The 66242-nt window shown below is 38.7% G+C and overlaps 1 pseudogene; it reads right to left on the bottom strand.

Annotated features, from left to right (window-relative positions):
• Nucleotides 1–5813: 5813 nt before the first annotated feature.
• LOC103101868 (pecanex-like protein 3) lies at nucleotides 5814–65338 on the bottom strand (annotated as a pseudogene).
• Nucleotides 65339–66242: the final 904 nt, after the last annotated feature.

Genomic DNA, 66242 nt, shown 5'->3' with positions numbered 1-66242 from the left:
CACTTTACTTCCCACTAAAAAGGTAATGGCATACCAATAACACTATCTTCTTTGCAGTTATGATCTGATGTTTGATAGGTAGTTCTAAAAAGACAATACTCTGTACTTAATGTTGCTCATTGGCTTTCCAGCATTTTATAGCAGGACTGGAAACTGGGTAGCAACTAGATGGTACAGATAGAGCATTGGACCTGGATCAGAAAGACCTGAAATAAAATCTGACTTCAGATCTTACCAACTGTGTGACCCTGGGCAAGTTATTTAACCTTTATCTGCCTCAATTTCTCCATCTGTAAAATGGGAATAATAGTAGTATCTACCTCTTAGGGTTGTTGTGAAGATAAAATCAGATATTTGTAAAGAGCTTTGAAAACTTTAAAGCACTTTATAAATGCTAATAATAATTATTATTATTAATTACTGTAGCTCCTTGGGTTCAGGTTTCTGTGGTATATTTCCTAGAAAATTTGGTTTAAACTCTCCAGTCATGAAACCATAGAACTCTCAAGTCAACTTGGATTTATATTTATTACCACACTAACAGAAAATGTATTATCAGTACCTAAGGGAGGAAGGGGCATTTAACTGGAACAGAAAAGGAGACAACCAAAAAATTAGACACATTCTTAGCAGCCATTTCCTAAATAGGTACAATCCCATTCTCCTCTTTTCACCACAGTCCCATCACAGAAGGATTTCCCCTCTATTTCAGGATCCTACTTATAAACAGGAAAACTGTACATCATCTTGGCATCTGTGAGCATCTGCTAGTTATAACTCTTGGTCTTTACCACTCTGTGGGAGGGAGGAAGGAAGGAAGACAGTAGAATCAACAGGACATGGTCATTGATTGGATAGAGGGGTGACCTAGGATTTCTCATAGAGTGATGGGAGGGAGGGAGGAAGAGAGAATGGGAGGGAGGAGAGAATGGAGGGAAGGAAAGAATGAGGGAGGGAAGGAGAGAAGGAAGGAGGGAGGGAGGAAAGAAGGAAGGAAGGAAAGAAGGAAGGAAGGAAGGAAGGAAGGAAGGAAGGAAGGAAGGAAGGAAGGAAGGAAGGAAGGAAGGAAGGAAGGAAGGAAGGAAGGAAGGAAGGAAGGAAGGAAGGAAGGAAGGAAGGAAGGAAGGAAGGAAGGAAGGAAAAGATCTTTTCTATTACAAATCTAGTATCTTACTCAGCTAAAGAGGAACTGTCAGCCTATGTTAGTTTAAAAGAAATGTTTCCATCTCCATCTTTAAAAATAAAAGTTCGACATCAGTGGGAAACTAGCTCCACACTATTTTCCTACCAGATTGTTCAGTTACCCTGAATGTGGAGGAGCTTAACAAATGATCCCAGCATAGACTTCAGTTAACAAAGCAGGCAAAAGAGTATTTCAGTGAGAGCAAATAGGAAAAAGGCCAGTATTATTTATGACGGTTAGACCTTTAGGGGAAAGTAGCAAAGACATTGTCATTTAAAGCCAGAATCTTCCACTCACTCATTATCTGCACAGAACAGTTTACTTTGGCAATGGTAGTTCAATGTATTTTCCCCTCCACATGTCTCTCTATTGCCACAGGATTTGACTGTATCTGTTAACATACTGTACAGTGAAAAAAATGTTTAATAAGGCTACCTTCAGTTGCACAAACAAAAGAAAGCTTTCTGACAGATCGTTCTAATACTACTGGTCATTTGGAGTTTATATCCCACTAGTTGTAAAGTCTTTACCAATTTATTTAATTTTATTTTGCATTCATATAAACATTCTATAGTTTGAAGCTATGCATTAATCCATTAATTCAATAAGCATTTATTAAATACCTATTATATGGAAAGCACTTTAGGAAAGATATAAAGATAAGTGAGATGACACACCCACCACTTTCAAACTGCTCACTATTTAGTGAGAGAATGACAAATACAAGTTAAATTTATACAAAATTAGCACATTAGAACTTTGTAAGAGGAATAAATAGGATTATAGTAGGTAGTAGTATAGTAGAATGCTAGACCTGAAGTCAGGAAAACTTGAGTTCCAATCTGACCTTGGATGTTTTTACCAGTATGATTTGGGGCCAAATCTACCTCAGTCTACCTCAGTTTCCTCATTTGTAAGTAGAGATATTAATTAGTGCCCACAATTGCTGTTAGAATAAAATTAGATGTGACTTTGAACAAGTCACTTAACCCTCATTGCCTAGCCCTCACTGCTCTTCAGCACTGGAACTAATCCACAGTATTGATTCTAAGACAGAAGGTGAGGATTTAAAAAAAAATAAAATTAGAAAATATTTATAAAGCACTTTGTAAATAGAAAAGTCTATTATTGATATTGTATCACACAATCCCTTTAAAAATCTTTTTAATGAACAAAAATGTATTTTATCTCACTCCTACCTTTACCTCAAAGGAAAAAAAAAGAAAAAAAGAAACTCCTCATAGCAAACATAGATAGTCAAATAAAATAAATGACCATATTGCTCATGTCTAAAAATATGACTCATTCTGTATTCTGAGTCGATTACTTTGCTGTCAGGAGAGTGAGTGACATGTGTCATCATTCTTCTGTTGTGGGGTCTTGTCAGTCATGTCTAGGATTTTCTTGGCAAAGATACTGGGGTGGTTTGCCATTCCCTTCCCCAGTTATTTTACAGATAAAGAAACTAAGGCTAACAGGGTAAAGTGACTTATTTGTCCAGGTCAAACAGCTAGTCAGTATCTAAGGCCATATTTGAGTCCTCCTGACTCCAAGTGCAGCACTCCATTCACTGCTCCATTCTGGAAAGAGTTCAGTCTTTCATAGTAGTTTATTTGGTACAGTCATTATTTAAATGGTTCTGATTCTGCTCACTTTGCTCTAGAACATTTCATGCAAGTCTCCCCAGGTTTCTCTGAAACTCTCCCTTTGGTCATTTCTTACAGTACACTAGCATTCTATTACATCATCTATCCCATATATCAGCTGTTCTCCAACTGATGGACAATTCTTTAATTTCCAAGTCCTTGCCAATACAAAAAGAACTGCTCTAAATAGTTTTTACACTTAGAAATCTTTTTCCTCTTTTTCTTGATTCCATATTAAACAACTTAGTACTCACATCAGTGAGACTTCCCTTTGCAAGGAGGGTGGATGAGAGAAAGCTTAATGGAAGAGGTTATATCGAAGGTCAGCACTGAAGAATGCATATGGTGGCAGGGAGCAGAGAAGTGTGGCAAAGATAGAAAACAACAGATTCGAAGAAATGCTAAAGCTTGGAGAACAAAAAGGAAAAATGGTTTTTCTTACCCTTCCAATAGAGAAGAGAAGAGAAGAGAAGAGAAGAGAAGAGAAGAGAAGAGAAGAGAAGAGAAGAGAAGAGAAGAGAAGAGAAGAGAGGAGAAGAGAAGAGAAGAGAGGAGAAGAGAAGAGAAGAGAAGAGAGGAGAAGAGAAGAGAAGAGAGGAGAAGAGAAGAGAAGAGAGGAGAAGAGAAGAGAAGAGAAGAGAGGAGAAGAGAAGAGAAGAGAGGAGAAGAGAAGAGAAGAGAGGAGAAGAGAAGAGAAGAGAGGAGAAGAGAAGAGAAGAGAGGAGAAGAGAAGAGAAGAGAGGAGAAGAGAAGAGAAGAGAAGAGAGGAGAAGAGAAGAGAAGAGAGGAGAAGAGAGAAGAGAGGAGAAGAGAGAAGAGAGGAGAAGAGAGAAGAGAGGAGAAGAGAGAAGAGAGGAGAAGAGAGAAGAGAGGAGAAGAGAGAAGAGAGGAGAAGAGAGGAGAAGAGAGAAGAGAGGAGAAGAGAGGAGAAGAGAGAAGAGAGGAGAAGAGAGGAGAAGAGAGAAGAGAGGAGAAGAGAGAAGAGAGGAGAAGAGAGAAGAGAGGAGAAGAGAGAAGAGAGGAGAAGAGAGAAGAGAGGAGAAGAGAGAAGAGAGGAGAAGAGAGAAGAGAGGAGAAGAGAGAAGAGAGGAGAGAAGAGAGAAGAGAGAAGAGAGAAGAGAGAAGAGAGAAGAGAGGAGAGAAGAGAGAAGAGAGAAGAGAGAAGAGAGAAGAGAGAAGAGAAGAGAAGAGATATTCAATTCCCATGGATGGGTCTGAATGACGCCTAGGCTCCTAATTTGGCTAGGTGCCATTGGAGATAGATAGGGATAACATGCAGTGTCTAGTCTTACATGACAAAACACCTCAAATGGAACAGTTATGAAACATTCTGTATGATCACAAATTACTTTGTGAAATAACAGGTCAAGACAAGGAAAACAAAAATATTTATATATTTTAAATATTATTTTATATTTTATTTATATTACAAATATTTACATATAATATATATGGTATCTTATATGTATCTTTTGTGAAGTTTCTTATATGCATTTTCTCATCTTATCCTCATAAGAGCTCTGTGAAATAGGTGCCATTTTTATCCTCATTTTACAGTTGAAGAAACTAAGGTTTATCAATACCATACCTACCTACTAGCCTAGAAATTACATAAAGATAAGAATGGCACATCTAGCAGAGCTGTGTGACTTCCACAGTGTTCTGAATACAGTAGGTGCTTCATAAATGTTTGCTAGATTTGTTGAATTTCAATGTCTGTGTTGAGGGGGAGCTAATCCTCTCTTGACTGCAGCCTGGCTTGGAGGAAGGTTCAATTTCACTACTTGGACTGGCACAGCTGGAATAAAGGTTCCCCTATTATCAAGTTACAGTTGGAGTTCCTGTAATCTGTTCAGCTGTCCAACGTTAATAGACAAAATGTGGGAAAGAAAGAAGATGGGAATTGAAGAGTGGGGATAGCAGGGAGGAGGAAATAGTCTTTTTTAGTTCAAGAGATTGTAATTTCACCCCTTTTCCCTTGTGTTTTTCAGATTCATTTTCTATCGTTTTCTGGAATTTTATCTGTTTAAATCCCTAGACCTGGTCACTATTTATAGGCAGAGCCACTTTTAAGTGGCCAGGCTTCAAAGGACTGGGGGAGAAAGAGGTATTCTCTTGACTGTACTCCTGTTCTTTGAAGCTACAACAGCAGATGGAGGACAGCACTGGTTAGCTGGCACATAACTCTTAAATCTTAATTTTACGTTAGTCTGCCTGGGAATTTATGTAGTAAAATTAATAAGGTCAGGAGGAAAAATTGAAATAAACTTTGTTGAAAATGTGAGGACCATAGAAGATGCAGCTTCATGCCATTTAACATGGGGGGGCAGCACTCAATCAGACTCTGAGGTACAACTCTTAGAATAGGCAGTTTCAAGAAGGAAGTATAAAAATCTACCAGAATGGGAAATTGTCTGCTTTGGATGTTTTAAGAATGCTTAATAGAGACTTACTTCTCTCATCTGTAAAATGGGGATAATAATGGCACCAAACTCACAGGGTTCTTTTAGGATAAAATGAGACAACATATGTTAGTACTTTTTTTTTCTTGCCCTAATTAATCTGTGATTTCCTTGGTTATTCCTTGTCTTCCAAGTAAGAAAGTGGTCTACCCATGTTGATCTGTGACTGTTCTATGATTTCTAATCAATCAATAAACATTTATATATTTATTATAACATTTGTCATATATTTATTTTAGAACTTTATATAATATATTAATGTATATATAAATATACATAATCACATATGATTTTTTACATTTATTATATATTATATTATATAGTACTATATAGTAAGGACCCTCTTTTATAGACATTCTCTTTCAAGACCCTTTGTTGTGGAAAGGAAACAAGACTGACAGTTGGTGGGGGAAGGGGCAACTGGGAGTGGCAGTTGGGTCTTGTGACTAGCACTTCCTTCCTGCCAGGCTTCCTTCCTTCCTGGTGTTGGTGGTGGGAAGAGTGTTGGCTTCCCGGTCTGGATTAGGAGTGCCTCTCCTTGGGTTCAGCGGGAAGACACAGGGCGACGAGAGGAGAGTTCCAGTCATGCTCCATTGGCTGGCCCCTCCTTGAGGCACAGTATTGGATCCAAGCAGAGATGGACTGCACAAAAGGCAGGCAGTGAGAGGCCGGTCCTGGTCCACGCTCAGGGAGAAGGTGGGGTCCAAGTAGGCGTAGCCGGGCGCATACACGGGCTGGAGGGCTTCCCCAATGCCCTCATGGCTCAGCCAGGCCTCCAGCTTGGTAGAGCCGCTCATGTAGTAGATGATGCTCTTGAGGCAGTAGGTGATAAGGATCTTTCTCAGGTCAAACACCTGCAACATGGAGGCCGCGGTGTTGTCGCTGATGCTATAGCCTTCCTGCACACACTTGCTGGCGGTCACTTCCCAGGCCAGCCAGCACTGCAGCATTGAAGGACAGCACCGGGGCAGCCCGGCCCGGCTCGCAGCAGCAGCAGCCCTCATCTTCTTCCACACCCTCAGTGATGGCCTCCACTTCCCGCTGTTGGCAGTAGGTCCCCCGAAACTCCAGGCCCCACAGCTGGAAAGTGACAAGGCCGTTGCCGACCTCAATGAGGTGCACCAGGACATGGAGGGAGTCAAGAGGCCAGGATGAAGCAGCCCCCAGGGCTGTAGTTGCCCCAGCGGCCAAGGGCCAGGTCTCCACACAACGTGTGCTGTGGGGAGAGTGTCAGATGCTCGTAGAATATGGAGTTGAGGTTATTGTCATGGGCACCAGGGTTCCAATCCAGCTGGGTGGACAAGCTGGTGTTGGAGTGATCCACGCTCTTAGTATTGTAGTCTCGCTCCCAAAACTTGAGGGGTGGAGCATAGGATATGAGAAAGACAGCACTGCCCAGGGGGTTGAGAGGAGTGGAAAAGAGGGCAGAGAGCAGGGCCTGCAGGAACATCATGGCAGAATGGGGCACAGCAAAGGGCTGCCGCAAAGGCATGGAAGGCCAAGCCCCAGATAATCTGCCAAGGAGAAATATAGGTGAGCACAAAGCCGAGTTTGTGCAGCAAATCCCATAGCTTGCTGTAAAGCAGGGACATAAGGAAGTAGTCCAGCAGGAAGCCCTGGGAAAGGCGAGGATAGTTGAAATGGAAGAGCAGGACTGTGAAGGCCAAAGTCAGGTACTGCTGAGGGGGCAGCAAAAGGCTGAAGGCAGGAGCTTCAGGCCAGCCACTGTCATCAGGAGGGCCCCAACAGTAGAGGCAGAGTGTCAGGGCAGCCACTGAGGGTGTGGGCTTCACCAGTGAGAGCATTGAGCACCACAGCCAGGTAGATGAGGTACTTCTCCACGTACTGCAGCCATGCCTACAGCTTCTCTAACCACATCAGCTGGGCTGCACTATGTACTTCAAACTGGCTGTATGTGATCACCCAGTAGTGACCATGCATGGGAGAGGCAGCATCAGGCTGGATCCTCTTGAGCAGTGAGTACTGGCAGGAGGCAATAACCAAGCAGAACTGGAAGACCCAAATGTTCTTGAAGAATCCTTTCAGGAGGAGCAGGTAGCCCAGGAAGGCCACCAGACTGCCCAACCAGACCACGAAGATGTTCTCCAGCTCCCCCTGAGTGCCAACCTCTCATAACGCACAGGAGTCCAGTGACCAGGGAGGAGCCAGTACTTGTAGCTATGCTGGGGCCACGGAGGTACCTCTTCTATGAGGGTCTGCTCCTGGGACTCATGCAGAGAATCTTGGTCCAGCAGGTCAAACTCAGCTATTTCCAAAGGCACCCTCTGGACCTGCATCCCCTGAAACACCGCAGGACCGGGCTGAAGGAGGCCCAGACCTCCTCTTTCCTCAGGGATCTCAGCAGAATGAAAGTTGGAGGAATGAGAGTGGTGGTCCCAGGTCCCTAGCTGGCTCACCAAAAACTATAATATTGATACTGAAAGATGGGGAATTAAAAAAACAGGGGATAAGGAAGGTTTGTAGCAGGGAATGGAGGAGTTTTAGGGAGAGAGGAAATATTGTTACTGGTGAGACAAAGGTGAAAGATGCCCCCTGCCCGGAGCAGGAGTCCGATAAGAACCATTTGCCGTTGAATGACTAAGTTGATGTTCAGCTCCCTCTATGCCCAGAAAAGATAGTCCACTAATCTGACTGTGATATTCTAATAAGAGAAATTTTAATAACAAATTTGGTTTGGAGAGATATCAGGGGAAAGGGGAAGAGGAAGGTCCCTAAATAAGGTTGGAGGCTTTCTCAGCCTTGGAGCTGAGGCCAGGCCTCACAGGCTGGTGGAGGGTTTCTCCCACTCTCATCTAGGCTATATCTGTGCCAGTGTTGTCAATTTCAGAATCTTAGCAGTAGACAGAAAGCAACAAGAACAGTTCTAACTTTTAGAGATGGTTGGGCCCGTGTCTTCGGGCTGAACCGAGTAGAGACACTCCTAATCCAGACTGGGAAGCCAACATTCCTCCCACCTCCAACACCAGGAAGGAAGGAAGCCTGGCAGGAAGGAAATGCTAGTCACAAGACCCAATTGCCACCCCCAGTTGCCCCTTCCCCCACCAACTGTTAGTCTTGTTTCCTTTCCACATTGTGTAAGCTGAAAATTATACATAACAGAAAACCCCTCTATTTAATAAATATTTCATATACAGATATACTTTTATGACTTCATAACTTTTCTTAGTTTTATCAGAGCTACCAGCATTGCTACTTTTATACTTAGGGATCATACCTTTTATTATTATTATTATTATTATTAAAATCTTACCATCTGTCTTAGTATCAATTCTAAGACAGAAGAATAGCAAGGGATAGGCAACTGGGATTTAGTGACTTGGCTAGGGTCACACAATTAGGAAGCGTCTGAGACCAGATTCAAGCCCAGGTCCTCCCAACCTCAGGGGAAACCATTATTAATAACTAAATAGTGTTAATGAAACAAAGAGAAGCCCTACTCTGATGGGAACATACCTTATTACAACTGAGAACTCCAGGCAAAGAGTAATGTAGGAGCTAATGTTTGGGACAAAACAATGGAATGACTCACACTATCACTTCTCAGATGGAGAATGAGTGTGATCAGACAAACTCCTGCAAGACTTTAAGCTGCTTGGGAAAATGACATGGATTTAGCATGTAACTAAAATTTTTTATTTTATGTATTTTTTTATTTTTGTAGATTATGAATTGCATGGACTGAATTAGCATGTTTTGAGTTCCTGTAAAATGAGATCCTACTGTATATGCCAGGCACTGTACTAAGCAGCAAATAAAAGGCAGTCCTTGACATCAAGGAGCTCAAAACTAATAATGGAGATAAGATACAAATATATATATATATGTATACACACACACACACACACACACACACACACACAAACAAGCTAGCAAAGGCAGCTAGGTATTGCAATGGTTAGAAGGAGTATTGGACTTTGAATCAGGAAGACAGGAGTTCAAATTCATTCTCAAGTAGTAGTAGTTGTGGTTATGATCCTGGGCAAATCACTTAATCCTTGTTTGCCTCCGTTTCCTCATCTGTAAAATGGGAATAATCATACCACCTCTCTCTTATGATTGGGTTGTTGTAAGGATAAAATGAGATTATCATTACTCTTAACACTGTGCCTGGGATCAAGTAAGTATGACATAAATGTTAGCTATTATTATGCAGGATAATTAGAAAATAATGAACATAGATAAGGCACTATAAGAGAGTTTGGAAAAGCTTTTCAGTATTCTGGAATTTTGTTAGTATTTTAAAGAAGCCAAGGAAGTCATTAGACAGAACCTAGGAGGGAGAAAATTACAGTATGAGGGCAGTCAGGGAAAAAGCAAAGTGGCACACCTAGTAGATTGGCTAACATGGCAGCAAAGGAATGTAATGAATGCTGGAGGGATGTAGCAAAGTTGGGACATTAATTCATTGTTGGTGGAGTTGTGAATTGATCTAGCCATTCTGGAGGGCAATTTGGAACTATGCCCAAAAGGCAATAAAAGACTGTCTGCCCTTTGATCTGGCCATAGCACTGCTGGGTTTGTACCCCAAAGAGATAATAAGGGAAAAGACAGGTATAAAAATATTTATAGCTGCACTCTTTGTGGTAGCAAAAAATTGGAAAATGAGGGGATGCCCATCAATTGGGGAATGGCTGAACAAATTGTGGTATATGTTGGTGATGGAATACTATTGTGCTAAAAGGAATAATAAAGTGGAGGAATTCCATGGAGACTGGAACAACCTCCAGGAATTGAAGCAGAAGCAGGAGAACATTGTACACAGAGATTGATACACTATGGTACAATAGAATGTAATGGACTTCTCTACTAGCAGCAATGCAATGATCCAAGACAATTCTGAGGGACTTATGAGAAAGAATGCCATACACATCCAGAGAAAGAACTGTGGGAGTAGAAACACAAAAGAAAAACAAATGCTTGATCACATGGTTCGATAGGGATAGGACTGGGGATATTGACTTTAAACAATCACCCTTATGCAAATATCAATAATATGAAAATAGGTTTTGATCAATGACTCATGTAAAACTCATAGAATTGTGTGTCAGCTATGGGAGGGGGTGGAGGGAAGGGAGGAAAAGAACATGAATCTTGTAACAATGGGAAAATATTATAAATTAATTAATTAAATAAAAATTTTCAAATAAAAAAAATGCAGTGTGGAAGGATGGAGCATCTTGTTTATGGAACAGTCGAGATACCTAGATCAAGTTCCATGGTAGGAAATAAGGTATCAATTCAAGAAAGGAAGGAGGAGGCAAGGATGTAAAGGACTTTGAATGCCAATCTGAGGACTTTTTACTTGATCTTATTTGCCAGATCCAACTGGCCTCTTCTCCTTGACCTCTCAGCAGCCTTTGATACAGTTGATCATTCTCTCTTGCTTGATACTCTCTTCTTTTGTAGGTTTCTGGGGATACTACTCTCTCCTGGTTTTCCTCCTACCTAACTGGCCACTTCCTGTTCCTTTGCTAGATCCTCATAGATATCTCTTAGGTTTCTGTCCAGGACCCTCTTCTTCCTCTATTCTACTTCACACTTTTGAAATATCCAACAACAACAAAAATACCTTTCTGATCACAAATATTGGTAAGGCATACAATAGAGGAATGCCAAAAGTATTTGCCAGTACAGTGAAGGAGAGCCAGGGCAGAGTCTAAATTTAAAAAGGATCCCCTGTGGTTTGCGAAATCCCTCAGAAGTTCCTATTTGGGAATGGCATTGCACTAATTGAATCAGAAAAAGCCCCAGAACAGTACAAAACCTCTCAGAAGAAATCAATAAACACTTAAAAGAATTTGACCTGACCATCCAAAACCCAAATAAGTGAAGAATACCTATTGTCCAGATGACAACATACATTTGGATTGACAACCTGTAGAAACTTTGTCTATCAGTGTACAATTCTAGGGTGGTCAGGAGAGATAAACATTGAGGTGGGCTCCAAATCAAACGAGGGAAAGATAACGAGTTGGATTGCTTTCAAGAAGTTACAAAGCTATTTTAAAGACCTAAAGCATCCTATGAAAGCAAAGGCCCATATTTTCAAAAGCAACATTCTACCAAAATCACTGGATTCCTGACATGTGGAATGTAATCATCTCCAAATGATTTTAAAAGAGTATCACACTGGGCAATGAAGAAGTTCATGGTGGATGTGACAAGACCATATAATTAGTAACTAATATAACTAATGAGAAGCTTTATAAAATAGGAGTAAAAGAAGTCATCAAGAAATTATATCATAGCAAGAAAAGATGGGCTGATTGTCTGTGACCACATTACCATGTAACATGGCCAGGAATAGTCATTATGTTCCACTTGTACCTTTTCAATATCAGGAAAATTGAGGAATATCTCCAGTATACTTGGGTACCCCCATGGCAAAATTTTGGGGAGGGCATGAACTTGACAAGGTTGGATTGAGGATTTTCATGTTTCAGTAGTCTTCCAAATCAATACAATCATAGTATTTAAAGATACATTTCATGCAGAAGAAAACATATGATATATCACTTCTTTTTATGGGTATGTGACTTGGGGTTTTGATTTTAAAAGATTATTATAAAAATGAATAACAGAGAAATGGGTTTTGAGTGATAATTAATGTATAACCCAGTGGAATTGCTTGTCAACTCTGGGAGAGGGAGGGAAGAAGGAAAGGGGAGATTATGAATCATGTAATCATGGTGGGAAATTTTAATATTTAAATAGAAAAAATAAAATAAAAATACATTTCAAGTGTAAATCATTGTTTGAGAGTTGTCCTTCATACAGAAGAAAAGGAAAATGACATTACGGCTAATATCTTTCAAGTGGAACATAAATTGGATTTAAGTGAGGCAGAGTTGCACAAAGCTATCAGATCATTCTCTCATCCAGAGTCCTCCAAATCCAATGGCCAGACAAAAATCAGGAGCACTGGTGATGGCTCAGGATGCAGTGGATGATCTTGGCTTCTTTAATGTCTAACTGAATTCTAAGTTCTCCTTAGTACCTTCTTAGCCACCTTCGTGAGCTTTGAAACAAATTACTCCTATCCATCCCCTTCTTCCAAGCAGAATTTGAGAGTAAAGTTATTGTTAAAGGCAAAAGCACTAGATTAAGAATCGGCAAAATAGAATTCTAGTGCCATTTAGAATTATATCACTACCTAGCAGATAAAATCACTTAATGTCAGTTTTCTCATTTGTAAAATGGATATAATGATTTTTATCTCAGGAAGATGTCAAAGTACTAGAGATAATGTTGGAGGAAGGGTTTTGGTACATGTGAGGTATTTTCATTATGAGTTTTGAAGTGCTTCTTTTGTGAAACAAGTTTTTAAACCAAAACTCTATTTTCAGAGTAGTAGGCGAAGATCTCAATATTTCGCAGGAAATAAAGTCCAAGAAAAGGCAGCATCAAAGAATGAAGAGGGGGGATAGGGGGGGCAGGTTTTAAGAGTCAGGCAGACCTGAATTTCAAACCAGAATCTGTCACATATTAGAGCTGTAAACATGGTATATCACTTACCCTCTCAGTGAGGGTTCCAAGCAATGCCTCAGACTATAAATTTATACAAATAGAGTTGCTGGTGAGAGTTACTCAATGTGGATTTCCTATGAAATCCCAGATCAGACTAATCTCCTGCTTCTAAAAAAATCCAAGAAGGGTGCCAATGATAAAAGCCATATCTTCATGTCTATAAAGATGTTTGTTCACAATACACAGCATGATTAATAAACAGAGTGAATTTAGAGTTGAGGAAAATTTGACCTCATTATTATCCCTAAGATTTAGTGGAATAGAACTCATTGCTAACAGATTCAGAAGGAATATTATTCAAAAGGAATGGAACAGATTTTAAAAAATGGTAGCAGGGTAACATTATGTATTCAAAAGATATCAGCAAAGGGAAGCCTTTGGGTGGAGATAAAAACTGAAGCAATAGTGTTCTGGGAATGTACCATAGATCATTTATCTGGATGGGGAAATGGACAAGGAGTTTAGAAAACACAGGGCTGGCACAAAGGGATGAGATAGATGGTAGTGATGGGGGACTTCCACAATCTGGACATCTGCCAGAATTCTATCTTTGCCAAAGACAAAGCAGCTGATAAATCTTTGACTTGCTTTCATTATAATTTCATTCTTCAAAAAAGTTAAGGAAATTATGAAGAACTCCTACTCTAATCAACAAGAAGGAACTGATTGTAATAATATAACTGATGAGGACCTTGAGTGAACATGACCAATCTTAGAAGCTATAGTAACAAAAAAATTCTAAAGTGTATCCTGAATTTGCGGAGAATAAATTTCAACCAATTCCAATTTAACGAAAATTTATTAAGTACCTATAGGGTGCAAAACCATATGTTTGTTTGATTGTGGGATTCAAAAAAAAATTTTGTCCTTGGGGAATATACATTCTACTGAAAATATGTACATAGGCATATACATATTTCAGAGGAAGCACAGTTAGTAACTAGAAATTCGATAAAAGTCAGCTCAGGATGGACAAGAAATGGCTGAGAAGGAAATTCTAAAGATATAAACAGACACAATCCTAACGCAAAAGAAAGTGGTAATCTCCAAGTTGCACAGATGATAAAAGATAGAAGTATTCATAAGGGCTATGGAGAGACAGACATACTAATAAACTCTTGGTAGAATTGTAAAATTGCCTGCTATCCCAGGAAAAAAAATGAGAATTATGCAATAAAAGCCACATTTAGGTGAATTTGTAATGAGTGGCAGTAGAGTAGTAAAAATGAGGAAGAGGGAAAAGAAGATACTCAAAATTATATAGTTTTTAGACCATTTGCAAAGTGTATTATCTATTGATCCTGTAAATTGGAGGAATTTAAGAGGAGAACGTTGGCTTCAGTTTTAGAAGTATTGACTCTGGGGTGCTAGTAGGACATAAGGATGAAGATATTCATCTGACAATTGTAGATATTGAGTTTAGTAGAAAGAGTATAAGTAGATGACAAAGAATGCCATCCACAGCTAAAGAAAGAACTGTTGGAGTAGAAATGCAGAAGAAAATATATGTTTTATCACTTGTTTATATGGGTATATGATTTGGGGAAAAGATTACTCTATCACAAAAATGAATAATATGGAAATAGGTTTTCCTATTTCCTATTTCCTATTTCCTGCTTGTCAACTCCAGGAATGGGGAAGGAAGAGGGAAAGGAAACAATCATATAACCATGGGGGTGGGGGGGATATTAAAAAAAAAGAAGAAATCACTTTGCTTTAACTCCAAAAAAAATCATAAGTAGAGATAAAGATTTGGGAGCTACCCACAAGAAAGGTCATAATAGAAATCATATGGAAGCACTTGTTAGATTTAAAATGGTTGAAGGCCTTAAACTGTAACAGTTAAAAAAGTGATGTTGTAAACTGTAGTGAGTTAAAATGGTGGAAGATATAAATTGTGATAGATATAAGAGAGGGTGAGTAAATTTGACCACAGAAAATATGTTTCACTACAGTGTCTTGGTTTTTAAATCAAATATAAGGTGGTCGCCAGGGAAATATTCCCAATTATTCAAATACCCAAGTCAACTGGGTTTTATAGAGATTTTAATTACTACAAATGTGGAATTAAAGAAAAGAGAGAAAGAGAGAAAAAGGGAATAAGTATGAAGGGCCTTAAGCCAACATGGCCTAGACCTGAGTCTTAAGAGAGAGAGATCAGTCAGTCAGTCTTCTAAGCAAGGATTCTAGTGACACCAGGCCAGCTCCATCTCAGCTGACTTCACCAGAGAGAGTTCCAGCCAGAGTCCTCCTTAAAGAGCCTTCCAGCCAGAGACTGTTTAAAAGGGCCTCTCTCCAGAGCCTCCAGAGGGAGAGTCCCCTCAGAGGAGCTCCAGCGAGACCTCCTTAGAGATTGTCCTCCAAGAGCTTCCCTTCTCCAGAGCCTCTCTCAAGAGATTCTTCCCAAGAGATCCTCATCAGAGATCCTCCAAAAGGATTTTTTTTCAAGAGATTCTGCTTTTTCTTATATAGGGGTTTTTCTCCTATGTCACCTCCCTTAAGTCCTTACATCTACCAATCACTGTAGACGTTTTCCAAAGGACTGCCCATTCTGAATTCCTGCTAAATCGACTAATCTCCTCAGTAAGTCTGAACCAGAAAAAATGCTGCTGTGTCGACTAATCTCCTCAGTAAATCTGAACCAGTGAAAACACAGCTGAGTCAACTAATCTCATTAAGAGAAAACTTGCCTGACCCTTTTAGGTACCTAGCATCTCACTGTATCAATTCTAAAAAACAGGCATGGCTCAAAGAACTCCTTGCCTTATTATAAGCATGGGTCCAAGTACTTTCTTTGTTTAGCAAGGATTTTTCTCCCCTACAGCAGTCTTAAGTATGGGTGGAGTAGAGGTCCTCCCATTTCTGATCCTGGCGAGTTCTCACATCAAAATGGGGAATGTTTCCCAGTAGGGAATTTGTTCCAATGGAAGATTCCTCAATGTGGAAATTTTTAACATTCACAAGTCTGCTAATTTCAAGATTTACACACTTCCTTATTTCCTGAATGTAGTTTTGATAAAATAGAAACATGAGTTGCCTCAATGCTACCCTTTCACCAGAATAATCAAAACCAAAATCAGAGGTTCTCAATCACTTAGCACTGCACCAGCCACACAAGGAACCATCAGTTATAGATAGCAAAGAGAGAACTGTTGAATGCTGTAGATAAGTTCACTTACTTTGGCAGAATACTTTACAAGATGTCCACATACATGATGAGATTGGTGCATTCATTGCCAGAGCTAGTTCAGAGGGAGGCTCTGAAAGAAAATATGGTAGGCTGCCTACCAGACTGAGGTCTACAAAGCTTTTGCTGCGACCTCATTGGTGTATGCCTGTGAAACCTGGTCAGTATTCCATCACCACACCAGAAAATTGAACCGCTTCCATTTTAATTATCCTAGGAAGATTCTGAAGATCACTTGGCTAGTTAAGGTACCAGACATTGAAGTCCTTTCTCAAGCTAGGCTGCTAAGCATTTTTAAAACTCTTCTGCAGAAAGCACAACTCTGACAGGCTGGTTATGTTATTCAAATTCCAAATGTGTTTGTCTAAAAGAATATTTTACAGAGAACTCACACAAGGCAAGCAGTCCACATGGAGATCAGAAGAAGCAATATAAGAACACTCTTAATGTCTCTCTGAAGAACTTTGCTATCGATTGTGAAACAGAGGAAACACTGGCACAGTACCATCCAGCATGTTATGTCCACATCAAAGAAGGATCTGGGCTCTATGAGCAAAGTGGAATTGCAAGTAACTCAAAAGAAATGTGCGATGAACAAATACTTGCTTCCTGTGTTATGTGGGACTAGTCACAACTTTGCTGGACCTCAGTTTCCTCAGCTGTTTAATGAGGGACTAGATAATCTCTAAATTTTCTTCCTGCTTGAAATCTTTGACTCTATAACCCTAAAGGCAAAAATAAGGGCAATTCTTGGACTTCCTTCTGATATATAGAATTAGGTATCTCACCAGAGATACTAGCTTTCCCAAGTAACACAAGGATGAATAGATCCAAGGAAGACACATTGAATCACACAAGCCAAGTTAGAAAACTCTTAACCCTGTAGGAATTGAGGTCCCTGGTTCACCTGGTCTGGAAAGTATCCCAACAATGCCCAGAAAAGGACCAATAGATGTCTGTGAATGAGAAAAGCACCAGTATTAGGGAGAGGCCATCTCCACAAGGTAAAAATATGAAATATAATTCAGAATTCTACAAAGTATAACCCAAAAGATGAAGCTAAAAAAGTATCGGGGTTTTTATCCAATTGACAAAAGCTAAGTTGAGATGACATCACACAATACAATAGAGAACCACATATTTGGGCTAAGAATTTTTAGTATCATATCAAAAGGCATACCATGAATTCCATTGAATATGGAATTTCAAACAGCTGAGTGTATGATGCACCATATCTTCTCAAAATGTCCACCTTTTATGGTGGTTGTTTCATGGGTTAACCCAAGGAATTATCTTTGTGTCAATTACTTACATATAATCAGATCACTAACTCATCAGAATTTATAAAAAGAAAAAGTAATGATTAGAAAACATAAAGCACTCATAATTTCCTTTAGATTACCCCATTACTATTCATTCAATCTTTGCAGGAGTTGTAGCTGTGAGTAGGAGCTGAGCAGAATTCTTTCCTCTTACTATGCCATCTTGGCAAGTCTCCTTTGAGCTGAATCTTAAGTGAAGTACTTTATGAAGTGGGGAAGGAGTGTATTCTAGTCATACTAGGCAGACAGTGCAAAGGAATAGAGATAGGATATAGAGTGTCAAGAATGAGGAACAGAAAGAAGGCTGGATCACAGAATGGAGTAGAAGTAATTTATGCTACTAGAAATATAGATTGCTGTCAGGTTGGGAAGGGCTTTAAAAGCTAAATAGAGGAATTTATATTGTTTTTCCTAGAGGCTATATTCAATCACCGGAGTTGACTAAACAGAGGAGTGATCTCTGCTTAAGGAAAAGCACTCTGGCAGCTATATGGAGGATGAATTGAAATGGGGAGAGATTTGAAGCAGGGTAACTAATTAGGAGACTATTAAAATCATCTTAGTAAGAGGTATGAGTTCCTTAACTAAAGTGGTGATAATAGAAAGAAGTCAGCTGCTAGAGATCTGGAGGTAGAACTGACAAGATTTGTCAACTGATTCGAGGTAATTTGGTAATTGATTGGAGGTAAAGAACATTGAGGAGTCCTGGATAATTTCAATATGATTTCAAAACTGAATGAATGAAAAGAATACTGAATCTTTCAACTGAAATGGGAAAGTCCAGAAGAGGGGTAGGTTGTAGGGAAAGAATGAATCATATTTTAGAGTTATGTTCATTTTGTAGCAACAGAACAATCAATAAATAATAAGAGGCCATTTCCCTAGAATAGCATTGTTTATTAACAGGGGCCTGTGATCTATTAACAGATGGCTCCTTTGTGTCTGCCTCTTCCCAGAAAGATGCTCCTGGAGTCCAGATCTTCTCTTTTAGAGCGAGGTGTGTCCTCTTTCTGATTGGCCTGACAATTCATCCTTTGGATCTACCCTGGCAGTCCTAATGAATGGTTATTTTGAAAGAGGAGGTGGATATAGAGATCTAACTCCTCCCCCATTACTTCCTCACCGGGGAGGAAACCAGGCTACCCTTCAGTAAGTGAAAGTTCACCTTGGCCAACCCTTCTTTTAAATGCCTAAGGGAGAGTGCTGTTGTTTACAGATAAAGAAGGGCCTTAAACCTTTCAAAGACTTTAACAAAAGACGACAGGCTCCAGCCCAGTTAGATTCCTGGAAGCTGGGAGTAAATTACTTTATTTGGATGTAGGCTGACCTTCAAAACTCAAGGTTTATGAAAGGTTTCATATAGAAAAAAATATTACTAATAAATAATAAAGTTTAATATTAATTTCCCTCAAGTTTAAAACATCAAATAAGCAATTGGCAGTGCAGGACTAAAGCTTAGATCAAATACTCTCAATTAGTTAATAAACATTTATTAAGCATCTACTATGAGTTGTGTCTTCAGAGGTTAGAGCACCAGACCTGGAGTTAGCAAGATCTGAATTTAAATCCAAACTCAAAAACTTCCTCATTATATGACCTTGGGCAAGTCACTTAGCCTCTGATTGTCTGGCAAAAGAATCCACTGGAGAAGGAAAGGACAAACCACTCCAGTATCCTTGCCAAGAAAACCCCATGGATAGCTGTGGCCGGTAAAGTCACGAAGAGTCAGACACAAGTGAACAACTCAACAATGATAACATGAGCCAAGAACTTTGCTTGGTGCTGAGGATACAAATAAGAAAAGGGAAGACTGTACCTGGCCTCAAGGAGCAATGAGGAAAGGCAATACTCAAAAGAAAGTCAAAAGGGAAGATGGGGCATGGCAGTATCCAGTATAAGAAGAGGAACTGATGGGGAATGAAGAGCTGGCTGGCCTCTTCCAATGAAGGTTTTGAGAGGAATACTCTTCTCTGCCCTCCAGCCTCTGGTAAGAGGCGTGAATGCCAAAGCTGATGAAATCTCTTAGGGAGATGAGCTTACTGGTGAAGAAGTTTCTAGGGAGCATAATGACGACGAAGTCCAATTCTTGGGAAATATGGGAAACTGGATTCATACAATTATGTATGTGTGTACACACACACACACACACACATATATTATATGCATGGGCATCATCTGCATAGATAATAATTGAACACATGGAAACTGATGAAGTCACCAAGGGAGAAGAAAGTCCAGGACAAAGCTTTGATGAACCACTAATGATGACCGAAAAGAGAAAAATAAAAGAACTAGGCAGTAGGATCACAAAAACACATAAAGGAGATAGTATACTAGAGAAGAGGGTGAAGAAGGACTCACACATCAATGAATTCAGAAATCCATCATTGTGTCTTTTTAAGTCTTACTTTCTTTCATAGTAATAACCCTAAGACAGAAGAGCAAGGGCTAGGCAAATGGGGTAAAGTGCCCAAGCTCACACAGCTAGGAAATGTTTGAGGTCACATTCGAACCCAGGTCCTCCTGACTCTGCCTGGGCTCTATCTGCTGAGTTACCTAGCTGCCACAATCCATTGAAATACTGAAGGATAAATAAGTGGATATTTTAATGCCAAAAAAAATGTTATTCTCTGTGGAAAGAAGATATTTGCTTTTTTTGTTAAGTCAAGATTTATGCTACTCAAATCCTCTGGTGGGTAGCTACATAGAGTGGATGCAAATTTCAAGTGCAGAGAGTCTTAATTTTCAAACCTTACTTACAGTACATGAATGCCTTCTTCAAGTTCTGGAGCTGCTATTCCCTCTGGAGAACCCTTCCCACTGCTAAGCACATGGTTCCCGTGGGACTAAGCCCCTTGGTAAATCAGTCTAGGTAGTAGCAATTACTTCCCTCTCCAAGGAGAGAAATTTCCCCAGAGGCTCAGAGCTGCTAATAGGCACAAGGTTCCCACAGAAATACTTCAGTTAAGTTACAGCCATGGTAGTTTCCAGTATTTCTTCTTCCTAATCCCAGATAATTTTAAAAATGTTTTACTGATGAATTTTGTTATACCTCCCACAATGATCTTACTTTGTAATAAAAATAGAGATTAAATAGAACCAATGGAAAAAGTGACTCCATCTGTTCTGACAGGGCATACAACATCCCATACCTGTAGCCCCCTTTTTTTCTATCAAGAGCTGCTAGCACTTGAGGACAAGTAGTAGGAATGTAAAGAAAAGTCAATGAGTGCATAAAGCATTATTTTCTGATTCCAAGACTGATCATTGCAGGCAATCTAAGATAAGATGCCTCATGGTGTTGCTTTTGCTTAACACGATTGTAGTTGTCATATATATTGTTCCCATATTTCTACAAATTTCTCATATTCATAATTTGCTATGGTGCAATTATTATTCTGCTGTTCAGTCATTTCAGTCCTGAAATGGGGTTTTCTTGGCAAAGATACTGGAATGGTTTGCCATTTCTTTCTCCATCTCATTTTTATAGTTGAGGAAACTGAGGCACACAAGAACAAGTGTCTTACCCTGGGTCACATAGCTAGTGAATATTCTATAATATTCATTTAAAAAATTATTTTAATTCAGCCATTTTAAAATTGGCACAAATATCATACAACCAACAAAATTCTCAGCAGCATACTGTATTTTAATTTAAAATCTAAGAATTTTTGAATTTTTTTGTTTGAGATTGTATTTTTATAAAAATCCAAGAATTTTGTTTAAGATTTTACTGTTATAAAAAATTTTCAAAGATTTTGATTTTGTTCGAGAAAAGATCTTCAAGAAAGAAGCTTGAAACTTTTATATCCAGAGAATGAACTGTTGCAGAAAGATGCCAAAAACCTACACTTCATCAAGAAGATCAAGAATGAACTTTGGATGTGATTGATTGGACTGAACTTTTGATTGAACATTTATTGTAACATTTATGCCAAAAGGGACTGCCCCTAATTTGGCTTTCTGTCAATGCGCCTAGCAAACATTGGTTTTGCTTTCTTTTCTTTTCTATTTCCTCTCTCACTATTCTAATTTCTCCTAGAAAATTGAATATTGTGTATATCTTTAGTTAGAAGTGAATTTAGAACTACAAAATGATTATGTTAAATGATCAATGGGGAGACTAGTCTCCCAATGATCATCAGGGGGGATTGTAAACCTCAAAATTCCTTAGACTTATAAATGTTGGAAATTTCACCATTGGGATATTTCATACTTGGAAAATTTCTTACTGATAGTCTATTGGAATGGGAACCCCATTGGCATGGGAGGTTCCTTCTCTTCCCTTCTTAAGATTACTTTAGGACAGAAACCCTTTGCTGAACAATGGAAAGGACTTTGACCTATGCTTAAGCATAGAACAGGAATTTCTTTGAGTCTTGATTGATTTTAGAATTGATACAATGGAGATACTCCACCCTATTCAGTCCTAATAGGATTGAGTAAGGGCTGCAGCCTAGATCAAAATTTAATTATTCCAATCTCTACCATACTCAAGTTAACAGGATTTAGAAAGGGCTGTAGCAAAGGAGTATAGATTTAATCATTTGAAAATATGACCTTCAACAGACATGTGCAAAAGCCAGAAACCTCTGGGTGGTCCTGGGTTAAGCGAGAGCCTCCATTGACAGGGAAATTGATGAAGAGTGATTGGTAGATGTGAGGACTGAGGGGAGGCAACTTGGATGGTGTCCTTCAAGATAGGAGGGTCTGGAGACTGGAGGAGGTGGAGTTTTTGGGTCGGTGTGGTTGCTGGGCTCTGAGGAAGCTTGCTCTGAAGGAAGCTGAAGGTGGGGGCCTCTGAGACTGTTTCTCCATTTTGGACACGTGAGTAATAGGGACTGATCTTTTTTCTTTGCCCCAGCTATCTAAGGGCTTGGGCCTTTTGGCCCAGCCTAAACAGAAGGGGTATTTAAGCCCTATTCCCTTCTCTCTCTATATATATCTCTAATTCCTTTCTTACTCCTATTGTAATTAAACTCCAAAAAAGGCTGACGGCTGACTTGAGTTTTTCATTTAGGAATTACATAGCTGATTCCTTGGCGACCTTAAATTAATATATATATCAGTCTTTTAAAGTGATTCCCTTGTAACAATACCCACAAATACATATATACACTCACCATTCCCACCAGTTTCTATCTGACTAAAACAGAAAAATCCTAGTCCATTACTCAGGCCACAAATCATTGTTTGAATTTCTTTTTCTCCCTCCTCCCCAAACCTGTACCTTTCCTAAACTTCCATCTCATCCCAGATAAGCAACATATAATAAAAATATAATATAATATAAATATTAAATATAATATAAAATACAAATAGATATGAAATATATAAATAAAAATATAATAAAAAGGAAAACCCCATTCCAGAAGTCCTTAGTTTAAGTCTTAATGCTGCCAAAGAACCCCCTATATCTAACCTTGGGCAATATAAAGGGTGAAATTATGGCTGAGACTGAATGTACAATTATTTTTGTTTGTTTATTTATAAAATTCTAATGAAAAACCCAAGTCAGCTGGAAATTTTATGTACATTTTAATTGATAGTGGAGGAGATTAAGGAGGAGGAAGAAGGAAAGGAGTAGGTTCTCTACCCCCCCCCCCACTAGTATTTGGAGTATGAAGGAGGAAGGAGTCAGGCTTGAACTCCAAAAAGGGAAAAGGCTAAGCCAAGATGCCAGAACCTGAAATCAGCTCCAGGGAAAAACTCACCATTAACCCAGACAATAGCTGCCACCACACCAAGATGTCAGAATGCTTAGTATGCTGCCAGCCAGAGTTGTCTCTCTGGGGAAAGAGGAAGAGACAGGAAGTGACGTGACTTACATGGATGTTTTTACATCACTTTTCTGCATCTCATCTGTACCAATGATAGCTTAGCTTGACTTAGGACAGCCCATGAGTCTGTCAGCTGTTTTCTGCATGTCTGTTGCCTTTTTTCCCAGATACTTAATCTTGAGTATGGTGCAGGCATCCTGACCTTGTTAAACTGAGTAGGGTGGAGAAATGTGGACTTCCCACGACCTGATTCTGATATTCCAAGTATCTCTATTGTTACTGATCAGGAAATAGCTAAATCAAATGTTCTAAAGTATGGTCTGATTAGGATGGAATAGTTTTAAAATTCACAGCAAGTTATTTAACCTCTTAATCTCAATGTCAGCAATGACACAGTGAGTAGAGCATCAGACCTTAAGTCAGGAAGACTCATCTGCCTGAGTTCAAATCTAGCCTTTAAAATGTTCTAGATGTGTGACCCTGGGCAAATGACAACCCTATTTACCTCCATTTCCTCATCTGTAAAATGAGCTAGAGAAGGAAATAACAAACCACTCTAGTAATCTTTACCAAGAAAACCCAAAATGAAGTCAAAAAGAGTCAAATTCAAATGAAAAAAAAACAACTGAATGACAACAAAGTCTCAATAGTTTCAAAAGGGAAAGGAGGCTCCATTAGAGGTGGTGTTGGGAAACTTTGAACAGAATAAAATGTTTTCAAATTGTAAGCTCTTTGAGGGCAAAGACTATTTTTTTTTCTTTTTGTAGCCTCAGTGCATAGCACATAGTAGGCACATATTAATGTTTATTGATTGAAGTAATTTCCTACTGGCTTGTCAGAGACAATTGTTAAATTTTCATTGTGACCATTTGTTCTCAGAAACTGGCAAAAGCTAGGAATCAGAATTTGGTTTATTGTTTTGTTGATTGTCAAGGCTTGGAAGTGATGGAAAAAATATTAATTATGAAATTAAACTTAAAAGTGTATACTGGGTACATTTTTTTCTGAGTCAGTTGTTAAACATTTACTAATAGATTACTTCAAAAATAGTTTAACATTCATTTTCAAAATTATGAATTTCAAATTCTCTCCCTCCTCCCCTTGAGAAGATAATTAATATGATATCAATTATACATGTGAAGATCTGCAAAATGTTTCCATATTAGCCATACTTCAAAAGAAAACCCAGAAAAATAAAGAAAATTTAAAAACATACTTCAGTCTGTACTCAGAGTTCATCTGTTCCCTTCTCTCTCTGGAAGTAAATAGCTTTTTGCACCATGGGTCCCTTGGAATTGTCTTGGATCATAGTCTTGATTAGGGCAGCTTTCCTACTTCAACATTATTAAAATATTACTGTCACTATGTATAATGTTGTCCTGGTTCTGCTCACTTCACTTAACATCAATTTATATAAGCCTTCCCAAGTTTTTCTGAAGCCATCTTTCTCGTCATCTCTTATAGCACAATAGCATTCCATCACAATTACATTCTATAACTTGTTTAGTCACTTCCCAATTAATGGGTAGCCCCTCAATTTCTGATTCTCTGCTATCACAAAAGAGCTGCTTATAAACATTTTTGTATAAATAAATCTTTTCTCCTTTTATTTGATCCTTTTGAATTACAGACCTAGAAGTATTGCTATGCCAAAGGGTATGGTAGCTCACTGGGCATAGTAAGGAGCTGACAATCTTATGGGACACCCCTGGGTGTAAGTGAAAGAATATTACAACTGTAGTTAAAGAACATGGATTATAATTACAGATCTGCTACTTTAGGATTTTGGCAAATCACTTCTCTTCTCTCTTCCTCTTTTTTAAGCCCTTACCTTCTGGCTTATAATCCATACTAACAATCAGTTCCAAGGCTAAAGAGAGGTGAGACTAAGCAATTGAGGATAAGTGACTTACTCAGAGTCATACAGCTAGGAAATGCCTGAGGTTCGACTTGAACCAAGGACCTGGCTTTCTATCCATTGAGGTATCCCAACTTAGCTTCTCTTGTTCTCAGTTTCCCCAGATGTGAATGAAATGAAGGATTTGTACAGAGTTGATCTCCGAGGTCCCTTCCATTTCAGACCTTCTATGATTCATACAGCTATAAATGTACTGATTTGTGGTTATTTGACATTCTAACTTCTCTAAACTGATAACTTGATCAAGTTGGCATTATCTCATCTTACTTTTCCCCTCCTGTTCTATCTACCCATGTTTCAGTAGAACCACATTAGGGACCTCTATTCTTATAACACATTTCAAATCAATTGCATTTTCTGTCACTGAACATATCAGCTAGAAACAAGCCATGTCCTTTACTCCTCAAGCACAGCCCCTAATATCAAGAGCCCTAAGAAAGACCAAAATCCTATCTTGGCACTATCCTTTTTATTTTTTTCATTAGTATTTTTTTCTCTACTTACTTGTAAAAACAATTTTTGGTATCCATTTTCTGATGTTTTGAGTTTCCCATTCTCTCCCTCCCTCCCCCTCTTCCCCACTCCCTAAGTGCTTCCCTCATCACTTCTCTCCTGGACCATTCCAGTAGTTTCCCAAGTTGGGCTTTTTTCTGATCTTTCCCCTTTTTATCCATCCTCCACAGAAATGCTAACATTTTTTTCCCCAAAGACCAAGTGTAGCCATGTTACCCCCTTGCACAAGATTCTTTAATGGCAGAGGCAGCTAGGTAAGGTAGCATGGTGGATAGAGCTCCAGACCTGGAGTTGGGAAGACATAGATTCAAATCTGGCCTCAGATACTTCCCAACTCTGTGACCCTGGCTAAGTCACTTAACTCCATTTGCCTAGCTTTCCCCTTTTTGTTTTGAAGTTGTTACTAAAACAGAAAGTAGAGTTTTAAAAAAAAAGAATTTTCAATGACCTCCTATTTCCTCTACAAATATAAATTCTTTTGTTTGGTATGTAAAGACCTTTGGATTTTGGATCTAGCTTGCCCACTCATACTTGATTCACATTACTTTCCTTCATTCACTCTATATTTCATCCAAAATATTCCACTTGCTTTTCTCGATGAATACAACCTTCTATCTCCTGCCTCCATGATTTGTACTCCCTACTTACCTACAGTTCTTAGAATGCCTTGCTTTCTTCAAGGCTTAACTCAGTTTCCATCTACATGAGACCTTTACTGATCCTCCATTTGTTAGAATTCTCTCCTATCCTTCCAAATTACTTTATAATTGCTTTGTGTATACCTTATTTTTGCATGCTATTCTCCCCACTAACCAGAAGTAGATAGATAGATAGATAGATAGATAGATAGATAGATAGATAGATAGATAGATAGATATCTTATTGAAAACAGAATTTGTTTCATTTTTAAGACATCTGACTTGGACATATGAATTGCATAATAGTTGATTACTAGGTTGCATTGAATTCTACCCCTTGAACTGCTGCTGATTGAGCTGTGAACTAATCCAACCATTCTAAAGAGTGATTTGGAACTACATCTAAAGTGCTTTAAAATTGTGTATGTCTTTTGATCCATCAATACCCCTACTAGGTCTGTAGCCCAAAGAGATTTTTTAAAAGGGAAAAAAACCTGTTTGTACAAAAATATTTATAGCAGCTCTTTTTGTGATGGTAAAGAATTGGAAACTAAGAGCATGTCCATCAATTGGGAAATGGCTGAACAAATTGTGGAATATGATTGTAGTGGAATAGTACTGTACTATAAGAAATATTGAGAAGGATGATTTCAGAAAAATCTAGAAGGACTCACACGAACTGATGCAAAGTGAAGTGATCAGAACCAGAACACTATACATAGTAACAGCAATATTATTTGATAAACATTTATGAATGACATGCAGTGATCCAAGATAATCCTCAAAGACCCATGATGAAAAATACCTTCTGCCTCTAAAGACTGAGGCCAAATGCAGACTGAGACATACTATATTTCACCTTATTTATTCACTTTTCTTTAATTTGTTCAAGTGCTCTTTCACAAAAGAACAAAAATATGGAAATATTTTTTACACTATCATACATGTAAAACCTATATTAGATTGCTTGGTGTCTTTCAGAGGGGAGAAAGGAGGAAGGAAGAAGGGTAAGAATTTGACTGAAACTTTTTTTTTTAGTTAAAAATTTTTCCAAGAAAAAATAAAATATTAGAATTTGCTCTTAAATTACTTACCATTTGCCAAAGACTTCCTCCCACGATCTTTTTATATTGTAATATATGCATTTCTAACTGGAACACCTATGATGATGCCATGGCTGCATAAAACATTTCTGATTTCCTGGAAAGATTCTATTAGTGATATGGGGGAAATCCTCAAATGCTTAGATTTCAAGCTGTGATATTGGAGTTCATTTAGTCCAACCCCATCATTTGATAGATGAGGGGAAAAAACTGGTACCCAGAAGGATTAAGTGACCTTCCCCCAAATTCGCAAAGTAAGTGGTAGAGCATTTTCTACCATAACATGCCATCTGAAAACTCAAAATACCTAAGGACTACACAAGCTCTGCTCCCTTATGCTCAGCAAAAACTTTTAGCTAGATACAAATGGTGGGTCTCCATCAGGTAAATATAATCCATAAGCAAGTTCAAAAATAAATCTAATAGAATCAAAATGGTGAGGTAATTTAAATTTGACTTTGAAGTCTTCACCATTCTTATTCCGCAAAGAATCTTCAATTAAAAAAAAAGTATACCTCCTTATTTTATATAGGAGGAAATTGAGGCTCAAGGAAATAAATGAGTTATTAAATGCCATAAAAATATTTGTCATCAGAGGCAGAATTTGAACACAGGTTTTCAGAATTCAAAATCAATAACTTTGTTCTCCTGTACTTCCTAGACCTCAACATCCAATTGTCCAGTGTATTTATGCCATTTTCTAGTTGTTCTAAGGCCCCCACAACTATAATGTTCCGTGATCCAAAATTATCCCTTTCTTCACATCCACCATATTTTTCTCTTCTTTTCCCCACAACTATAATATTCCGTGATCCAAAATTATCCCTTTCTTCACATCCACCATATTTTTCTCTTCTTCCTGTTGCAATAAAGGGGGTTTGTGTGGGGAGAGAGGAGAGGGAGAGAATGGAATCTTCCCTCCCTTGAGGCCAGAACAAAGGAAGGAGGAATTGAGGTTGGTTTTGGACCAAGAGGGAGAAGGAGAGTGAGTCTGTTCTTTCCCCCTTTCTGTCCTCTCTAGTTATGGCTCCTCACTAAGCCTGCCTGTTTACTCCCCACTGCCAAGCTCTTTAAAATAGGAAGCTTCTTATTCTAGGGAGAGAGAGATCACTTCTCTCCCCCCTCAACTATAACTGCCTTTCACTCAGTCTCGAGTCAATTAAAGTTTTTAACAAGTTTATTCTAACAACAGGGATGAGGGATATGGTTGAAATGGCTGGTAGATTGGGGGCAGGAGGGAAGAGGGAACAAGGGGTCCCTAGTTAGCTAAGTCCTTCCTCCCACAGTTAGGTAACCCAGGTTTGATAGCATGTGACCCTGAGGGGTTCAGAGTGATGAACCCTGGCTTTTGGCACAGCTTCACAGCAGGTGTTTCAAGTCAAGGTGGAAGGGAGATCATGATAAGTCTTCTTGTGGACTCCTTTTCTTGCCAAGTCTCTAACCACTCATTGGTTGGGGAGGGTTGTGATCAGGTTCAGGGAAGGAAAGATTTCTTGGATCAGGATCCAGGCAAAAGTGGACCTTTTCCTTCCCTGTCAGTCTCAAAACAGAGAGACTCCTGGGTTGTTCCCTTTCCCAAGGTTCCAAACTCAGCCCAACCCCTTACTGCTGATGGAATCTTTGCAGGCTCTCCAGGCTTTTTCACTTCAAAAGTCTCCAGATTTTTCTCTCTCACACCGTACCAAACTTCTTTTCTTGTAGAATAGCTGATTTCAACTTGTTAAAAACAAATTACCTTAAGCTCTGAATGGCCAATATTCATGTCAACTGTAACAGAAGCCTTTGCATATTCTTAACAGTAGAATATAACTCCAAAAAATGTGCCTCCAATAGTAGAATATCTGTGGAGAGATTTCTGTACAAAGGGCCTTGCCCAGAACTCCTCTAATTACACTGACCAATAGATTATCATAGACTATTAGATAGGTTGAAGATATATTGGCTTTTAAGTGTTATATGCTAAATATGCTATCGCTCAATATATAGACGTATGTGTGCTGCAAATAATTAAGTTAGTACTAAGTCTTAGAGATTAATTGGAGTATAATTACCATAATAAGCATTATTACGTTATTTTATAACATTACTTTATCATAATTATATCACACCTATAGAGTGATCAACTTGTGCCCTTAGGACTGCATTGCCATGCTCCGAGCTTTATATGTGATCCTGAAAGCAGGCAGGAATGAAATTATTGTTATAAATTACATTGGCACTGAGATTAAGCATAATATCACATCCACTGAAAGATCTAAAATAATGTTGAAAAACAACTAAGTCTGGGGGAAAGAGCATTGGATTTGGAATCCAAGGAACTGAGATCTCATTTTAGCTCTACCATTTACTGCCCTGCTTAGACTAGATGCATTAAAACACTACTTTCATCTTTAAATCTATGATCTTGTGATACTATAAACCTATGAGAGTCTGCTAATTAGATAGGTGTGTTTAATATATTATGCTAAGCAACAAAATTAAAAAAAAAACTGGCTTTTTGTCCATGACACTAGTGAATTTTTACTTCTATCTCAGTTAAATTGGCTTCTTTTAATCGGTGGTTTCTAAACTTTATATAAAGGTTCCTATGCCTATTTTTAACCAAAATATTGCCATATTTCCTATACTTTTCATTACAAATCCATTTATCAATTCTTATCTAAATGATATTTATATTTTATTCAATTTTAATTAAAATTTTATTTTATATAAAATATAGAATTTAATTAAAATTTTAAGTTTAGTATAATTTTCACATGTAAATACACCTTAAACATATAAACAACATATGCAGATAGATAAAATCTTTTTATTTTTATTTAAGCTTAACATGAAAACCTTAAAATTATAACCATAATTATCAATATGATGAGTTTATTTTGAAGTGATAGTTTCCCAAAATATGGTATCATTGATATTGCTAATCATAATTATTTTTAATTTTAGAAATTAAATTTATATCTTATTCCATTTCTATCACCACATTTTTCACTATATGTAGATAGATAAATTGAAATAGATCTAGAAAGAGAGATGAGAGAGAGACAGAGACATAGAGAGATTTGTAAGGCTTATAATTTGTGCTGTAATTTGAGCTACTTTGAATATATATTCCATAGTATTCTGCAGTTTCTCATGACTATGGAATAATCTTGTCTTCCTGGGTTCTTGCAAAAGGAATTTGTCATTAAAATGATGAATTTTAATAATTATTTTAAAATTTAACTTAATTTATATTATTATTCAATTAAATTATTTAAGAATTTCAGCACTCCAAATTTTAAAATTTTTAAATCAATTATAAAATTAACCACACTTAATCTTTGTGTTTGAAGGGGGAAGATTCTTAAGTCATCTTTGGTTTCTTTCTATTAGCATAGTTTATTGTTCATATTCAAACATTCTGGGCAGTTTTCTTCTATAAGTTCTTATATTATGATCAAGTCTTTTTGATTTTATATGTTCTATTAACAAATAAGTCTGGGACATATATAATGCATTTGATGGCATTGTGTATCTTCTCTTTAAGGTCAATTGCCTTGGCTTGAATTCATGTGTTCTTTTTAACTTGTTTCTTTTTGCATTTCCTCTGCTAAATTTTTCTATACTTCAGCATTTTTTCATGTTCCAAACCTTATTATATTATCAAATAAGATTATATTTGTAAAGCACTTAAAATAGTACCTGGGATATAGGAGTTTAATAAATGCTCTTTTCCTTCTTTAGAGAAATTCTCTATTGTCAATTCAATTTTTCTAATTTTCTGAGTTCTAAAATTCCCATTGAGAACTCCAGATCTGATATATTCCTAATTCCTTACCTTATGGGTTTCATTTCTTCATGAAACCATTCTGGAATCTCTTATGGTCATTACTTGTTCTCTTAGAAGTAGATGGGATTCTGTATTTCATCAAGCTTTGGTTTACTTTCCTTTTTATTGTATTTTTTCTTTTGTTTTAACTCTTACCTTCTGTCTTAGAATCAATAATAAGTACCAGTTCTGAGACAGAAGAGTGATAAGGGCTAGGCAAAAGGGGTTAAATAACTTGCTTAGGATCTTTCTGAAGTCGTATTTGAACCCAGGACTTCCCATCCCCAAGCCTATGTCTCTATCCATGCTAGACCTATATTGTATTATTTCTTAAGAAAGCTTTGAATTTCTCTTTAGGGTTCTCTGTTGTGCTTTTTTTAAAGGTTTTTTTCTAGAAGTCTTTTGTGTTTCAGGCTTTGTGTGTGTGTGTGTGTGTGTGCGCGCGCGCGCGTGTTATTTCTTCACACTTTCTGGTTTCTTCCATCTGCTGCAGGTTATACCCCCTGGATTGAGTTTCTAGGCTGCCTCAGCCTACTTCCAGAGGGAGAAATAGGGCTCCTCAGCCTGGGTCTTTGCCTTGAATAACTTCTCGGAAGACAAGACTTGCACCAACTGGGCTTCAGTCCCATTTCCTTCCTGACTAACACAATGACCACTTCCCTCCCCTCTTTCCAACTCCTTTTTTGCTCTCTGTCATTCCCTCTCATGTATAAACCGAATCGGCATACTACAAAGTAGGAAGGTTGATATGAAATTTTGAGAAGAGACTCCTGAACCTTGGCAGAGTGGCTGGAGCGCCCAAAAGGCCTTCATCAGAAGGCAGCACCCTCACAGCCTCTCCTACTTCTTCCTTCTGTGACTGGCCTGAGTTGTCTGTTACTTGTTTCAGAGTGGAAGGAAGGTGTGTGTATGTGTGTGTATGTGAGGCATCTCTAATGACCTCTTGCTCAAGCTCTCTGTCAGCCCTTTGTGTTCCTACTAAGGAAGCATGGAAGCTGGTAGGAGAGGGGTGTTAAGTGAGGTCTTGAAGGCTTTGAATTCTTCCATGTTAATTACAAGCATTTTTACCTTGCTGTGGTCCTTCCTTCCTTCCTTTCCTTTTCTTTTTTTAAAATTTTTCCTTCCTTTCTTTTCTTCTTGCCTTCTTTTTTCTTTCCTTCTCTTTCTTCCATCCTTTCTTTTCTTTATTTAATTCTTTCTTTCCTTTATTTCTTTCACTTTTTCCTTCTTTTCCTTTCCTTCCTTCCTTAAACCCTTCCTTCCTTCCTTTTTCTTGTGAATTCATCTGTTCTATATTCCCTTTTTTGAAGGTTTAAGGAATTAAAGAGGTTTGGGGCAAAAAATAATAACTTGAACTTCTTACTGATCACATGACTTGAAAGTCTCATGAATCTTTTTCAGTCACTAATCAAAATTGTTATTTTGTCATCCTGATATGAGAATGATAAGGGAACATCCCCCAATATGTTAAAAAGAAAATGGTAAAAAATGAGATCATTTCCCCATTAGCTCAGATCATATAGCAATGATGCATAATAGGATTTATTCAATTTATGACTTTGTGGCATCCCTTCCTCCTACTTGTCATTGATGAGCAGGTGGAGAGGGGGTCAAAAATTGCTCATTTCTAATAACTGACTACCAGGAAGTTTTAACAGTGCCCCCAGGTATGTAAGTAGTGACTTCACTTATTGGTGAAACCACACAAGCACAGGGAATAACCCTGGTTGATCCTGGTTTTTCTGGAATTGCATTTGGCTACAAGTTCTACATCATTTCACCAATTGTACCTAGTAACTAAAGGACTGGATAATTTAGTAACAGACAATAAGCTGTTTAACAACTACCCTCAGATATATCTCACCTATTCAAACCCTACAGTTTCTCTAAGGTCCAGCTCAGGTCCTACTTTCTTCTGCAATCATTCCAGGGGTTCCTCTTCCTTTCCCTGAACCATGAACCTGTTTGTCTATATCATTTTGTCCCTAATCACTTGGTGCCTTGAGTTGTTAGATAAATTTAATAAGATCTCCTGAACTATGCTGTCCACTCCTTGAGGACCTAGACCACATATATGTTTCTTGAGTATCCCCCAGAGTGTCTAACATGCTGAACAGATGAATAAATATTTGAATAAATGTACATAAGTGATATTACAATGACACAAAAGCCAAATTTCCTCCAATTTATTCAAACATTCAGATAATACAGGTCCCTGCAGAAACAGGACACCTGTTGGGGTGGGTTCCCTTGCTTTTTAGCTCCCCTAAGTGTTTTCTCCCCTTGTGGAGGGGCCTCAAACCTCTTTAGGTCCTTAAGAAAGCTAGAGTCCTACTTGAGAGGAAAAGAAAGTTGTTATAACTATTTATAAGCTTCTATGTGAGTTGTTGTATATCCTATTATGTAAAAAAAAAGCTGTCCAGTTTTCAGAAGCATTAATATAAACTATTAATAGTTATATGGAAAATGTTCTAAATCAATAATAATTAGAGAAATGCAAATTAAAACAACTCTGAGTTGCCACCTCACAACCTAATATGACAGAAAAGGAAAATGACAAATGCTAGAGCGAAGATGGGAAAATGGGCATATTAATACACTGTTGGTAGAGCTGTGAACTGATTTGACCATTCTGAAAGACAGTGTAAAATTATGCCCCAAAAGCTATTGAACTGTACATACTCTTTGACTTGACAATAGCACTACTGGGTGTATAGCCCCAAATAGAGCAAATAAAAGAAGAGTCATACGTATGTATATATGTATATATATCAGCTGTTTTGTGGTAGCAAAAAATTGGAAATTAAGAGCATGTCCACTAGTTGAGGAATCATTAAATGAGTTGTGGCATGTGATTATGATGAAATACTATGGTACTGAAAGAAATGACAGTGGATAGCTTCATAAAAATATGAGAAAACTTATATGAATTGATACAAAGTAAAGTGAGAAGAACATTGTATACAGCAAGAGCAATATTTTTTAGCAATCAGCTGTGAAAAACTTAGGTACTCTGATCAATACAATTCTAATCACAATGATTCTAACAGATTCCTGGTGAGAAAAAGGCTGTCCACCAGACAGAGATCTGATGAACTCTTAGTGAAGACTGAAGCCTATTTTCTTTCACATTATTTATTTTTCTTTATTTTTAAAATCTTACAACTTGGCTATGTGGAAATATGTTTTCGATCAGTTCATCTGTATAGTGGACATAGTATTTCTTGCATTTTCAATGGGATGGGAATGGGTGGAGGAAAGGAGAGAATTTGGAGCAGAAAAAAATACTTAAAAATAAATAAATATGAAAAAGGGGGAAAAATGATGAATGGGATCAGGTTTCAGAAAAATCTGGGAAGCTTTATATGAATTGATACAAAGTTAAAGTGACCAGAACCAGAAGAACAATGGATACAGTAACTGTAATGTTGTGAATATAATCAACTGTGAAAGACTTTACTCTGATCATTAAAGGATTCACCACAATTCCAAAGGACTCATGAAAAATGCTATCCATTTCTAGAGATCATTATTAGACTCTGAGTACAGATTGAAGCCTATTTTTTTCTCTTTCTTCCTTTTTTTGGATGATAACTAATGTTTAAATTTGTTTTACATTAATTCATATTTGTAATGGGTTTTGTATTTCTTGGTTTTTACATGTGTGGGGGTTAGAAGGGGAGGGGGAAAGAATCTGAAACTAAAACAAAAGGTCAGTTCTTGTATTCAGAGTGTTGCTAACTCAATTGTTTAAATGTCTGCTGAGGATTCTGACCCTTTTCATAGAGTTCCAGACATGTACAAATTCTAATATTCTGAAGGGAAACCCCAGGTGGGGCATGATTTGTGGGAAGCCTCTAATCAGTGTAAACCAAAGACCTTCATTTCTAAGCCATGGATTACACAGAGATGATTATAATACATAATATTTCACAGTAAGTTCAGAAGAAAGATACAAAACAAAGTGCTTTATAAAGTCTAAGGAGGAAGATTAAGTGTTACTAAGGAGGATCAGTGGTTTGTATTTTTTAAAGTGAGAAATCTTGACCTAAATTCCTGGATCTTGAGTCTGTATTGTTTGGCACTCTATGGCTAAGTTAAGTACTGATGGCCACCAAAGACACATTTGGCGCTAACCCATTCCCCATTTTCACACTCCCCCCCCCCCCTCCAGAAAATGGAAAATACTGAAAAAGAGGTTAAAAACAATAAAATACAGGAACAATCATCAGCCCTGCCCTCCTGAAAGTAACTGGAGTCCTTCAGGTTAGTAAACAAGTGACCAGGATCCTCTAGCCTGGTTGCTTCTGGAAGAAAAGCTGGACTTTATTCCTCTTCTACCTCTGTTTCTGCTAGGATCCACTAGATGGCCTTCAATGAATACAGTGACTTTGGTGGCACGTGTTTGGGGAGACAAAACTTACATGGGCTTGTTGGTCTCTTTGCCCAATTCCACCCTTTTACTCTTTCAAGAAAATATCCATCCCCTGGCTGTCCAGAGGCAAATCTCTAAGAGAATACTTCTCCAAGATCCCTGAGGATCAGCAGTGAATTAGAAACTCCTGTTCTAGATGGAGCTCTTTAATGGCGTACAAAGAGTTGTATCTAAGCAGAGGGCTTTGTTTCCTTTCTTTTTCTTAAGGCCCCAAGAAAAGATTCTTGAAAGGGTCTATTGTGTCCATTGTTAACTGTAAAAATGAATAGCTCTCCAGCCGAGAAGGGGCTCCCCTTCTGCTGGGGGGGCTCATTGTGGTGGTAATAGAGCACATGTCTGCAGTATTCTTCAGTTTACAAGGCAACTTTCCTTTAGTTATTTTTTTAAATTTAACTTAAGTTTTATTATTTATTTTTTAATTCATCACAACCCAACAAAGTGAGCAGTTTTAGTATTACTCAAGTATGCCTGCCTATCTTAATAGCATAGCACTTGTCCATGTTCTCCAATAAGCCAACCAAAGTAGGAGTCCATCCCATATGTTGAAGACCTTCCTTAATTTCTCTTCTTATGGGAGGACAGATGCCAGGGGAGCAATTGGCCTGTCCACCAAGCACCCATTCCCCTCACCCAGGTAATTTTTTTTTTTAGAGGACAGGTGATTTTGATGATAGGGAGCTCTCAGGAAGATCCTCCCACCTTACCTCACCCCCACATATCCAATTCCATATCTGCTCTGCAACTTAAATTCTTAGGAAAAGGGCTCTATGTGGGATGTGATTTTGTTTTTAAAACTATTTTTACATTTCAATAGAATTAATTGTCCTTGGTCTAATTGGTTATACCCCCACCTATATCTTATCAGTGTTCTTTTGTGTTGCCTTCCCCCCCCCCCATTGGATTGTAAGCTCCTTGAGGGCAAAGACTGTCTTTTTCATATTTGTAAGCCTTTACCTTTGGTCTTAGTATCAGTTCTAAAACAGAAGAGTGGCAAGGGCTAGGCAATCAGGGTTAAGTGATTTGCCCAGGGTCACACAACTAGGAAATATCTGAGGCCAAATTTAAACCCAGGTCCTCCCAACTCCAGGCCTGAAGCTCTGTCCACTGTGCTACCTCGATGTCCCCTTTAGGACATTTGATAAGAATCATTTCCCACAAAATTTAGCCCTGACCTTCAAAATGTTGTGAGTAAACTTGAGGTGAATCCCAGGTTTGGGACAGGTACCCTTTGTAAGAATGCAAGACTCCAAAACTTAGCTTAAAACTAAAAAGAGAAAATTATAAATTTGGTATTTGTGTTGAATTTGGCTGGGAGAACAGTGCAAGTGGGACACTGCCTCCTAGAGGAGATGTGTTCTGGGATTTACATGCCCTTTTGACAACAGGGTCTATGTGACTAGAGAAAGAATGATGATGGCATGTTACTGGGTCTTTGGAACCCGAGATGGGTCATGTGGTTATGTCCTACGCTTCTAAGTCAAAAATGGGAGAACCGTCCAGTTTAGAGGAGAATCAGATATCTGGGACATGAAATTGATGTTTATCAGGAGCAAGCTGGGTTGTGCCTATCTGTGCTCATCAAGAATGAAGGGAGAGGCCAGACCTCAAAGACACCTTTATAAATGTAAGGAAAAATGAAGGCTTTTAAGTGCTCTATACAATCTGGGGGGTTAGGGTGTTGGGGGAAGCCTGTACCCCCATATCAAAAATAAACAGTTTTTTTTATCTGCCTCAAAAACTGGCCAATTTTATCTGCCTCAAAAACTAGTTCTTTAAAATGGTGTCAATTTTGGGTAGCTGTTTTGATTATTCCAAAAAGAAGCATCTGAATATTTGCTTCAATCTTGGTCTTAAAAAGCTGCTGTATTTAGTGCCATACCCATGGAACTCCCAAAAAATTTCTTTACTGATTTGGAAAAAACCATAACAAAGTTCATTTGGAATAACAAAAGATCAAGGATATCCAGGGAAATAATGAAAAAAAACACTAATGAGGGGGGCTTAGCAGTCCCAGACCTCAAACTATATTACAAAGCAGCAGTCATCAAAACAATTTGGTACTGGCTAAGAGACAGAAAGGAGGATCAGTGGAATAGACTGGGGGAAAGCGACCTCAGCAAGACAGTATACAATAAACCCAAAGATCCCAGCTTTTGGGACAAAAATCCACTATTCGATAAAAACTGCTGGGAAAACTGGAAGACAGTGTGGGAGAGATTAGGAATAGATCAACACCTCACACCCTACACCAAGATAAATTCAAAATGGGTGAGTGACTTAAACATAAAGAAGGAAACCATAAGTAAATTGGGTAAACACAGAATAGTATACATGTCAGACCTTTGGGAAGGGAAAGACTTTAAAACCAAGCAAGACATAGAGAGAATCACAAAATGTAAAATAAATAATTTTGACTACGTCAAATTAAAAAGGTTTTGTACAAACAAAAGCAATGTAACTAAAATCAGAAGGAAAACAACAAATTGGGAAAAAATCTTCATAAAAACCTCTGACAAAGGTTTAATTACTCAAATTTATAAAGAGCTAAATCAACTGTACAAAAAATCAAGCCATTCCCCAATTGATAAATGGGCAAGGGACATGGATAGACAGTTTTCAGATAAAGAAATCAAAACTATTAATAAGCACATGAAGAAGTGCTCCACATCTCTTATAATCAGAGAGATGCAAATCAAAACAACTCTGAGGTATCACCTCACACCTAGCAGATTGGCTAACATGACAGTTATGGAAAGTAATGAATGCTGGAGGGGATGTGGCAAAGCAGGGACATTAATTCATTGCTGGTGGAGTTGTGAACTGATCCAGCCATTCTGGAGGGCAATTTGGAACTATACCCAAAGGGCGATAAAAGAATGTCTACCCTTTGATCCAGCCATAGCACTGCTGGGTTTGTACCCCAAAGAGATAATGGACAAAAAGACTTGTACAAAAATATTCATAGCTGCGCTCTTTGTGGTGGCCAAAAATTGGAAAATAAGGGGATGCCCATCAATTGGGGAATGGCTGAACAAATTGTGGTATATGTTGGTGATGGAATACTATTGTGCTCAAAGGAACAATAAAGTGGAGGAATTCCATGGAGACTGGAACAACCTCCAGGAAGTGATGCAGAGCGAGAGGAGCAGAACCAGGAGAACATTGTACACAGAGACAAACACACTGTGGTATAATCGAATATAATGGACTTCTCCATTAGTGGCGGTGTAATGTCCCTGCACAATCTGCAGGGATCAAGGAGAAAAAAAACACTATCCAAAAGCAGAGGACAAACTGAGGGAGTAGAAACACCAAGGAAAAGCAACTGCCTGACTACAATGGCTGAGGGGACATGACAGAGGAAAGACTCAGAGCGAACACTCTGATGCAAATACTAACAACATGGCAATGGGTTCAAGTCAAGAACACATATGATACCAGTGGAATCATGCGTCGGCCACGGGGGGTGGGAGGGAGGAAAAGAAAATGATCTTTGTCTTTAATGAAAAATGCATGGAAATGATCAAATAAAATACTATAAAATTAAAAAATATATATTAAAAAAAAAGAAAAAAAAACAAAAAAAGCTGCTGTAATGTGGAAGGTTGGCATTGGGTCAGAACTATGAAATAATGACAATACTGTGGCATCTAAATAACCCATGAATGAGGTAGAACAAGAATCACCAACTTCCCCTATCTCTCCTTCTAGCCCCAAAATGTACTATCCATTTTAGAGATGAGGAAAATGAGGCTCAAAGAAATAAAAGCATTTACCCAGCATCACAAAGTAGGCAAATATTAGAGCTAGAATTTAACCCAAACCCACTGATTCTTAAGACATGTTGTTGTTTTGCCTATGACACCAAACTTCTGCCCTGTATTGGAAATCAAGAGATATGGGCTCCAATTCCATTTAACACTAACAGGCAGGTTTTTAGTTTGTGAGAAGTTGTCACAATTTATACAATGACCTCACAAAGCCTAGAACTGACAATCACACACAGGAGACACAATTCTCCAACCTCAGTCTGTACTTGCAAATGCCATATCCAAGATCTGCTTCACAAGTCTTTTTTTTTTTTAAATAAAAACTCTTGCCTTTCTTCTTAGAGTCAATACTGTGTACTGGTTCCAAGGCAGAAAAGTGGTAAGGGCTAGGCAATGGAGGGTAAATGATTTGCCCAGGGTCACACAGCTAGGAATTGTCTGAGGCCAAATTTGAACCCAGGACTTCCTGTCTTGAGGTCTAGATCTCAATCCCCTGAGCCACCCAACTGCCCCCCCCCAAGCCTTTTTTAAAGGCACAATTTTTAAAAATTGTATTTAACTGCAGTCCCCACCCCTGGTGCATGTTTGGGGTATTGATATCCATCAATAAGGAGAATCCCATACTAATGGGCTTTGAGACTGGAGTTTAAATATTTTCACTTTTCAGAAATGTAACTGGTCTCCATTCCTCTCTCCCTCTCTTTGCCTCTGTCTGTCTCTCTCATTTCTTTCTTCTTTCTCTCTCCTTTTTCTTTTTTTCTATGCTCCTTTCTTCCTTCCTTTCTTCTTTCTTTCTTTCTTTTCCTCTTTCTTTCTTTTTCTCCTAGTCTTTGCCCCCTTTTTTCTAGCTCTGTCTCTCCCTCCCTTTCTCTGTTTTTCCACTCTCACTCTCCAGCTCTCTTTCCTCCTACTCCCCTCTCCCTACAATATACTTTGAGGTCTTTCTTCTCCATGCACACCAAAGGGGGAAGGGGAAAAAAGTCCTGGATTTGAGATATTGTAAGATCCAGTTTTTAACTACTATTTATAGAAGCATTTGGGCCAAGAGCCTTCTGAACAGCTGGATCAGCAACCAAAGGCATAATGAGCCAAAATCCAGGAAAATGAACTGAGCATTCCCAGTATAATTATTGATGAAATGCACTTTGTGAGTCTGGAGAAAGGATTTCTTAGTCATTTTCTCAAGCACCTGGAAAAATGTCAACTATTGTTGGTTACTAAAAGTACCATATTCACCCAGCTCTTCCATATGTCCAAGTCACTCCCTGACTGTGCGCTGGCCCTTAAGAAACCATATTAACTGTTTCAGATCAAGAAAGCTCCAGTAAGGAGGAGGAGAAGGGAACAAACATTGAAGTGCCTTTGTGCCAGGCACTGTGCCAAGCACCTTATAGGTATTATCTCATTTGATCCTCACAACAACCCTGGATGGTGGCTGCTATTATAATCCCCATTTTACAGTCAAGGAAACAGAGGCAAACAGAGATTAAATGACTTTCCCATGGTCACACAGCTAGTATTTGAACTCAGTTTTTCCTGACCCCAAGCCTAGCATTCTATCTATTGCATATCCCCAGTGCATAACACTTAATAAATACTATTTTTTTGTTTGGCATCCAAAGTCCTTCATAATCTAGGCCTTCCTTCTCCCTACCACATACTCTTCAGTTCAGTGATACTGGCCTCTTTTGCTGTTCCATCAGCAAGATGCACCATCTCTCAGCTCCATATATATATTTTAAACCTTTGCATTCTATCTTAGAATCAATAGTAGGTATTGGTTCCAAAGCAGATTCTGGTAAGGGCTGAGCAATGGGGACTAAGTGATGCCCTGGGTCACACAGCTAGGATGTATCTGAGGTCAAATTTGAACCCAGGACCTCCCTCTCTCTAAGCCTGGCTCTCAATCTACTAAGCCATCTAACTTCCCCTAGCTCCAGGCATTTTCTCTCTTTGCCCTTCATGCCTGCAAGACATGCCCATTTCTTGCTCCATTCTCACACTTTATATAAATTGAGCTCTCAAAAAAAGGAGAAATACATTCCCTCTTTTCAAGTTTGCAATCGTTAAGTATAGTTCTCAGGGCTAGGAATATAAATAGAAACAAATTGGGACCGTCTTTGCTCTCAAGGAGCTCACATTTGTAAAAAAAAATTGGCAAGTTATGAAAAATAAAATATTTAGATGGAAAAACTGTTCAATATAGGTTCAAAACTGTTTGGATACTTTTGATAGATGTAATCAAAAGTATCCTGAGTGATGAAGTGAAGCTCAAATGTGAACTTCCCTTCAGGGTCAGTATTTTTTGAAATACATAAGGATAAAGAAGGATTTATAATTCTAATGGATTCTAAATCCACCCAAATAAACTCCCTGGTTCCATAAGGAACCGCCTCTCCTCTCACAGGCTACACTAATTCTCCCTGATATGACTAACCCAAATTTATACTATCTAAAACTACCACTATTATCCTTATAAATCTTAACTTCACCTTCAAATTATAAAATAGCAAAGGTTAGCTGGTTAAGTCTCAACAAGAATCAGGTTAGGACTCTGAGTCCAAACCAAAGACTAGGTTTTTCTTTGGTCTTCTCAGAGTTAAATAATCTATAAAAACCACAACAGAAAACTCTGAGCTCCTTCAGATCTTTCCCTCACACAGAGAGAGAGAGGCAAAGATGTTACCTCCTCCACTCTGAGAGTCTCTGAGAGTGTGTCTCTGCCAACTGCCAGAGAGAGTAATTGACACAGAAAAAACAGTTTTAACTGTCACATCTGAAATCAACATGCTCTCTCAGCTCTACTTCAAACTCCACTTCCTTCTCAAGCCAGGCACTCTACTTCTTATCTCTAAACTAATAAAACAATACTTATTTTTCTAATATCATCCTTACACAGTCTAACTGAAGAAGATAGTACATGTAAGAGATTTTAAACCAGCATTTTCCAAACCATTTCACAGAGCACAAAATGAGAATTTTGAGAGAAAATGCAAATTCTAGAATTATTTTTCCTCTGCAATGCTAAGTATGAAATTATTCAATTATCCAAAATATTTCTATCATGCAGTAATTGCTTGGTTTCAAAAGATGTTTAATTATAATCTATTTTCCTCCTAGATTTCCCTAGCCCTAGTTAATCCTAGGGATATATAGAATGGCTCTGGTGCTGCCAGATCAACTCAGGGGTCTTGCCAATCTATTTCAAGCCCCAAAACAATCCATAACTATCTTGCCTTGGGAAATACTTCATTCTATAACATTATATAACTCTAAGATGTTGATTGCCAACTTGAAATGGAGACTATAACTTCCCTCTCCTCAGAAACCCCCAAATCCCTCAATTTCATTTCCTATTATAAAGATTAAAAATTAATAATCAATAGCTATTATATTTTAAAAGTTTTATTAATAATAACTAAAGCAAAAGAACTGCCTGAATTCAGCCTGGTTGCCGGTCAAAAAGAGCACATGGGAGGAGCATACATCCACTTAAATACCAATAACGTGATCTCGCCAACATGGAGACACAGGAAAGATTATAGGGAATTTTGGGAAAAACTAAGGACTTCTGGAGAATGAAGCCAAAAGTTCAAAATCTCCATTTATACATTCCCCCCTGATCCTATTGGTGTATGATTGAAAATCTGTTACCCTAAAAAAAGAACTACATATCCCAAGAGCCCACTGACTTCCTGTCAGTATGAACTTCATGTAGACAGAGTGGGGGTGGGCTTTGGAGGCTCCCTCTCTGTGATGTAGAATCAGCATTGATGGTGTTGAGTGGGGATGGCTAAAAATGGCTAACCAGTCATAGGCATGTAGTCTTTATTTTGTATCTTCTTTATTCCTTGACTTCTAATGATCATTAATAAATCTCTTAAAATATAATATTATTGTTGATATTTTAATTTTACCTTTTACATTGATGGCAACACTAGTTGGAGAAGAACCTATCAAAATTTTAAGATGACCTAGATAAATTTTCACATTTCTCCTGCCAAGGCTTTTTGCCCACCCCACCCACCTTCACAAACTCCAACTCTCTTTGGAGCTGCTGCATTTTTCTTTTCCTACCTTTTGCCCGGTTGCTTGCTCTCCCTACTGGCCAGGTTATTTTTAGTGGGGGGGGGGGGGGACTCTTGGCAAAGAAGAAATAAACCGCTTCTCTCTTCCAACTGCTTGAGTCCTCTGTTCCTCCTCACTGCTGACTCTGGTGTTACTGATACTGCTTCCTCCTGATCTTCTGGACCCAGATCCCTCACCCAGCCCCCAGCCTCCAGAAATCACCCTCCTGATCTCCAGCTCCAATCCTAAATTGGCCTCTGCCCTGACCCTGATCACTGTTGCTGCCTCTGCTGGGCTGATTGTTGCTACCTAGAAGCTAGGAGTCCTTGGAGTCACTCCTCAGGGCAGATGGTTTAAAAAAAAAAAGGTGTTTTTTTTTTCCTTAGGCAACAATTAGCCTCCTAACACCCTCTGGGAAAACTAGCATTTTACTCCTGGGGGTCAGGGAGAAGAAATCGACTCTTCCAAACAGGAAATTGATTACAATCATGGCATATTCTATGAAAGAGCACTGCATTACCTATTTCAAACAGCTTCCAGTTTTAGAATGTTTTATCTTTCTACCACTGATCCTTTCAATTATCTTGCCTGAGATTCAGGGGAGAAATTCATCCCCCTACAACCCTTTGCCATTTGTAAATTAAACTGAAGAATTTTGCAGGATCTCTTTTTGGCTTCCTGCTTCATACCTTGGTAGGGCCTGCCCAGTTTGAGATTCCTAAAACCCATATTCTCCCTCACTATGGGAGATCCCACAGTGCTGACAATAGGGATCTGAATTTTAGAAAATGGAACTTTAAAGGGTCTGGAGGTGAAATTTTAAGCCTTTTCAGACTCCATTTTTTTTAATGAAAGTCTCTGTATCTTATTGTATTTTGCTGATTGTTTTGTTTAACATTTAATTTTGTTGTTTTAAGTTCATATATTAAATGTATTCGTTACTGTTCTGTTACACTGAATCATTTTAATCTACTATGTTTTAACTATTAGATATATTCTGTTACCTTTCCCTTATGACTACTGAACAAAATATTGTAATATATTGTAAAAGCCCATGAACAGCCTTTTTTTCTTTCCATTTTGCATTTGTTAATTCTCACATAGATGATGGATGAACCTAACCTGGATAACGACCTTTAGAGAATTTAATAAGCTAAGAATTAAATTGTAATGTTAAGGGGTATTCAGAAATAATTTTAATTAACTAGTGGTTTCTGAATGGATAAGTTTTGTTTAATATTTATATTTTAAAGAATGTTGTAGTAAAGGTAGAGAAACAAAGAAATGTTCCTACCAAGGCATTTCTATGAAGCAGGAAGCCAAAAAGAGCTCCTGCAAAATTCTTCAGTTTAATTTACTTCCACTAGAACAATCTAAATTCCTTGGTGATGTTGTAGACCCAAATAATTTTTAGTTTGTTTAAAAATATTCTTGCCAAGGTTGAAAGATTTGCTACATCTGTAAAAAATGTGACAAATACCTATCAGTTCGTAGGGTTTTTTTTGTTTTTTTTTTTTGTCATACAGCAACTTATATGAAATATGATAGTGGGTTTGTTTACTATTGTCATTAAATGAGTTATTATAATTTTGGGGATTTTGATACTTTTTGAATGTGCATTACTTGTTGTACTATTGTTCTTTATCAAAAACTGTTACTTTATAAAAATCATTTGCTTGTCAGGTTTGAAGAGGAAATGGATCTCATTTTTGGTGAGAAACCTATGTATTCTACCTTTCCTTATGTAGCATACCAGGCATGTTAGCATATTGGAAGTATGATTGATGTATTGATATTGTATCTTATATATTCATTTACCAGACACATGGTCAGATCACTTAATGTTCATTGTATGAAAAGGGAAAAGGGACAAAGGACTAGCACAAAGGACAAGCAAATTCCTAGGCTGGGCATTGACAGCCACAGTGCCCTGGCTCTGACTACATTCATTTACAAAGCGCAGGTTTGATTAATCTCCTCCTCTTTGATTCTGTCATTGCCAATTCTACCAATGTAAAAACCTATATCATGTCACATATTCATTAATCACTTCCCACTTGACATTCCTAATATCCCCAATAAAGTCTGGGGAGCATGTGCAAGCCTCCTCTTCTCTTACACCTCTTACTCTCACAGTGTTTGCTCTCCCTCTTGCCTCTTACAATCTTGATCTTGCTGTGGACTATTATGTTCCTCATGTCTGACTGACTTATGCAGCGCAGCTGCCCCGCACATCTCCCATTAATCTCTTGACCACCTGGTCCATGGGGGATATCCCAGAGTCCTGTGTTCCACACAGGTTCTCTTGGTCCTCATAATTATAATTTCTCAACTCTGTTTTCTTTCACTAGAGAGGTATCTACAGAGGAGCTCGCAACACCCCAGGTGTTTTAACTTGTGTTCTCTGAGTCTTTATTCCTGCATCTCTTCCTCTGACTGCCTTATCTATCTCACATCCATATTCCTCTAGCCTCCATTCTCCTACTCAGGTCACCACCCCCACCAGATAAATTATATAGGAACTGCAGGACAGTCCCTATACCTTAGCTGACACTGAGTGCCAATGATTGTAAGCTATATATTTTTGATTTTTAAAACTTTTTTATTATTGTTTTTGCTTGCATGTGCAATATGCTAATTCAGTTTATTTTTTCTTTCCCTTTTGTATTTGAAGCCCATGTCACCAGTACTGATATTTTCTTTAACTTTTTTTTATTTTACAGTAATATAAGTTTAAAATATATTTACTATAATGTCAATGCTGTCATTGATTGTTTAAAAAATTATGAGACTTTGCTTAATGATTCTGTCTGATTCCAGGACAAGAGAATACAAAAAGAGCCATTGCACAGTGCCAAAGAAGCACAAAGTTAAATTGCATAGGGCCAATTGAGCACAAGGTCAAAGAGACCAACCAATCCCAATGGGATTCATGAAAATTTTGAGCCAAGACAAGAGGACTTAAACTTGTTTGGGGTTCGAGGTTGTGGCTGTTTAACATGTGTTAAAGGCAGGTCTTCCTTGACCCACATTCTACCAAGTATTTCAAATTTGGCTCCTACCTGACTCCTATAATCCCTTTTCTGTCTTGCATGGTGTGGCAAACCTTCTATAGTCCTGGCTACTGATGGGGTAAATGCATAATTGCTTAAATCATTTTAATTGGGCCCTGATTCAAGGACCTGTTATGGATTTATTTTTCCTTTACTTAGAATTTTTACACATAAGACTTTGATAGTCTATATTTCATCTAGAACTTATATTTTTTGTTTGGATTTTTAAAATACTTTTTAATTTTTCTTGCCAATTGATTCATATACCTCATAACTTATCCATGCATCCCTAAGTGATTCCTGTGTTTTTCAACACCCTCTTGGCGGGGGTGGGGGGTGGGGGGTGGGGAAGGGGTATGTATTATTATTATTTTAAATTGCAAATTTTAAATTCTTTTTGAGAGTAATTTTAGGTTAAGAAACATGCTACCTCTCCAAATCCAGAAAATGAACTCTTCTTAGAAGGCACCATGAAGATGCCTCCACAGACCACAAGCTACATCAAGAAGATCCAGAATGAACTTTGGGTGGGGTTGATTGAACTGAAGGTTGAATGAACATTCAATTTGAATGTATACTCTTATGCCAAAAGGGGACTGCTCCCTTACTGGCTTTTTGTAAATGTGCCTAGCAATTATTGGTTTTGTTTTCTTTTCCTCTTATCCTCAAGTTATTGCAATTTCAAAGTTGGTATGTTTACAAGACCCACTGGAGAGACTAGTCGTCCATGGGTCTCAGGGGGAATGTATGATTGAAAATCTGTTACCCTAAAAAAGAACTACATATCTGAAGAGCCCACTGACTTCTTGTCATTACGTACTTCCTGTAGACAGAGACTAAAGGGTGTGGGCTTTGGAGGATCACCCTTTCTGATGTAGAATCAGCATTGATGGTGGTGAGTGGGGATAGCTAAAAATGGCTAACCAACCATGGGCACGTGGTCTTTATTTTGTATCTTCTTTATTCCTTGATTTCTAATGATCATTAGTAAATCTCTTAAAATATAATATTGTTATTGAGATTTTAATTTTACCTTTTACATTGAGAAACCAGTTTCCCCAAAAGGATCATAGAAACATAATCAACTTAAAAATTGCAATAATTTGTGGGTAAAAGGAAAAGAGAACAAACCCAATGATTACTAGGTTGACAAAAAGCCAATTTTGGGGCAGTCCCCTTTGGCATAAGAGGATACATTCAAAACAAAGGCATTTCAACCCCCCATAGTTCAATTCACATCCCAAAGTTCACTCTGGATCTTCTGGTGCAGCATGTGGTCTCTGCAGGCATCTATCTTCATGGCACATTCTAGATTCTGGGAGGTAGCAAGTTTCTTATCCTAAAATTGCTCAAATTTAAATCAAAGTTCACAACAATAACTTGGCCCCCCTGTGGTGAAAAATAACAAGCACAGGGATCACTCAGGGATGCATGGATGAGTTATGAGGTATATGAATCAAATTGCAAAAGAAAATAAAAAAACATGAAAAATCCAAATAAAAGAGAAAAATGGATGAAATACAAAATGTAAAAGTCTTATGTCTAAAAAAATCTAAGTAAAGGAAAAACAAATCTATAACAGGTCCTTGAATCAGAGACCAATTAAAATGATTTAAGAAATTATGCACTACCCAACCAGTAGCTAGGACTACAGAAAGTTTGCCACACCATGAAAGACAGAAAAGGGACTAGATTTCAGCAGCAAGTGGGAGCCAGGATAGCAGCGAAAAGGAGGTGCTTGTGGCTCAGAGGAAGTCCAGCCTCTGACATATGTCAAAACAGCCGCAACCTTGAACCCCAAACAAGTTCGAGTCCTCTTGTCTTGGCTCAAAATTACATCAATCCCATTGGGATCGGTCTCTTTGATCTTGTGCTCCATAAGCACTATGCAGGTGCTCTGTGCTTCTGTAGCACTGTACAGTGGCTCTTTTGTATATTCTCTTCTTCTGGAATCAGACAGAATCATGAAGCAAAGTCCCATAATTTTTAAACAATCAATGGTATCATTTTTAGAGTCTAAAGCTTTTGGGTATGCATTAATATTAGAACAAATGTATTTCAAACTTATATTACTGCAAAATTAAAGAAAAATCTTCTCAATACTGTTGACATGTACTTCAAATACAAAAAGGAGAGATAAATAAAACTCAGATGCTCTATTATACATGTAAGGAAAAACAATAATAAAAAAGTTTTAAAAATAAAAAATATATAGCTTAAAATCAGTGACACACTGTGTCAACCATGTGTGAATACAAATGATTTTCAGAATAAAACAGTAACACAGTAGATAATGCACATTCAAAGAAGTACCAAAGTCCCCAAAATTCACAATAGTCCAGTTAATTACAATAGCAAACAAACCCACAATCATATTTCACATAAGTTGCTGTATGACATAAAAAACCTATGAACCGATGGATATTTGTCACAATTTTTAAACATGGAGCAAATCTTTCAACCTTGGCAAATATTTGCCAAGGTTGAAAGATTTGCTCCATGTTTAAATATATATATATATATATATATATAAATATATATATATATCCCCACTTCAGGTGGGGAGATTAACCCCATCCGAAGTAGACTGACCCTTTGGCGCTACAGGCAGGGCATCAGTCTCACAAGTTGAAGGTCCTGGGTTCGATCCTTGGAAGGAGGGTGTGATATACTGGGAAAAGGCTTCTGGGGGCAAAGAGTCACTCAACTTCAGATTGGGTTTACCTCCCACCTGAAGTGGACGTCTATTGTCTGGTGAAGCGGGACCTTCCCTCAGGGGGAAACCTCTCCTGTGACAAGGTCAAAACCTGGGGTTTCTGCCTTCCAACTAAATAAAGTGGGGATCTCTAAGATTTCCACATTGACACACTTAACAAAGGCAACATGTGATCTTCAATGGATCTAGTGACGAGGGCTTTTGGCAAAATGTACATGGTGATGTTTTTGTTCTTCAGCAGAGGTAAAGGTACAAAGGGGCAAATTAAAGATCAATATTGGCAAAACATAGAAGCTTAAAATGATTCAGTATTACAGAAAGGTATTGACTAGATTCATACAGATAGACTTAAAAAAATTTAAACCTTAAAGCAATCAGTAAATACAATAATATAAACAAATGAGAAGGTACAGGCAGGTGGGCAGTCAAAAATCCATTTTTACCAGTCCCAATAGGCTTGTTCTATATTATAGTAGGAGGATAAACTCAAAATAGTTAACAATAAGCTTCCAGATCTCTTTTAAAGTTTCCTTCCCCTCCCCCAGTACTTATCATCCATTTGCATCTCTTTTGTCAGAGCTCTGAAATTCATTATAGTGACGGAGAATTCTGCACCGGACATAGTGTGGAGGGATCTCAAATTGGAGGTATTGTAGAGGTTGGGCAGGCCCAAATGCCAAAGATGTGTAGGAAGATGAACCTCCCCTCTGAATCTCAGGATTATTTAAGCTAAATGCAAGGACCAACTGTAAGAAAAGATACTCCAAAACTTTGAGTTGCTTGAGCTCTATAAGGCTGTGTGGAATTGAAAGCTGTTTGAGCATTATTCCTAAAAAAAAAACAAAAAAAAACTGGAATGAGGCTTATTTATAAACAAGTTAGGAGGCAAAATTCAAGGGAAAACAATAGCATATTTGTATTTGAAGGAAAAAGTACTGCTCCTTAGTATTTTGGGTCTAGAGAAAGAAGGAAAAGACCAGCAGGCTTATTCCCCCAAAACTGACTAACGCCCTTCTAAACTTCCAAGTTTAGGATCCAGGATCAGCTTTAGATCCAGGATCAGCTTTAAAAAAAAGATCTGCTTGGAAATAGAAGGTGTGGGGTTCTTTTCTCCATACTAAAAAATGGCTACAGCAAGCTAGAAACACACTGTGGAGTGTGGAAAGGGATTGGGTCGAAAGATTTGTATATGGCACCCTCTGTGGGAAAAAAAATGGCTGGGATTGGCAGGCTCCTGTGGTGGGTCTGGTCTTGGCAAAAGGAGGCTCCAAGCTGGATGGAGAGTGGTGAGAAATGCTGAGTCAAGGAGATGAATGGAAGAAACAACAGACAGGGAACAGCAGGCAGCAGGGCAGGGCAGGAGCTCAGGCATACCCCACCACCAGACCCTTGGTGGTGACCCAGCAAGGCTATCTGCTCAAAAATTTTTGAGAATTTGTCATTGCTTCATAGTAAACCAAAATGTAAAGATTAAAATTAATAATCAATAACTATTATATTTTAAAAGTTTTATTAATAATAACTAAATCAGGGACAGCTGGGTGGCTCAGTGGGTGTAGAGCCAGATGTAGAGGTGGGAGGTCCTGGGTTCAAATCTGGCCTCAGACACTTCCCAGCTGTGTGACCAAGTCAACAAGCAAGTCACTTAACCCCCATTGCCTAGCCCTTACCACTCTTCTGCCTTGAAGCCAATACACAGTATTGACTCCAAGATGGAAGGTAAGGGTTTAAAAAATAATAATAGTAATAACTAAATCAAAAGAATTGTCTGAATTCAGCCTTGAGCAGGTCAAAAAGAGTGCCTGAGAGGATCATACATCCACTTAAATACCAATAACATGATCTCGACAATGTGGAGGTGCAAGAGAGATTATAGGGAATTTTGGGAAATACTAAGGATTTCTGGGGAATGAAGTCAAGCGTTCAAAATCTCCATTTATACACTATAATGGCATGAACTTCCATGTTTTAACTAGTATTTCCAAACTGGAACTATATTGTACCCCTGTAAAACATAAAAATTCTCTACTCTTTCTTCTATACCTTGAGCTCTCTCTGGCTAATTGTCCTATTTTGTCAGTAGGAACTATTTTATTAATAAAAATCTCAGATGATTATAAGGACAATTAAGTGGTATAGTGGATAGAACACTAGGGTTGGAATCAGAAAGACTCATTTTCATGATTTCAAATCTGGCTTTAGACACTTACTTGCTATGTGATTCTGGGCAAATCACTAAACCCTGTTTGCCTCAGTTCCTCATCTATAAAATAAGATAGAAAAGGAAATGGCAAACTATTCCAGTATCTTTACTAAGAAAATCCCCCTAAAATGGGGTCACCCAAAGTTGGACTTTATTGAAAGGATTGAACAATCTCAGATGAATGGAGGCTCAGAGATAAATGAGATGAGAAGATGGAATATGCTAGGGAAAACAACAAAGAAACAATGCAGTGCAGTGTGTGAATTTTAGATTTTCTCCATTTTGCTTAGTCTTAAAATTCTAGCAACCAGGAATGTATACACCCCTATTTAAGGATTAAGTATTGAGGAGGATGGCCTATGACAGACATGTGCTAGCAAATGACAAATAAGAAAAAACTGACAGACCCCCTGGGCTGTCCTAAGTCTAGCTTAAGCTACCATTGGTACATGTGAGATGCAGGAAGTGATGTAAAGAACAGTCTATATATTTTGTGTCACTTCCTCTCTCTGACTCTGGCTCTCACTCTTGCTCTTACTTGGAGGTTGGGAACTCCTGGCAGTGGTTTGGTGTGTGCGGCTTGCTGGTGAGGTGACTGGGATAAGCTCTGTAGTGTGAGTTAGGTGAGGCATCTTCCCTGATCTACCTTGGTGAGGTGACTGATTCCTCCTTTCCTCCTTTCCTTGATCTCCAACTTCTATCTGGCTTTCCAGAGCAGTCCAATTCCTTTTCCTCTCTCTCTTCTTAATTTCTTCCTACTATTGTAATTAAACCACCATAAAAATCCCAAACTTATTTGAGTATTTTATTGGGATTGAATTTTAATCCCTGGCAACCACTACATTCATTCAGTCAACAATATTCAGTCAACAGCCCTAATGTTTACCCCTTACAAGTGGACATAGCATTGGATTTTGAGTCAGAGACAGCACTATCACAGAAATGGCCAGGTGAGTGATTTTCATCTGATTTAGCATTAGGCAATTTTCACCGTCTATGGCCAATCTGATCTCCCAGCCAATATGTGAAGAACTTCCAGAGCAAAGAAGAACAATCTTCTCTTCTATCTCAAGTCTTCCATTTCCTGCTTTATCTTCTCCTTGAGGGAAGAGGAAGAAAGTCAATGGGGACTGGTACTTCCTTCTGCCATGCAGATTTGACTTCCATTTTGTGCTGCTCCATTTGGGACCTCATCTCCAGTCTTTGATGGGTAGAGGAGTACTGAAATGGGGACTCCTATCTCACTATATGGTCCTATGTCTTCCATTTCAGGCTGCTCTTGTCTATGTATAGTTGGAAATTCTTGAACCCCTAAAACCACATTACTCAAAATTCCTTTCTGTATTACCCAGAATGCTTTTCCCTTTGTACATGTTTGCATCGTCACGTTATTGTTTATAAATTTGCTTGCTGTAACTCCTCCCTCTCTCTTTTTTCCATATGGAAAGCTGGTGAGCTCTTTTGGTTTCTCTAGCCTTTTACTTTCCCTTTGCTTCAAGTTAAATATTAATAAATATTATTAAATATAATACTTGGAATATTGAATATTCATTTTTAAATTTACAGCTCTATCCCAATATCCAGTCTCTATTGAGAAGAGAAATGGCACTTTCGATTCAGCGATGAACACTCAGCCTTACTCTATACATCCCAGTGATTCTGAGCCTCTGTGATTCATCATCCAAACTCTATCACCCAGTTCCCACCACCTGATTGCTTATTCCCATCAATCCTCTCATCCAACTGTGAGAATTTACTATTCTAAACCCCTGTTCTTTTGGAATTGCTATTCAACCCCACATTCTGATTGGGTTAGGAACAAGGCCTGAGGCTCATCTGTATAAGAGAGATACATTTACACTCTGGGAGGACTTCAGAAGCCTCAACATCTCTCAGGTACCTGGAAGATTCTTGCCACTTGTGCCACGTGACTCCAAAAATCTAGAAGACCAGACTCTGACTCAAACTGAGGTCAAGTCTGGATAACTGGAGAGACCCAGGAAAGTAACATCACTGAAAATAAAGTTTGGGTTGGGAAATGAAGTTGCTCTCTTTGGTGCAGAAAAGACAATGAGAGGAGACAACAAGAGGAATGTGAGCTCAGGTTAGCTAGAGGAGGAGACATGGGAAGGGAATAGCCAGCCACAGGTAGCTTTTCTTTCTCTGAGTCACTCTTTATTATTTAATAAATAATTATAAATTAAGATACAGTCTTCAGAGAATTTTAATCTTAACACAATGACACCCCACCTTCTGCTTCCACTGTGTCCTCTGGATGCCTATTCCATGGGCAACAAATTTCCCTTCATCCTAACTCTCTTCCCTTCCCACTCTTTCCCTATTCTAGATATTAATGAAACCTGGCCTCCCCTTGGTGACACAGCCTCTCTGGCCTCTCCAGAAAAATTGCATTGTCAATCATTCCCCTAGTTCACTGATTGAGGCTGTGCAGTTGGAATACTTCTTGTCCCATACTGCCATTTTTGGTTTCTCTGTACACCTACATTATTGAGTTAAGAGTTAATCTCTAAAGAGATTAATTACCTTGGATGGACTCTGGCTTTTTCCTGGGGTGCCAAATTGTATTAGCAAGGGGGACTTTGAAAAAGGAACCAATGTACAACTGTTTGGGGACTGAATACTACATGACACTTCCTCTCTCTTTCTCTAAGCTGAGCTGTTATCAATGGAGTCAGTCAGTCTAGACAAAAGGGTAAATTGGTTTCCCTTCAGCCTCCTTCTTAACTGAGGGATTTGAAGTTCCCCATCTAACACATAGACTCTGATTCGAGTTCTAGTATAAATCAAGATATCTAATTTATTTGGGTATAAGGCTGTTGAAAGAATAAGGAAAGTGGCAGAGGGAAGAGGAAGTCCCTATGATTTCTTTCCTATTTAGCTTTTGAGGGTTTGACCAAGGAAACCTTTCCAGGAATAAGCTCTGGGTTCCCCTAAGGGAAAAAGAGAGTCTTTATCACAAAAATTGGCTCCAGTTGAGAATTGAGATCTTCTTCTGTTCAAACAAAGGATTTAGAGATTTGTAGTTCTCCCACCCAGCTCCAAAGAGTTCAAGATCAGAAGAACTTTGGTTTTTCTCCTCCAACTGTTTTTGAGCCTGGATGGAATTCCATCCCATCCCCTCAGGTCTTGTGACATTCCATTTTCTCCTCTTCTGATGCATTTCTTCAAACTCCAAATTTTCTTGTTTCTGGTCATCCCCTTGTTCACACCTAGAACCTCTGTCTCCAGGCCTAGCTGTCTATCCACTGAGCCACCTAGCTGTCCACTCTGGGTACTTTCTCTGGCTATCTAGCTGTCTCTGATGCCTGGATTGCTTTTCCTCCTCATCTTTACCTATTGGCTTCTCTGACTTCCTTTAAGTCCCAATTAAAATTCCATCTTTGGGAAAATTTTCCCAACTTCTCTTAATTTTAGTGTCTTCCCTCTGTTAATTATTTTTTACTTATTTCATACATAGTTTGTTTGTACATATGTTTGGTTACTTCCTCCCCATTAGATTGTGAGCTCTTTGATAGCAAGAACTGTCTTTGGCCTCTTTTTGTACCCCTAACACTTAGCACAGTCCCTGGTATATAGTAGGTGCTTAGTAAATGTTTACTATTACCTGTATGGTGTGGAAAGTCAATTAGCCTCTCTTGGCCTCAATTCCTCAATTATAAACTGATAAATCAATTAGATTGCAGAGGAGGTGGAAGCTGGATATGGAAAGAGTATATAATTGTGTTGGCACACCTATGGCATGCATGCCAGAGCTTGCTGGAGGGGGCTGCTCTCCTCCCTTTCTCCATGTGTGCCTCAGGACATTTTTCCCATCACCCACCCCTGTGCCCAGCACCCCAATGAGAGCGCTTCCTCCCTCCCCTGTCTGGGGTAAGGCAGGGGCTCAAATGTGGTGTGAGGGTGCAGTTTGGGCATTCCATCTCTAAAAGGTTCACCATCACTGGAATATAACATAGAGGGGAATCAGGTTTTGTTTTGTTTTTTAATAAAGTTTTAAGACTGGATGAGCTAATTTCTACAGGGTAGTCCTGATCCATACTACATTAGTGGAAGAAAAATACTCTGCTGTATTCATCTGTAAACCTACTACCTTCATGTCCACTTCATAGATTACAGTGAGAAGGAGCCATGTTGATATTATTCAGTTGTTCAGTCATGTCTGGACAAATCTATGAGGTTTTCATGGCAAAAATACTAGAGTGGTTTGCCATTTACTCCTCCAGCGTATTCCCCATTTTACAGATGAGGAACTGAGACAAACAGGGATTAAATGACTTGCTCAGGGTCACCTAATAAATGTCTAAAATTGGATTTAAAACTTGGAACTTCTTGACATCAGGCCCAGCAATCTATTCAGTACACTACCTACCTGCCAGAGGCCCACTCTTCCAGCACCTTTATTTTGTGGATAGGGAACTGGGACTCAGACAAATTAAACAACTTATCCAAGGCCATCCGAGTAGTAAGGAGCAAGAGGCAGGATTCAAACCCAGTTCTTCTCACTTTCAATGTGGCTTCCCATTGCTGCTTCCCCATTTCCTTCTTTAATCATCTGAAAAACTTGTCATTCCTCACATCAACTGGCTCTGAAGTTCTCTTTCATGGGAGGCCATGGCTACATTAATAACAGAATTAAATATGGCATCTAGACAATACATGTAAAAAGTAGGTTTGGGACCAGCATTTCCTCATTTCCCTAGTGGATTCCAGTGTCAATGGACTTCTTTTTTTTTCTAATGTTCAATCCAGTCTGAGCCTCTTCACCTTTTGGGATGTTAAAGCAAATTTAAATCCAACTCCAAGGGAAAGAGTAGAACCTGAATGAGTTCAACTGAAGTCTAAACTATCCTCCTGATCATAGTAGAGAGCAAAACTAGTTGGCTTCTATCGCCACCAACCAAAGAGATGGAACTAGGCTTCCTCCAACTTCTGGTGTTTACATAAGTGGGGCCTTAAATAGGCTCTGGCCAGACTCCCTTCGAGAGAACGGGCGCCCTGTGGGACAGGTGAGATTGGGTGCTCCTTGTTTTTCTTTGGTTCCGGTTCCTGGGGTGGCTGTTTGCTCTCCCACAGACTGTGTGTCAGCATTTCCATTCAAGACGGTGTGGTCAGGCCTTTATTTGTAAGTCGGCCATAAAAATGTGCTTTGAGTTGAAAATTGGAAAACGGAGTAATTACCATATTTGAAAGAAAGCCAACTTGTCCTTTGTTAAACTGCTGAGAAGAAGAAAGCAAATGGCAACCAATTCTTCTGTGCTCTGTCCATGACAAAAAGGGCCTGTGTTTTGGGGTGTTCTTTGAGTAATAAGCAGTAGGCCTGGTCTTGGGCTGTTTATACACACTAACTTTCAAAAACTGTATCCCCAGGAGTCCCAAGTGTCACTTCTGCATGTGGGTGGCAACCAGACTCCAAGGATGAACAATGCTGAGCTGGAGAAATCTATGTTTTTTTATAAATAGTGCAATATACTCAGAACTTTGTCACTAAGGCCTAAAATTAAAAGCAGGCAGAGTTTCTGTTCTTGAGCCTGTTTTCGGTTGCCTTTCAGACTTTCTTTTGAAAAAGTTCTAATCAATCAAGTAGAATGCATTTACTGAGCACCTACTATGTGGCATTGCACAGAGGAATAATAAAAAGGATAAGCTATACTCCCTCTTCTCAAGTTCCTCACAATTTAGTTGATATATAATGATAAAAACTCATCTTGCATATTAATGTTTATTATGTGCCAAGCATAGTACTAATTGTTAGGGATAGAAAGAGGGAAAAAATGAGATAATTGTTGCCCTTGAGGAGCTCACACTCTGAGGGAAATAGTACATTTTGTAATATTTATTGGAGAAATGGGTAGGATTGATTGAACAGGGGGTCTGGAAGGTTTTGTAGCAGGGAATGGAGGAGTTAAGGGAGAGAGGGAACATGGCTGCCAGTGAGGTAAAAGGAGAGAGATGCTCCCTGCCGAGAGACTATTTTTGAAAATTGGGGTTCCTGAGAAATGGGCCACTTATGGTAGCCTGAGGGGAGGTCTTCTCTATGGATTGATGTGAAAGATACTCCAGAGCAGGTAAGCACGGACCCTCCTGAGGGACAAGCCTTCCCCAGACTTAGTCGCCCAGCAGGGGTCCAATAAGGACTGTTTATAGTTGACTGACTGTCCTGAGGTTCAGCTCCCTCTGTGTCCCCTGAAATGACAGTCCTCTTATCTGACTTATATTCAAATAAAGATAAATTTTAATAACAAGTTTAGATTGGGGAGGTATCAGGAAGAGGGAAGAGGGATTTCCCTACATGAGGTTTGAGTCTCTCTCAGCTTTGGAGCTGAGGCCAGGCCTCACAGGCTAGTGGAGGGTTTCTGTTATTCCTCTCTATGCTAATCTGTGCTAGTTTTCTTAAGTTCAGTGTCTTAGCAGTAGACAGCAAGATGGAGAAAAGTTCTGACTTTAAGAGCTGGTTGGTCCCGTCTCTTTGGGCTGATGCCCTAAAGACCGGCCTTACAGTCCAAACTGTTTCCCTTAAGTCCAATGAACATGATCACAGGGATCCAGGTAGAGCACACAATTGGGAAATTCTGAAAAAAAGGCACTTCTATCCAGAGACGGGGAGAGAGGCTCCTTCCAGTTCCAGGGCCAGGAAGGAAGTGCTAGTCACAAGACCAACTGCCACTCCCAGCTGCCCCTTCCCCCACCAACTGTCAGTCTTGTCAGTGTCTTCTCTCTAACACTCCAACTGCTATTGGTTCCAACTCAATGGTAGAAAGTCCAGATCTTGCTTTAGTTTTCCTTTCCACAATTTAATTCATCTACAGGGCAGATGGAAAGACCTGAGTCAGCAGTGACAGGGCAGATGATAAAACCTGGGATTCCATAACATATATCTAGGTGTCTGCTCCATAGGAGCAATCTTCCATCTCTGGAAAAGGGGGAGTGGGTCTATGTAGGTCATAGGAGAAAGGAGATTCTGTGTTTTCCTTGCCAGGAGCAGCATAAAGGGCCAATGTCAAGCCAGGAAAGGAAAATAGAGGAACATATTAACAGAAAGGTCGAAGGTGAACCCTAGGGTAGCCAGAGAAAAAAGTTGGGGTCCTACATGATTAGGAGCCTCCAGCCACCCCAGATGTTCTGGTTGGGGGCCTCCAGTCACTTCAGTTGGAGTGCATATTAGGTGCCAAATATTTGTTAGATGAATATTGCTTATCCTAGAGAAGACTTAGGAAAAATATAATCACTAAATCTTTGAAGGTACTCTATATGGACTAGATTTAGTCCTTCATTTCACAAATATTTATTAAGTGCCTACTTTGTGCTAAATTCAGGGTGGGGGCTATAGATTTCAGTACAGATTTCAGGACTTATCATCTGGTTTGATTGGCTTCTGAGAAGAGAATCAAGACCAGTAGTTGAGAATTGAGACACAGCTTTCATGTCAACATAATGAACAACTTTTTGTTTCTTTTTAAACCCTTACCTTCCATCTTGGAGTCTTAGCTCCAAGGCAGAAGAGTGGTAAGGGCTAGGCAATGGGGGTCAAGTGACTTGCCCAGGGTCACACAGCTGAGAAGTGTTTGAGGTCAGATTTGAACCTAGGACCTCCCATCTCTAGGCCTGACTCTCAATCCACTGAGCTACCCAGCTGCCCCTGTAATGAACAACTTTTTAACTAAAAGGGAATTTAAAGACTAGTGTGTATACCTCAAGTTTAATGAGTTCTTCACCACTGGATAAGATCAAGAAGAACCAAGTTACTGACTGTATCACAGGCAGTTTGTACTTCAGTTTTAGGTTGGACTAGATGATATTAGGTTCTAAGATTCTAAGATTGTGTAATACTGAGAATGAATAATCAACTTAGGACAACATGGCAGACTCTGTGTGCAGTTAAGTGCCTGGCCTGGAGTCAGGAAGACTCAGATCTGACCTTAGATACTAGTGTGATTCTGCTCAAATCACCTAATCCTGTTGGGTTCAGTTTCTTTTTCTATAAAATGAGCTGGAGAAAGAAATGGTGAAGGCAGCGAGATGGCTCAGTGGATGGAGGCCTTGGGTTCAATTCTAGTCTCAGACACTTCCCAACTGTGCAACCCTGGGCAAATCACTTCATCCCTGATGCCTAGTGTATAATTGAAAATCTGTTACCCTAAAAAAAAGAACTACATATCCCAAGAGCCCACTGACTTCCTGTCATTATGTACTTCCTGTAGACAGAAGATAAAGGGAGTGGGCATTGAGGCTCCTCCTCTCCTATGGAGAATCAGCAGTGATGGTGGTGGGTGGGGATTTTGAAAATGGCTAACCAGCCATGGGCATGTGGTCTTTATTTTGTATCTTCTTTATTCCTTGATTTCTAATGATCATTTAATAAATCCCTTAAAATATAATATTTTATTTTTAGAGATTAAATGTTTCATTTTTACACTAACATTTACTGTTCTTCTTTCTTGGAATCAATACAGTACAAGACAGAAGGTAAGGGTCTTAAAAACAATGGAAATGGCAAACCACTCTAGGATCTTTATCAAGAAAACCCCAAATAGGATCATAAAGGATCAGCCATGACTAAAACAACTATCTGTACACTGGTGAATGTATGCAGTCCAAGTGGATGGACTACTCCATTATAATCATTATTGTTTTGCCTTCTTGCAGTAAATATTTCATGATTACTCTTTAATAATGTCATCTGATCTGATTTATTTAAATAGGAAGCACATCAGAGGAAGCTCAGAAACTGTCATTGTAAGTAGTAAGTATCTGTCTCCCCATACATTAGGCTTACCTCTAGGGTGAGTTGGGATCCTATTTTTGAGGCATCATCATAATCCGACAGTGAGGGATTAAAAAGCCATTCTTGTCTCAGAGAGTGAGGAAGAGAGCTGGAGATCAATACCACACCATACTCACCCCACGTATATATCTTGCATGTACTTATCTGTGAAGTCATCTATGCACCATAGTAGAATGTAAGCTCCTTGAGGACAGGGATTCTCTCACTTCAGTATTTGTATATTTAGTACCCAGTATAATTTTGTACATTTAATTGGAACATAATATGCTTGTTGGTTACCTAAAAAAATCATACAGGAACATGATTTGTAAACCCTAATGATTAGGATGTCTCTGCTTGGTGCACTAACAAATATTAGCAAAAATTATATCGTAATGTTACTTTATGGTTTCTTTGTAAATAGTTGATACTTTTTAATGATTAACACAAAGGATAATTCAAAAACTACTTTTTTAAGCCAATAGAAAAATAATCAAATTAGTTTTAAGATCTTTAAAGGAGATTAACCTGATGATAAACATTCTTTTAAAAAAAATGACTGGGGGGGTAGCTGGGGAGCTCAGTGGATTGAGAGCCAGGCCAAGAGACAGGAGGTCCTGGTTCAAATCTGGCCTCAGCCACTTCCCAGCTGTATGACCCTGGGCAAGTCACTTGACCCCCATTGCCTAGCCCTTACCACTCTTCTGCCTTGAAACCAATATATAGTATTGACACCAAAACAGAAGGTAAGGGTTTAAAGAAAAAAATGACTGAACACTAAATGATTACAATTTCACCCTTGGGACTTGGCATCCTTCTTTCCCCAAGGAGAATCTGAGTTGCTGATTAAACAGTCCTGAAGCCTAAAGTATATCAGCTAGAGACTCCCTGTTTGGGAAAGTTGTTTAACCTCCTTATGATCCAACCTTCAGCTGGAAAGAAGATGATATTTACCTGTCTTGGGGAAATTATGAGAAATCATTCTTTTTATAACATTTTAAAGAAGATATTTATAGGATAAACTGTAGACAATTTCAGAGGGAAGGTATTAAAATGAAGGAAGACTAGGAAAGGCTTCTTACAGAAGGTCAGATTTGAGAGCAGCCAGGGAAGCCAGAAGGGAAGATGAAGAAGGGAGAAAATTCCAAGCATGGCAGACAGTAAAAATGTCCAGAATAAGGAGATGAGTGTCATGTTCAAGGAACAAAAGCCAGTATATCCATGGATCACCCAGTACAGCAGAGCCTGCAGAGGATTATGAGGTATAAGACTGAAAAGTTCTGTTATAAAATGTTCATGTTAAATTATGCTCATGTGATTCAGGATTTGAAAAGTCAGAGGATTTTGCATTTGATTAGAAACAGCTGAATGGCATAGAGGGGAGAGAGAGACAGAGACAGAGACAGAGAGAGCTGGACAACTCTGGGCAAATCACTTGACCTCTACCTGCCTCAGTTTCCTCAACTATAAAATGTAATTAATAATAGCTCCTTCCTATCAGGGTTGGATCAAATGAAATAATATTGCAAAGCATTTGGCAAAGTGCCTGGAACACAGTAGGTGCTTAATAAATGCTCATTCCTCTTGAGACTGGAGGTAGGGAGCTGTAACAAATCAATCAAATTTAATTTTTTTATTTTCTAAAAAATCTTTACCTTCCAACTTAGAATTAACATTACACTGGTTTTAAAAATAGAAGAGTGATAAGGACTTGATCAGGATCACTATTTGATTTGAACCCAGAACCTTCCATCTCCAGATCTGGATTTTTATTCATTGAAGCCTCACTGCCCCCAAAAGCTTATTTCTTAAAAATAAGGGAAAAAAAACCCTTAATCGCAGCAGGATAGAAATTCACAAGAGATTAAAGATGGAAGAGAACCATAGAGAACATCTGCTCCAGCCCACTCATTTTCTAGATGAAGACACTGTGCCCAAATCAAAAGAAGGAAATAAAAGATAATCATTTTCTTTTAGGTCTTAGATTGATGCTTAGGGATCTGTTGGCCAGCTGCTCTTATTTCTTTATTTATTTTTAGATGCCATACCTCCTGTTCCAAAGAATTCTATAACACAGTGATCATTGGGCCATGGATGCATGGAATCCTCTGCAGTCCTGTGGTCTTCTCTTGAAAGCCTGCCATTTAGAGGTTAGAAGGAAGTGGTTTCAATTAAAAAGGGGGAGGTAAAAAAAAGAGAGAGAGACAGTGATGGGAAGAACTCCTGGTGTGGACTGGAAGACAACCTCAACCAATTCCTAAGTACCAAAAGGATGTAATAAATTGTTGGCTGCAAATCATCGCCTGGTTTGGAGGAGGAAGGGAGGGGAGGGGAGGTTTTGGAGGATGAGGAAAGAAGCCAGAGAGCAGTAAAGACAGACAGGTGGTGCTGGAGGGTGAGGTCCATTAACGACTTCACAGTGGCTAGGAAAATGGAGAAACAATTGAGAAAAAATAAGGATGGGTTTGGGAGGAGGGAGATGGGGGAGGGATAGTTTCATCTTTTATCAAATAAAATAGCAGATACTGTAGGCTCTCTTGATGTTGCTTTTCCCACTGTTTACCAATATATTTCAATTTTGATATTACATAAGATAAGGATCCCCCCTGACCTTTTTTATTTTCAAACCTCTTCAAGAAAAGAAAGTAAATATTTCCCATCCCACTGTACCCTCCTTGTATGCTTCTGATAATTGAGACACTTGCTTGGAGAACCAGACTCATTTTGGAGACATCTGTTTCTCTCCCTTTGCCCTTCTGCCTGCTTCCAGTGAGACCGAGCAGGAGCTTTCCTCTTAATTAATTACTGTTTACATTGCATCTGAGGTTCTAGGAAGAGAAGCAACCTGTGCTGGCTAAGGCTTGGATATTAATAAGTACTAACAAATAGACAATGAAATCCACTGAACATTTGTGGGTTTCATATATCAAGAAGCATATCATAGAACCATGAAATTTCAGACTTGTATGGATGCTTGGAGGTCGTCTATCCCAACTATGCCTGGAAAAGAATCTCTTCTATAAAGTACTCAGCAAGGATCCACATCACGAGAAAGAACTGTGGGAGTAGAAATCCAGAAGAAAACAGATGATTTATCACTTGTTGGTATGGGTCTATGACTTGGGGTTTTGGTATTAAAAGATTTCTCTATTACAAAAATGAATAATATGGAAATAGGTTTTGAGTGATAAAATATGTAGAACCCAGTGAAATTGCTTGTCAGGAAGACAGGAATCATATAACCATGGGGGAAAAAATTAATAAATAAAATAAATAAAAAACTCAGTAAGGAATCATACAGCCTTTCTTCCTCAAGGAAAATTGCTGTCCAGATTTTAATTTATCCAGAGCAAATATTTAAAACTCAGACAAAGCCAAATATCACAGATTTTAGGCTAGAAGGAAAAAATTTTAAACCCTTACCTTCCATCTTGGAATCAATGCTGGGTATTGGTTTCAAGGCAGAAGAGTGGTAAGGGCTAGGCAATGGGGGTGAAGTGACTTGCCACAGCTGGAAAGTGTCTGAGGACAGATTTGAACCAGGACCTCCCATCTCTAAGCCTGGCTCTCAATCCACTGAGCTACCCAGCTGCCCTCAGGCTGGAAGGAATTTTAGAAGTTATCTAGTCATAGAATTCTAGGGCAGCTAGATGGTACTATGAATAGAATGCTGGATATAAAGTCAGAAAAACTCATTTTCCTGAGTCCAAATTCTGGTCTCAAACACTTACTAGCTGTGTGACCCTGGGCAAGCCATTTAACCTAGTTGTCCTCAGTTTCCACATCTGTAAAATGAACTGAAGAAGGAAATGGCACACCACGTCAGTATCTTTGCCAAGAAAACCCCATAAGGGGTCACAAAGAGTCTGACTTGATTGAAACAACTGAATGACAATGACAAAGTCTAGAGCTGGAAAGGATTTCAAGGGCTCTCTGTTCCCATCCTTTCATTTTATAGATCAGGAAACCAAAGTATGGGAATTTAAAATTATTTTTCCAAGGTCACTCAAGAAATGTGTCAGAGGTGGGACACAAACCCAGGTCCACAACTGTGATAAATGGATTCTAGCTGCATTTGACAGGTCCGTCAAACATTTATTTATCCAGGGTTTAGAGTGTGAAAGGGGTTTTGAAAGATTGGTTCCACCAACTCTCCTTCCATTAAAAAAACCTTGAAGGTCGTACAAGAACCATTTAGTTCATACTTAGAGAATTTTAATATGATTAGGTAAGAACTGTTTTTGATTCATAAAGCCACTTTTTAGTAACTTTTTAAAGTTTTTTCTCTTCTAAAGGAAATGTAGTGGTTGGCTAAACTAAGTAAAAGTGTGAGCCTCTGAAATTGGAAGGAACTCAAATCCTCACTAAAGGCGATCTCTTGTTCCTCAGAAACAGAGCCTAAGGCAGAGTAGGAACATACTTCCCTTTGTAGTCACTAGAAGTGTCTCTGAGGGGCTCTTGGAACCCTTACAAGACTTTCTTTCTCTCCTTCTGGGTCCATTACTCTGAGACACCACCTAGCCCTGGGCTGAGGATAACAGAGACTTGTTTAATCAACTATTAAAGCAACTGCCTTTCTTTGAATCCCGGTATATACCCCATAGTAGGCAGTTAATAAATGCTTTTTCCACTTGACTCATACCACTACTTCGTTATAGAGAGAAAAAATTGGTTTAGGGGTGATTCATAGGGGAATTGGGTTAGTAAACCACTCAAAGAACCCCATTTATGCCAGCATTTCCTAAGCCAAATTGGTTAAGGAATTCTTATAGATTTAAAGTATAGAGATAGAATTGGCACCAAAAATTATGGAATACTCCCAGATTGCCCAGGCAGAAGGATTAGGAAAATTGGACACAAAAATGAAGGGAAATAAGCCTATTTTCACACTTTAAAAAAAAGGCACATTTGCTATAGACATCATTAGAGAGGGAAATAGGAGCATCAGAACAATCTCCCAGGGTCCTTTTTCAGAACCTGGGAGACATGATCTGGGCAGCCCTGTGGCTGAAAGATGTTTCTACCTTTGAGGCATTCTACAGCAGGGACCCCAGCACAAACAGCGTTCTTGCAAGAGTTCCCCGAAGTTAGAGCTATTCTGAATAGCACTATTCTTCTGAGGGTACTCAAAACCCTCTCCAGTTATTCCTTCCAACTTCGGAGTGTCCCCAGGAGGCAGGGAGGTGGTAAGAGCGCTCATGGCTACATGCCTAAAATTCTGCTGGAAAAGCTGGTTAGCTACATGCCTGAAAATGCCCTTTGCCTGAACTTGTAGCCAGGTATTAGGAGGGATCAATATGTGTAAAGGATAGAAAATGGACAGCATCCGAGGCAGCAGAGTGCAGTAGAGAAATTCTTAAGTCTAAATTCACAGATTTCAGGAAAGGGGGGGGGGGGTCTATGAACTTGAATAGGGGGGAAAATGAACATCTTTTCTAATTAACATCCTCTGCAAGTCTATCATTTTTTCCCCTATGGATTATTCTGAGAGAAGACCATAGATTTTTATCGATAGCCAGAGATCCAGGACACAAAATAAGATTAAGGACCCCCGACATAAAAAAGTAGAGAATCAGCTTTGGAGCCAAGAAGACCTGACTCTGATGAGCATTAATTGTGTAAACAGAAGTCACATGCTATCTATCATTCTTGGTGTCCCCATGTCCAACCAGAGAGACCCAGAAGGGGTTATAAACTAGGAATCGAGGAAGCAGCAAGATTCCTGGTCTGGGGACTTGCCTAGTGGGACAGTCTTTGGTTAGACAGTAGCACGCTGGACAAATTTTGACTTTTCCTGGCACAACTTCTCTTGGCTGGGAACAAAGACAAGAGGGGAGAGGCAAACTCAGATTTCATCTAATAATTCTAAATTAATACACAGTCTCCAGAAAATTTTTAAATGTAAATAACAGATAAGGATCAAATGAGATAATATCTGTAGAGTGATATATACATGCAAGCTGTTATTGATTTATTATTATTCACACAAGTCTAGATCATAAAAGAAAAATAAGGGCTGGAGATATAGATTTGGTCTTCATTGTCTTCTGTTTCAAGTAAATATTTTGAAACCATGAGTGTAAGTTAGATCACTAAAGCAGAAA

Source organism: Monodelphis domestica, chromosome 8 (genome assembly GCF_027887165.1).
Source record: "Monodelphis domestica isolate mMonDom1 chromosome 8, mMonDom1.pri, whole genome shotgun sequence".
In the NCBI taxonomy this organism is placed as follows: Eukaryota; Metazoa; Chordata; class Mammalia; order Didelphimorphia; family Didelphidae; genus Monodelphis; species Monodelphis domestica.
This window is presented reverse-complemented; position numbering and strand designations above follow the sequence as displayed.